Raw genomic sequence first — 72,089 nt, forward strand, 5'->3', positions numbered from 1 at the left:
ACAAAAATGCTAAGATGTGCTACAAACATGGTAAAATGATTTTTATTTTACTTTCTAAAAAAAATCCATCTATATGTCAGTCTCAATTTAGTTACAGGCTGGGAACAGGTCCAATAAGACTACATCTCTATAGAGTTACCGATTGGGAGTATATACCGGTACACCCGACTATGGCACAGAATTATATGGAACTAAGCTATCTCATTACCCCCAACATATTGAAATAGCAACCGACGTGTGAAACACATTTCGATATTCTTCCCCTGCACTATATAGGGGAGACTAACACAAAGGTGCAATGTAATATCAGTGCACAACCAGATCCCCAATACGGGTAAGATATACCTGAAATCACTAACATCCGCATCTCCAAGAACCAGTATAAAATAGTAAACCAGACCAAGAAGTCTTACAAAAATCCAAATCAGGCCTTGCATCAAACCGTGGCATGTATATATACCAAAATGTGACAAAAAAAAAATTAAAGTACTACTCACCTTCTTTGGCAAAGAAATAAGCCATCACTGGTACTACACGTTTTGAAACCATACTATTAGAACTAAAGAGCAAGCATGATTAGACTTCCTCCTATGGCTTTTTGACTTCCATTTGTTTTATCATCCAATGGAATGAAACCTTTCCTTTCCAAAACAGTTGACAACATGGGCATTACCTAACATTTTTAAGAAGTGGAAATACGTCCACTAGTCCATGATATAAGCAGAAAGTGAACTTAGAGTTCTCATTGCTTCCTTATTTTACAAATTTTACAAATACCATAATATCTAGTACTGCACATGCTTTTGCGCGACCTCCATGGAAACATTTACAAAACGCAATGCGAGAATGTCTAATGTTAATTAAATTTTCATATAACCATTTCAACAAACACTTCATGTTCGCATTCTAAAATTCAAAACACAAATCCTACCAAGTTCAATAAATGGTCAACAAGCATTTGCACATATAAAAGTCAGGGGGTCCTGCATCGACATATGAATACAAGGAAAAGTATAGGAGTATCAATTCCCACTAACTTGTCATGGCTCTTTCACTAAACAAGCCATCATAGCAATTCCACACCATATTCATAAAAATGTAAAATTACCAAGAATATTATCCACTTACCTTTAGTGACAAGGAACCCAGCTGACTCCACATTCAAGCTGAATTAGCTTAATTGAATTCAATTGTAATAATGCAAGATAAGTACTCGCACCAACATCTGCATGTTACTGTATCTTTTGTTCTTCTTCTTTATCTTACAGTTAAGATATAAAAATATCTATGCACCGTGCATCGAATACTAGGACACTAGTAGTACACAGAAGATCAAGGGTATGAACCAATAATAGTGAGTGTTATTTTTCTCTTGAAAACCAAATCGGCCAAAATACCATTATCTAATAAATAGTTGTTTAACACAAATCCAGCAACGGCATGAGACACTCATATTTTATACGTTATATGAATCTATGAAGAGAACAGTACAAAATCTACTAAACAATAAAGTCACCATTTTGATGCCCAAATAAATTAGGATCGTTCTAGTATAAAGAAGACTTCTCATTTACTATCAATACAAATCCAAGGTTAATAAATCAATCAACCCATTTGAAGTATTAGTCACGAAGTTATCCTTACAAACAGACTTGAGAAAAATCCCCAAATACAAATGTAGAACCCTAATTCTACAATTGAAATCAGAGAGAAGAAATCCCCTTACTCTACTTACAGAATCAGCCGACGTTGACAGTGTCAAAACCTTCGCATATTCTCATCTCCACCAGGTTCATGCATGTAAAATTTCAACTAAGTTCCTCAAATGAAACAGAGAAAGGGAAGAGGAGAAAGGAAAAGATGACTGAAGAAATTCAAGCATCTGGCATAAACAAAAATCAAAAACCCTAAAACCTTTTATTTCTCTCTGTTTCAATACCGGCATAACCAAGTGTACGATGTTTCACACAAATAGCTCTTCTCAGTGACCAAACCAATAGGGCAATTCTTATTTTGCTCGAGAGCTTGAAAAATCATAAACAAAGTTGAAAAGGAAAAGTAGCTTCAGAGAAGGGGGGGAGAAATCACCAAGAAGAGGGGATTTTCCGTCGCTAAAAATAATGAGTTGGTTTGTGCAAAATGACACAAACATCCCTATCTCGTGTCATACTACTTGTCAAGCATGCTGAGTTCCATGGTATCTACTAGGCAAGCACATTAATATTACTAAGGAACAACCTAATAGTGTTAAAGGCACTTGAGCATTAGAATTTCAGGCATGCTAATTGCGGAACTGGGTTAATGGGTTTGGTTAAAACCCGAGTAAAAATTTTGGACTATGACAAACAACCTCCCATTTTATCAAGTTTAGTGAGATAACAATACATATGGATTTAGACAAATCAACCTTTCATCTTAATTTCCATAATGCTTGATTTCTTGAATCTTCATACTTCAAGTTATTTTATTGGTGTACATATGATCGCTTCAGAACCTTTAAGATCCGTAACGATAACAATTTATGAGAATACTCATTTTAGAGTTTACCTAAAATGACAAAGTCAATCTACGCAATGTTTGTTACATCAGTGCGTAGTATTTTTATCTACCAAAAAGTCCATTTGTATCAAAACTTTGGATTAATAATACGGTGATATATGTTCCCCGATTAGTCCTTACTTATCTCTTTTGCATAATAGGTAGGAACCTACAACTTGTAACTCACTTCCCCTTATATAATGCTCTGAGAAGCCATATGATAGAATACTACTAAATTAGTTTCCCTTTTTTGTCAACAATTTGGAAAGGTGAAATATTATGGATCTTAATTAACTACACAAAAGAGTTATCGAGACTAAAGATAACATACCAGCTTTTTAAGATGATTCCACTAAGTAAACTTAGTGTCTTCATCAATGAGAGATAAGATACATTCACCTCTAATAATTCCACAACCGCACTCTTGATGGCATTATCAAGAGAACAACATGAGCGACCTTTATCTAACAACAAGAAAAGGATTTATCGGACATTAACAAATTTACAAGTAAATTTATATCCCAGAATATTTTTCCATCTTCTCACCAGTTACGAACAAATAAGTTAAAAATGATAATCTTAACATTAGAGCCATCAAGAAATATCACTTTTGTGAGAAAAGAATAACATCGACAAATATTATTCTATATGCGAGTTACGAACAAAGAGAATAACTTTGGTGATATGACTCACATAAGAATTATATCTTCTCTAGCCATGTGCATACATAGAGATTAAAGTTCATGAACTTATTCTCTGGCGGTTAAGCAATCCGAGAGATACATTGATAACTAAGACCATCTTATGGAATCCCTACAATATATTCACAAAGTGCAATCGTGGGAAGATCAATATTGTAATTCTCAAAATAGCTTACTCCTCTTTTAGTCAGTTACGAACAAAAAAAGTGAAGAACTTAACCTATGAGAACATATGAAATTTCTGTTCTAATCGCCAGAACTATGATAGCAAAAAACAAATCTCATAAAATAAGAAATACACTTAATAATTGATAAAGATTAGGTATTGCAATCATCTTAAAAATAAAATTTAACTAAATAAATTTCAATCATTGAAAAATGATAATATTTGAAGTAGTTAAATAAAGTACTTTAAAAACTAGTGTTCCTCCTTAAACAGTAAAAATAAATTCCTACAAGAAGTTAACTATAAAGATAAATGGATCTTTCTCCTTAGGGTGGGACTTTTCATGTTTCTTATTAATGGTGAGATTATTAACAACCATAGGAATACAGGTCCCACCAGAAGAGATTGTGCTTGGAGGCTCCATAATCTCAAAGAATGTGATTTTTGATTTCTCATGAACCACATATATAGCACTCCAAAACCAAATCTTTGAAAGGATTCCAAAAATAGCATGAGAAGAGAAAAAAGAAGATGACATACCATGAGGAGTTTCGAAACGCCACGAATTCTTAAAAATAAGGATTTCGTTCACGAACTATAATTAAAAAATGAAAATAAAAGTGAGATGCCGATAATAATTTTTTTTTCAAATTTGTACAAGGAAGTCTTTTCAACATCATTACTTGAATTTGTGGAGTAATGAAGATGCTTGATTGAGGTAAAATATATGTCTCAAGAATGTATAAAATACCCAAACAATTTATCTCAAGTTTTTTAAGTTTAAATATCAATTGTATGATTAGATTTTTTTTTCTAAAAGCATACCTTTCATCTTAGCTAGTTATGCAGAAGTTCCCATGGATTCTGATCTCATCTCCTGCCTAGGTGTCATACAGGCTAAGAAAAAATCATACCATGAGCATAAGATTTATTGATACCCATATTATAAGTCATTACATTTTGGACTTACTGTTAGAGATGTGGTAGGACTAAGTCATTGAGTGACTTACATTTTTAGGTGCATAAAGAATAATTTGACATTCCAAATTTGGAACTTGGTCAAGAACCAGATAGGATACATGACCCATGTCCTGTACTCATCTCAATAGAGAAGATGCTCAACAAATAGAGATAAATAATTGTTATTCTTTTTTTGTTAATGGCTACAATTGACAAAGTGATGTCATAATTCTAGAACCCTACTTTATTACACAAAATAAATATCAAAGAAGATGAAACTTCAAGTAATAATATTCAGAACACAAACTAGGGTTAGTTTGTCTCAACGCGCTTGTTGTGTACAGTTCTTGTCTCTTTAATGGATGCATGAGATAAGAATGCACTTTTCAACACAATTAGGTTGTGTTGAGGTGAGCATTGGTATGCTCACCACTAGATTCCTGCATGGGTTTGTCAACATCCATATTTTTCGATCATTTAGATCTAGTTCTATTCTTCCTTTAGTTTTATACTTGCCTTTAGAATTGTTCAAACTTTCAGGAAAAGAAGATACAACCTTGCCAACCTTGGATTGATCTGACTATTTGAAGAGTTGAAGCACATTGGTCAAGCGAGAAGTCCTCCATTGCAGTTTGTTGACATACCTTACTTTTTGTTTGTACTTAAAGCACTGTTTAAGATCATGGACTTCCATGGTATAGAAAGTACAGACTCGGTTTGTGGGTGATTGTTCAGAAACACCACTTGTTTCTACAGATGGACACACTTGTGATGATCCTTAACTGTTAACAACGGAATTTTCATCAGTAAGTGAAAAATCCATCACGTCCTCCAGAGTGTTTGATGTAAATTATCAAGGAAACTGTCAAGATTAATGTGAGTATTGCTACATTCATTAAAAGTGACAGATTCAGCCAAGAGCGCAACATTGGAATTCAAGAAAATGCTTTCTCACTTTAGATGAAATTCTTATTAGGAATTCATGTAAGCATGTGACATAATCTGCCTTGAAATTTCACTGAAACATATGCATAATGGTCCAGGGTTCTGGAACCGTGCACAATGATGGTTCATAGTGGCAAAATAGCCTTTGAACTTACAAGCATAAGCAGTGTTCTATAACACTCAAGACTAAACAATAATTCATGAACTTATAATGATTTTGTGAAGAAAGTTGTATTAAAAGTGTTATGAGAGTAGTATCAAAAGCGAACATAGCCATATAAAATAGTTCGTGTACTTCTGCTAATACTAAACTATATAGGTTTGTTAACCCTTGGAATTTCACGGATTCAGGCTCAAGGGGTTTCAAAACTGGGTTTCAAAACTTGTCATTTTGCTAAGTCAGTTGATCGAAGTTTGCAACCCTTTCCCATTCCGTAATTCGGATGAAAAGGGTGCCAAACCGGGTTTGCAAACCTCTACAGTCCGTAGAATTTCTGACATTGGATTTACATATAAGTATGTGTACCTTGAGCCAAGTAATTCTAAACTCTCATAATTAATTTGAAACATTCCCAATAGCCATATACAATATGCACTGTTGCTTGGGTAATTTCCAAATGATCAACTTAAAACAAAAATAGTTGTGAACAATAAATTCTTCTAACTCATATTTCTAAGGATCTAAGAAGATCCATTGCTTGAATCATATTTTGAGAGACAAGCTTGAACTCAATTTTTTTAATAATATTAAATCTATTAAAATCATACGACGTGGTCATAAGATAGAGTGGAAAATGCCATGATTAAATAGGATAAGTTAGTCTTCGCATACCTCTTTGTTGATGGAGTTCTCACAAAATCTTCTCTTGTTCTTCAGTCTTCAATATTCGAGGGCTACTCAGTGATATATGATACTCAACTACCATACTCTAATCCTAGTACGAGTGATACATGTGTATCATTCTCTCTCCGAGAACTAGTGATCCTCAAGATGGATTGAGGATAAAATTGTAATTTAGGAGGGATTACTGATTTAAGGCAATATTCCTATAAAACGAAAATCTTAAGAGGTTTGGGAAACCAAACCAAAGTAAGGAAGTATACCTAGTTAAGGAAATACTTCCTAGACAAGGTAATATTCCTAGAAAGGGAAATATACCTAGAAAGGGAATTCCTAGATAAGGAAATAGATTCCTATAAGGTTTGGGAAACCGTTAAAGCTATAAATAGAGATGTTTAGCTCATAGCTAAGACATGCTAGAAAGTGTGGTTTGACACCTAGAAAAGGAGGTTGAACGCACATACCTAGAGATAAGTTTGTGAGGCAATTAATTATTTTAAAAGCAAGCTTAGAAAATATTTTAAGGTTATTTACCTAGAGAGATTGTGACTGTAACAAAGAGAGAATTGTAATAGTTTTCTTGTTCATAATCTAGAGAAGATATATTTCTTCGAATCTGGTTTCTAGTGTGTTATGTTTTCTAGTTTCGTCTATTATTATTCTGAATTCCGCCTCTATAATAATAGTCACCAAGGTACAGAGATCAATACTTATCAAGTTGACATCACGAGCTAGGTTAGTTTTTAGGGTAAATCCATGTGGTTTATAGTTTTCACTAAATCTCTCTACATAAAACTTGGTGAGGTACTCGAGAAGCTAGAAGATGTTAAGAAAACAAGGGGATCAAGGATGACAAAGTCATATGATGATCCTAAGGAAGACGCACCACAAACTATGGAAGAAAAGGTGGCTACGCTACAGACAGACATGAAGTCAATTCAAGTTACCCTTAAGGAACTGAGCAAATGTATTCATTCTCATACACCCAAGCCGAAGACGAAGAAAAAGATTACACCTTCACCTGAAGCTTCAGAAAAAGATGATTCTGAAGAAGACGATTCGGAAGAAGAAGAGGAAGAGGAAGAAGATGAGGATGACGAAAGTGAGTTTCTTAAAAGTCCTACATCAACTAAACCTCATGGTAAGAATCTGAAAATTGATTTTCGTGTTGATATTCCACCTTACGATGGAAGTGTTGATGTAGAAAAATTGGATGACTGGATTGAACGTCTAGAGACGTATTTTTATTTCTTTGAATATGATTCAAAGGAAAAGATTGCTTTCTCGGCATTAAAGCTACAAAAGCATGCTCTAACCTGGTGGAAAGCTTATCAAATACAAAACTTAGGTAAGGGAGTATTGTCGTGGAAAAGATTCAAGGCAGTTGTAAGAAAGTAATTTTATCTGGTTGGCTACCTTGAGGAGAGATGGTTCAAGTGGTATATCTTGAAGCAGACTTACAACCAAACCGTACAAGAATATACTTCGGAATTTCAAAATCAAGCTACGATTTTGGATTTAGACTTGGGAGATTATATTATCTATATGAAATATATTTCCGAATTCCATGAGTATATACGGAAGGAGTTGAAGATGTTTTCGGTGGATACTATCTCCGAAGCAAGCATAAAAGCTAATGCCATCGAAGGCAGGCTGAAGAAAACTGATGTTGAGGGAAATGTCAAGGGAAAGTCTGGAAGTTTCGTCGCTAAAGTAGATGAAAGGAGCAAAGAGAAAGGGAAGTCTAATGATCAAGAAGGTTTAGTTTGTAAACATTGCAAACGAACAGGGCATGTTGTTGATAAGTGTTGGATGAAGTATCCTAATCTAAAACCAAAATGGTTGCAGAAGAAAGAAGCCATGATGGAAACACTAGTCGCACAAGCTCCAAAAGAAGTCCAAGGACTAACAGAACCTAATCAAAAGCTATCTCTAATGGCAGGAGGCCTAGAAGAACTTACGAAAGACGATACCAGAGAACGACTCTTCATGGTTAAGATACAGGTTAAGACAACACTAATAGATGTTGTTATTGACCCGGGAAGTCAGAAGAATTTACTTTCACATTCTTTGGTACAGAAGTTGGGTTTGAAAACTTTCAAACATTCGAAACCCTATCCTTTAGGGTGGCTTCAAAAGGAAGGTGGTCTACAGGTTGCAGAGTAGTGCAAGTTCAAGTTTGCTTTTGATGAGTCATACATTGACGAGGTTACATGCAACGTGGTTCCATTGGATGTTTGTCAAGTTGTACTTGATAGTCCTTACTTATGGGATCGAGATGCGGTTTTACATAGGAGGGAGGAGAAGTATACCTTTACCAAAGATGGGAGAACTTTTGTAATACGAGCTATTGGCTCTCCTCTTGAGGGGGAAAGCTTGATTACAGCCACTCAGGCTAAACGGTTGGTGAATGATAGTACAAAGTTCATTCTCCTTGTAATCCGTTCTCTTGATGAGAAGCCGAGTAGAGTTTGTTTGGAAGTTCTAACCAAACAAAAATAAGAAGACCTAGAAAGGTTGAACATGTTTGAACCACCATTACTAGATAATGACGGAGATGTGAAAGACTTGTGGTTTGATAGAGAAGAACCACTCGAAGAGGATTGTATTGCGGAGCGAAGAGTGACTAAGATAAGACAAGAAGATAAGGACGCTTTTCTAATTGGAAGTCAAAGTCAAGTTCCCAGCAAGGAGAGATGGTTCAGCAGGGTGAAAGGAACTCTTGAGTTCCCTAACCTCTAAATATAACTTTCACAGGAGTTCAAGTTCTTGGGGGGGGGGGGCATGATACATGTGTATCTTTCTCTCTCCAAGAACTAGTGATCCTCAAGATAGATTGAGGATATAATTGTAATTTAGGAGGGATTACTGATTTAAGACAGTATTCCTATAAAAGGAAAATCCTAAGAGGTTTGGAAAACCAAACCAAAGTAAGGAAGTATACCTAGTTAAAGAAATACTTCCTAGACAAGGTAATATTCCTAAAAAGAGAATTCCCATATAAGGAAATAAATTCCTATAAGGTTTGGGAAACCGTTAAAGCTATAAATAGAGATGTTTAGCTCATAGCTAAGACAGGCTAGAAAGTGTGGTTTGACACCTAGAAAAGGAGGTTGAACGCACATACCTAGAGATAAGTTTGTGAGTCAATTAATTATTGTAAAAGCAATCTTAGAAAATATTTTAAGGTTATTTACCTAGAGAGATTGTGAGCGTAACAAAGAGAGAATTGTAATAGTTTTCTTGTTCATAATCTAAAGAAGATATATTTCTTCGAATCTGGTTTCTAGTGTGTTCTGTTTTCTAGTTTTCGTCTATTATTATTCTGAATTCCGCCTCTATAATAATAGTCACCATGGTACAGAGATCAATACTTATCACCGAGACTTGATTTTAGTAGACTAAAAATCAAGAAATAGTTTTCTGCAACTAATATTGACAACAAGCTTGAGATAGCAAAACTTGCGAGTTCGACCGAGCAATGCTCTAACAGTTATTATAAAAAACATAACGCATTTTAAATATCAATTAAACAAATTCAAATACGACTTACCACATCGACTTCAGTTTCACCGCTCATTTTCCAATGATTGATTTGCATCATCAAAGCTACCCAATTGTTCATGTCTTCGTTGATTATATTATAACGACCTGAAAACACAATAACATCACGACTTTTTGGATTCCCAGTTTCCTGATAAGAATGTTTAAAAATATTCTCCCAAAGCGTGTTATGTTATTGTTGAACACCATTGATATGGTCAAGCGTAAAAACTATATAAGCTCTGCAAAGTGCAAATAACTTTATCTTCATCCTGACGATACTCGCGGACTTTTGGTGATGAAGCATTTTCAATTGGAGCATTTTGTATTTGTGATGAACCTGCCATTTTGGAAGATAGGAACATAAAGTTTGAAATCGGAAGACATTTGTTTGATTTTATAAGAATTTTGGAAGAAAAAGCCTGAAATTATAGAAGGTGTGATTTTGGAAATGAAATAAGCTGAATTTACGGATGAACCTAGTCAAGGCCGAGCGTCTCAAATTGAGTCGCTCGACTCGACTTGAAAAGGGATGGGCAAATGCTAGAGCCTCTGCCTATTCCATTGTATGGTGGTGGTGGATAAATTTTCTCGATGGGAATGTGTAAATTTGCTAATTTGTCCATCCACTGGGCTTGCTGTGACGGTATAACAGATGGCAGAGTATCAGCGTAAGAGACTGTCGATTGATGTTACTATGCGAGAGCAAAAAGTCATTACACACAGACAGACAACAAACGCTCTCGACTGTCTGTGATGAGTTAGATAGAGAGAGAAAGAGAGAAAAGGAAATACAAACGTCCGATTCAATTAGGTTCTCTGTGTCTCTCTCAACTGCCAAAAACATTTGAAAGTCCATTCTCTCTATCCTTCTCTCTTACTTCTCCGTGATCTCTCCTAACCTTACTTGTTAAATCTCCACTAGATCTCTCTCGCCCTACTCAGACTTGCTCAAGCAGTTTGTGAATGGATGCCATCAGGAAACAAGCGACAAAGCTAAGAGAGCAAGTAGCTAAGCAACAACAGGTACTTTTCTTCTTACCTTAACAAGAAATTCTTACTGTTTAATTTTTGATCCAATGGAACTAACACTTGACACAGAAAAGAGATCTCCTTTCCAAAACATTTTAGATTATTATTTTATTTCTGATAAATATGTTATTTGGGTATTTTGTAGGTCAAAATTAACATTGATTTTATTATGTGAGTTTTGTTGATTTGCAAGTTTTAGATTGTCAAAGAGTGTCACGTGGTTTGGGTTTTGGTTAGATATCTTCTTTTATTTTTTTCAACTGTGATCAGGATAGGCTGATTGTTGCATTTGTAGAATGTGTTAAGTACTTAAACGCCACATTGCAAAGGCAACAGATTTAGGTTAATGAGAATGCTATTCATACAAATTACAAGATGTGGTTCTAAGTTGGCATGTCTCCGTGCCTCAATTAATTGCCCGACTACTGTAGAATCGTTCTTAATCATTTACTGTAAGATCGCTTTTCTAGCATTTGATCTAGAGTTGATTACTTTTGGTTCAGAAAGCTAGTGTTTCAAATTGTTTTTGTGTAGATTTTTAGCTCAAGATTGTTGAATTTCCCAGGCAGAGTAGGATAAGAATGAAGATTGGTTGGTGGGTCACTCATTTGTTGCCTCTTGGAGTCCTCACTATTGAATTATCCTTGTCACAATTTTTTCCGAATAATTTTCTTGACAGTAGTTTCCCCTGCTTAATTCTACTTCAGGCTGTCTTCAAGCAGTTTGGGGGACATGGAGGTTCAGAATTCGGTAGTGATAATGCAGATGTTCAGCAGCATCAAAAACTTGAAAGGCTTTACATATCTACTCGTGCTGGCAAGGTTCTCCTCCGTCCTTTAATGTGTTCCATACTTTAAAAAACTGATGTATTTTCATCCTATGACTATTGTTCTCTTTATTCAGCATTTTCAAAGGGATATAGTTCGTGGTGTTGAAGGTTATATTGTTACAGGGTCCAAACAGATAGAAATAGGTATTTCGTTGAAGCTTTGCCTTTCATGTCCTTTTCCAATTTTCAAGTCTGGCATGCCCATGATTTGAGAAGCTATGAACTTACATTATGACTTCTCAACAGGTTCAAAACTGTCAGAAGATAGCAGGAAATATGGTGCCGAAAATACATGTACCAGCGGCAACACGTTGTCAAAAGCTTCATTAAGTTATGGACGGGCTCGTAGTCAAATGGAAAAGGAGCGCAGTAATCTGCTGAAAGCCCTTGGTACACAGGTATCGTTGTATCCTTAATATGAAATATGTAAACAGATGGATCAGTGGATAATGGATGTAAGCATATCTTTTGTTGTTACCAGTTTACAGTTGAGGATCATGATGTTGGTTACCGATTGTAAGGCCATCATGTTCATTGTGAATTTCTCGTCTCATATCCTTCGTGCTATTAGTAGGCATGTACGTTCTTCTAGTAAAGATTCAAAAATAATACGAATGGCTTGAATCTCCAGGTTGCTGAGCCATTAAGAGCAATGGTAATGGGAGCTCCGTTGGAGGATGCTCGACATCTTGCTCAACGATACGATAGAATGCGACAAGAAGCTGAAGCCCAGGTACTACTAGATATGGTTTTTTCTTGCTAAGAAAGAATTTTCCTTTTTTGATGATTATAAGCCCTTCTAACTGCAGGGCAAAAATTATCGTCTTTTTCCCCAAAAAAAGAAATATAAAAGAGGTAGGTTGGTGTGGATGGGACTTCTGTTCTTCTGGCAGAAATTTGTGAAACACTTGGTTGTTTCAAGTTGCTTTTCTGTGTGATATCATTTATTTTTTTCTCATACAATCTTTCTGTTCTCATCTCGGTTTGGACCTAGGTAGGCTATTGAGGTCTCCAAACGTCAAACTAGAGCGAGGGAATCAACAGTAAGTGCTGACTATTGTGTAAAACTTGAAGCTGCTGAAGCAAAACTGCAAGATTTAAAGTCCAACATGGCAATATTAGGGAAGGAAGCTGCTGCAGCAATGTCTGCTGTGGAGGCTCAGCAGCAACGGTTAACACTCCAGCGCCTTATTTCAATGGTAATGCTTCGGATATAGGTTTACTTAAATGAAGATTCCATAACTACCAGGACATCTTATATGAAAACTAATACTATTGTCAATTTCTCCATACACTGAAGGTTGAATCCGAGCGCACTTTTCACAATAGAGCCCTCCAGATACTTGATCAGCTTGAAGGCGAGGTATGGTTTATGATTACATTTGCAGTAATACTTCTCATAGATCAGTAGCTTAAGTGCTAAAGCTAGGTGTTTTATGTGGAATTCTAACTGTTTTTGCTTTGACACTCGCGAGGATTTAACCATGACTCGTTCTGTATAGCAGATGGTATCAGAGCGCCAACGGATTGAAGCATCTCCCACACCAGCTGTGGACAACTCTATGCCACCTCCTTCATATGAACAAGTAAATGGTGTGTTTGCTTCATCTGCATATGATGGAGTAACAGATAGCATTAGTTACTTTTTGGGCGAGGTAATTGTTCCTGCCCCACCACTCCATATTTTGTTATTTATCATATGGTAATATTATGTATTCAACTACTCATACCCGGTCTCTTATTTTGTTACATATATCTACTTTTTAGGTTGTACATTCATACCTAGCCGAGTCCAGTGTGGAGCTGAATTTATCAGTTGGTGACTACGTTGTCGTACGAAAGGTTCTTGTACAATTTTTTGTGATCTTTTGATATATATAAATTCTCTCTGTTATGTATGCATTTTCCTCTTTGTTAATATTAGTTGTTAAGATGAAGAAGGAGAAACAAGAAAGAAAGAAAAGAGCAATTATTACTTTTAAGTATCAAATATTGTCTTTACAGTCCAAAATCTTGTCATATCCCCATAGTTTGTAGTTAAAACTAATTTGCTTCGAGATCTAGGTGTCTACTTTTATATCCCACTGAAGCACCACCCGAAGCTATACTAAAAGTAGACACCTAGTAGAGTCTCGAAAGTACTATATATAAGTTTAGTTTGGGGTAATTTTAGTTTAATCGTCTCATGCAAGTGGTATTCATAACTTGACTTGATTAAGTCAAAACCTGGAAGCTATGTAGAATGGCACTTTCGTGTATTTAATTTAACCCTTGAAGTTCACTTTACTAGTTTGTTGATAATTTTGTGCTGATCTTTCTCTTGTTTAATACAGCTTCACGTGATGTGCAATTAGTTTTGATTCATCCACATTTACCAATTTTTGTAATTTTTTTTTTTTTTTTGCCATCGGCAGGTAGCGAACAATGGTTGGGCAGAAGGTGAATGCAAAGGAAGAGCAGGTTGGTTTCCTGCTGGATTCGTTGAAAGACGTGAACGTGTTCTTGCAAGCAAGATGGCTGAAGTATTTTGATAACCTATCTTGCATAAAATTGATTTTTACGGAGGAAGAAAAACTTGGCATCAATACTGTGTGCATATCTTCGATTTTCCTGTTCTTCTTTTTGTTAATCACTTGAAAAGGTAGAGCGCGCATGCAACAGTTTTTCCTGTGAAGAGAAGTATGTTATATGTGATATATAGATAGATCTGTAATGTTGTAAGTTTTTTTTTTCCTTTCATATTATATTTATTTTGTTACACAATTCATCCTCTTTTTAGTTGGGGTGACAATCTGTTTTTGTTGTTTCCTCCATTTGCCAAATATATTGTTGATAATTCACAAGTGAAGAGACTAATATTGAGTGGCTTTCAAATTTTCATGATACTGACATCATGATACCGTTAAAATATCAAACGACTTATTTTTCTCTCTCTCTTGATACAACTTTACAATAATGGATGCATATCTCATTTTATGTATGATTGTGTGATCCATGTAATTCGATTATAAGGGTTTGCAATTTTCTATATATGATTGCGATTGGTCTTTTGTATTCCTGTGACTTGTTTGACTAGGTGAAACTTCCACGTTTTGAGAAAATTACAATAAGAAGGATCAAATCCAACCAAACGACAATTATGGCCAGTAAGGTGCCGTTTAGCTTTCGTCCCAGTCTAGTCTATAATTATTTAAGTTATTAATTGATGAAATTACCTGACGCAGCAAGCACTCGCACACACCGAGCAAAATGCAACCACTTTTCCGCCTTTCCTTGGGAGACTAGTTGTTTTTCTTTTGCCACTGTTCATGCCAGACAGGTAAATATATTGAATTAAGCACTAGGCTTATATCTGACAAAATGAAAACTTGGGGAACCATGTAGTTCACTCGCACACACCCAGCCATAATGTGACTTTTATATTGTGCACGACTTGACGATTATTTCCATGCATAATTGCGGTTCTATTCTGAACCTAAACTCTCTCCGAAGTCCAGATATCTGATTGACTGACGCAAAAGGACAAGTGCACTATAGTTACGAGGGGAATTTTCTCAGCCGTTGGCAAAAGCCTGAACAAAACCAAAACGAAACATAGACAGCAGCAGATTCAGAAGCGACAGCAGCAACTCTCATCATATTTTTTTTCCTTCTACTACCACTAACAAAAGTCCATACTTAAAAACAACATCCACATTTCTTTCATTTCTCTCCCGCTAAAACTCTCTCTTCTCTCTCCTCTTTCACCACCAGCAATAATGGAAATCAAAACCCTAAATCTCTCTAGTCATTCCCCTTTCAGAAACCCTAATAATCGACGATTTTATCCTTGTTCATCTTCAGCCATTGTTGCTCACTTCCCCCATTATCTTCCTCTTCCACAGCTTTCTCATATTTCTTCTATTTTAACATCTTCTTCCTTCAGAGCCAACCAACGTTTCAGAATATCTTGTATAACTCCTATAGATCAAAATTTGATCGAAACCCCTAATGATTTGACTGAAGAAGATTCAATTGTTTCTACTTCTTCCCAAGTAGAAGTTGAAAGTGATCCGTCTCAGGGAATTATTAGTTCGGTGAAAGAAGGAATAAATGTTGAGATTGTTAATGATAGTATTTGGATGCAAATAAAGGAAATTGCTTTATTTGCAGGACCTGCTGCAGGGTTATGGTTATGTGGTCCACTTATGAGTCTCATTGATACGGCCATTATTGGACAAGGGAGCTCTTTAGAGCTTGCTGCATTAGGTAATTCATTAAGATTTTTTGCTTCGAATTTTTAAGTTGGAGGTTTTGGTTTTCAGCAAATGATTTTTTTGTTTTTGTTTTGTTTTGTTTTGTTTTGTTTTGGATGTTGGTTAAAATTGATTTGCAGGGCCAGCTACAGTTGTGTGTGATTACTTGAGTTATGTGTTTATGTTCCTCTCCATTGCCACATCTAATATGGTTGCAACATCTCTTGCAACAGGGGTAAGTTTTCACGTCTACTTGGTTTAGATATATGAACTTGCTAATGTGGTTTGGTTAATAGTTGTTTAAAACATAACATGTATTCTGATGGTTAAAAAGCTAATCCAGACATGTTTACATTTGTGTTGTCATATGTTGCAGGATAAGAATGATGTACAACACAAGATATCTATCTTGCTCTTTGTTGGTTTCGCTTGTGGATTGGGAATGCTTTTGCTCACTAAATTCCTGGGCATAAAGCTATTAAGCGGTAAAAAAGACTGTTGATTTCTTCATAATAAAGTAACTCATTTGGTTGTAGTACTGGGAATTCGAGCATGCTTGAGCCCCAAAAATAAAGTTCACCGATTCTCATAAGAAGGAATACTGTGAAGGACGAAGCAAATCCATATTGAGTATTTGATTGCCAATTTTATTTATCCGGGTTTCCTGTCATTGTTAAGGTTTTACTGGGGCACAGAATTTGCATCTAGTACCAGCTGCCAACACATACGTCCAGGTTTGTTTGCAAACGAGTAAACCTTTCACTGATTTTATTATTATGTGCAAGGAAATCTGCTTTCATGATACATCCCGCATACAAAGTCATGTCAATAACAAAAATTAACCTTTAGAGGTTTGGATATTGGTTCAAGTTATTTGTAAAATTTCACGTCTACAACTCTATATAAAATGAACCAGTTTACTTATTCCTAATGAAGTTCTTGTATTCACATTATATCCATAAATTTTGTTTACTTTTATGTGTATTCTGACTTTGTTTTTTATGTAGATTCGAGGCCTAGCATGGCCTGCTATTCTCGTTGGCTGGGTTACTCAAAGTGCTAGGTATGGATATTCAAGTGTAAGCTAATTGCTTGGTACATGGCACAAATGTGTCTGTCTCTATGTTAAAATAGTAATTGTGAAAAACCCTAAAAATCAGGTTATGTTTTACTTGTATGGAGTTGTTGAAGGGTTTTCTCTATCCATGATATTTATGATAAAATTTCAAAAATCAAGGCCCTTGTCGCTCTTGTTTTATTCACAATCCTATCTTCCTTTTGTGGTACCCAGTCTTGGCATGAAAGATTCGTGGGGACCGTTGAAGGCTTTGGCTGTTGCCAGTATAGTAAATGCAACTGGTGATATTGTACTGTGCATGTTCTTAGGCTATGGAATTGCTGGTGCTGCCTGGGCAACGATGGTCTCACAAGTGCGTCTCCACGTTCTAGTTGCTTTATGATGGTTATGCTATCATAGTGTGGCTTTTTATATTTCAGTGTTACCAAACTGGACATTTTTTTTCCAAGTAGTGACTTGCAAAAACTGTTCCAGGTAGTTGCTGCCTTTATGATGATTGGGGCTTTAAAGAACAAAGGCTACAATGCTTTCTCCATAGCTATCCCGTCAGCTAAAGAACTTCTGCAGATATTTGAACTCGCTGCTCCAGTGTTCGTAACAATGATTTCCAAGGTTTGGTACATATTAATAGGTTATGTTGCGCAGTTTTTCTACATGTAGTTCTTTCTTCTATCTCTGATTGTCCGAGTTCTACTGATAATCAGGTGGCATTTTATTCTTTCCTTGCATACTTCGCTACATCTATGGGTACTCGCAAAATTGCAGCTCATCAGGTTAACGTTATACCAATCTGTAGATTTAAGATGTCTGTGTTCTCCTCTATTGCTGTTTTATATTTGTAGAACCTGATGGGTGTGATGACAACTTTTTTATTATGTAATTTCAGGTTATGATTCAGGTTTATTGTATGTGTACTGTATGGGGTGAGCCTCTCTCCCAAACTGCACAGTCCTTTATGCCTGAGTTAATATGTGGAATCAATAAAAGCTTGCAAAAGGTTATATTCCTTCATAAAACTACAGCAGTATCATCGTATGTCTTTGGTTTAGTTTGCTGACCTTTTTTTTAGGCATAAATAGGAGACCTCTTATATGGTCATATTTGTTTTCAGAGTGTTACGCGAGTGGTGAGTTTATTTTGCCGTATTTATTCAGCAGGAGTTAAAATATTGTTATTGTTTAATTTGTTAAATTTATGAGCTTATCTTTATTAGATATACGTGCTGAAGGTTTTATAACATCACACAGGCACGGATGCTTTTAAAGTCGCTTTTGGTCATTGGAGCCATAGCTGGAGCAATACTGGGAGTTGTTGGAACATCTGTCCCTTGGTTGTTCCCAAATCTTTTTACAACTGACGCTGAGGTCATTGGTGAGGTTAGTTTTATTTCTTCCCGTGTTTCTAGTTTCTTAACCCTTGTCGGTTTCAGTATCATCAATGTTCGATTTATGGGGAAGAGAACAATAAATATCACAGACTTAGATAAACAGGGCACTTAAAATTGGTAGTATTTGTTTATGCACATGTCTCTTATTTTGTGGATATTTACATGGTTCTTCATTTTGTTTCATCCATGCAGATGCACAAAGTGTTGCTACCGTACCTCATAGCGTTAATAGTTACACCATCAACACATAGCCTTGAAGGGACGCTGCTGGTATTTATGAATTTAAGCTTCTAGGTTCGATCATTTTCCATGGTTGTTCAATTTACAGCTTTCAACCGTTTCTTCTTATATTGCACAGGCTGGCAGAGATCTTAGGTTCCTAAGTATATCTATGAGTGGATGTTTTACTTTGGGTGGGCTTCTGGTGTTGGTACGTAATAAGTCTACTCCTTGGTCTCATAACCTTTCGTATGTTAGCCATGATTAACAATTCTAATGTACGTTTAATTTTCAGCTAGTAAGCAACAGAGGTTTTGGACTTGCAGGGTGTTGGTGGTCTCTCGCAGCGTTTCAATGGGTAAACTTGACATCAACTGCCGCTCCTATGTTTTAGTAAAAAATTTGTCTACAGCACTAATCAAACATTCCCACTTTTTTTTTCAGGCTAGATTTTTTCTCGCTCTGAGTCGCCTCACTTCTCCAACTAGCTTTCTACAGTCTGATAAATTGATCCTTAGTCAAGTGGAAAAGGTGAAAACCACATAGGATGCATTCAGCAGAAAGATTGGCGGCAAAGGCCTGCCTCATTCTGTTAATTGTATCGGCTGGGTTAATTTGCTCAGCCTGTAAAAGAACTGGCGAGGCGTTAGTAGCAGAACATCCAATCAACAATATTCATTTAGGCGTAAAATTATTTCACTCTGCAAATATTGTTTTTCACGAAGACGAAGAAGAAAAGTAAGTCCCTGAAGAAAGCAGCAGTACAAATGTACGATTGTTGCATTATGGTAGTCCTTGAAGAATTTGTAGGATCAGTTAAGCAATACTGTAAACTATAAACGTAGATTGTCCTTAGATTGTCATATGTAAAACTTAAAACTCTTGTTTCATTCCTGTTTACTGAAAGCATGTTGTTCATTAATTATGTACCACATAAATATATCCCCAAAACATCAAAACACTGACCAGATTAGCTTCTGAATACATCCTGGCCGCTACATACCTTCTTGGCCATTGATATTTACAAGCCCTATGGTCAATTTTCTATATTTGAGACTGAGTCTGCATGAGATCCCTGGAAACCCTTCAATGCCAGCAGGGCAGCACCATATGCAGCTTCAGTTTGAACTGCCCGACTCACGGGTAAGCCTAGCACTTTCTCTCTAATCTGTATCCATATCTCATTTTTTGAGCCTCCTCCTGCTGTAAACACTTCTTGAACTTCACTTGCACCGAGCTCCTTCAGTAACCCATAAGCTTTCGCCTGCACTTCACATACAAATGGTGAGGCATGTATAACTGGAGACAGAAAGAGGAAAAAGCAGAGTCGTTCCCTTACCTCAATGCGTGCAATGGATTCAAGTATACCATGCAAGTACTCGGCATCACTTTGTGGGCGTGGTTGTAATCTGCGCAAGTGCAGGAAATTAGTTTGTCTCTTGACTCCGGGAGCAAACCAGTTGACAAATTTGGATGCTCAACAGTACCAGCCTTCCTTAGAAGGATACATCTGGTGAAAAGTTAAATACCTTGGGGCCATTTTTGGGTCTGCCAGAGGGAACCGTTCCCCAACTGCTGGGAGAGGGTAGTAATCAAGGGGAGAAGATATCATTGGATCGATTTGTCCACTCAGTTCTTTTAATTCTTCATCAGTGAAGATCTGTCTAAGAACTGCACCACCAGTATTTGATGCACCTCCAACAAGCCATTTATCATCAAGGCGATGGCTATAAACCCCGTATCGCGCGTCGTCAATTCTGTTAGTACTGAGTAGTTTAACAGCAAGCGTTGAACCCAAAGAGGTTACCTATTTACAAAGACAGTTGAAGATTTAACTTTTAAGAATTTGGGACTGAAAGAGTAAATTTATTGGTTTCACTAGCTGACTGCACCATGATAAAGGTAGAACCCAGTGGAAAACTCACAGCTTTTCCAGGTTCTGAAGCACGTGCTGCAAGAAAAGCAGCGATGCTATCTGTTGTTCCTGTACAGAAAATACAATCTTTCGAAAAACCTGCATGTACCATTAATTTTTTTTAAGCGTTCAATCTGGAGATTCAGAAAGGAAAACAACTAAACCAACCGTATACCATATTGGTCTCTGATATCTTCTACTATGCAGCCAATGGAAGTTCCAGGAGCTCTAACAGAAGGTAACATCATTGAGTATGGCTGAGAAGTAACCACTTGGGATATGACTCGATTTCAGGATCATATCCGACCTATGAAAATTAGAAAGTCAGACAACATGATGCTATAGAGAGATATGAAGGCGAAAATCAGACAGATTCAAAGACCAAAGAGTACCTTTAGAGCGTTGTTATAGTCTGAAACTCCAATCTTACCATGAAGAAGCCACAATAGCCAATTAGCTTGATGCAACAATGATGCAGCATCTTTACTTAAATTATATGAATTCCACCACGAAACAATTACAGAGGGTAGAAGAACCAGTGCAGACTGTATGATTCTCCGGAGCAATGGACTTGACCAATGGTAAAGCATCGGGACAACTCTCATTGTAGAGAAAAGGTTTCCATAATGGCTCACCTGTCTTACTGCCATAATAACATTGGATGTTATAAACATAGTATTAGATAGTACATGTTTTGAGCATAAAAGACATATTAAACATGTTTTTCTTTAGTTCAAAAGTGGAAACCATATCTCTATTTGGTAACACACCTGTCAACTACAATGGTTGTGGCTGAAGTTCCATCGATAGAAATTGAAACAATAAATGGACGGAGACTATAAGGAATATCTTCAAGTAGCAAGAATAGAGTCATTTTCCATGAACTTGTCCAGTCCACAGTGTTCCCATCCTGTCTAGACAACCAAAATAAGTAATGTACCACGAGAACAACGATACCCAAAACTACAACCTATCAATAATTCCAAGTTCTCGGAAAGGGTTTATATAGTTCCTACTTTGCAAAATTGCTTGTTGGTGACACTAATTTTTTTTTTTTTTTTTTTTATCAATATGACACTAACCTTACATGGTGGATAATCTCTTTTACGTTCAGCATAAATTACTCCTTGCTTGTCAATAATAACGTAGCGAGCTCCGGATGTCCCAAAATCCATACCAAGAAAAAGATTTTCAGTAACTTGCTGAACAACATCGTGGTCCTGACTCCCTTCCTTATTAATACTGGAAGCAGTAGCCACTATTGATGCGGTTCTTCTCATTTTTGTAGCTTTGAATTTTTTTGCAATACTAAACAATTTCCCTGAGTATATGTGAGAACATCCTACACATGCAGAGAATTTCTAGACTGGTTAAGAAAATTGATTGAGCATTAGATTAACCAATTAATGCAAAATTAGTTACCAAAAGGAGCGTAAATTCATAAGTAACTGTGTGTGAGAGAGAGAGAGACCTTTCTTGATTGGAAGGGATGAAGGAGCAAAGCACCATGGTGAACAACACTGTAGAAGTTGTTGTGTTGGCATCTTTGGCTACGCTGCTTCTCTACAATAGGATAATAATAATAAAAAAAAATGTTCAAGATTAGGTGATACATACCACATGATAGACCGATAAGGGCCACTGAACTGACTCGCATTGCCTTGTCCATGACGGTTGATGTGTCATAAGTGCATAATTTATATGATTTCAGTGCCCATTCCACACTTGTTTTAGCTATTATTCTTGCATATTTTCGTATTATTACTCTTGTTTTCTCTCATTTGTTTCTATTAGGTGAATCATCCAAAAAGGAGCTACAAAGTGCTAAAAAGAGCTGAGAAGAGAAGTATTCCAAGTATCCAAGTGCCCAAGTCCAAGAGAAGTGGAAGAAGTGCGACGAAAAGGAGCAAAACGCTCAAAATCAAGAGACGGGCCAAAGACCAAGATTAACTCATTCAAATTCAGGATTTCTCATTACCATCTTGAAGAGAATTGAAAGAGGAAAAAAATGCAAAAAAAATGAGGTCATTCCGAGTTCGGACGAAGAAGTTACGACCAAAACATGTTTTATCGAATACCGAAGACATGTCTGTGGATTAAAGAGTTTACATACTGGTTTGCAAACCAAAGTTCATGGATACTTTTCTAAAAAGATGGTTTGCAAACTATTGAAGGCTAAGAACCGGTTTTAGGTCTTTCTCTCGTAATTTAGGATCGGGTTCCTTAACCGACTAGGATACTTGGAGGCCAAGCATTGTAAACCTATATAATTAGGTATTAGGCCTTCCAAAGAATATCATAGAATCTCGTATCATAATCTAGGGTTTACTTATACATCAAAAATCTAGGGTTTACCCCTTTAGGGGGGAACCACCATTATTCATCTTCTTTGTAATATGAGCAGTAAATCCTTTGTTGATTAAGGATGAATTCAATGTTCTAAGCGTGAAGCTTTATTAATAATACAAGTTTATTTGAAGTTTTAATCATCATCATTTGTGTTTTATTATATCTAGGGTTTATGATTGATTCTTAGATTGGTTTGGGTGCGCAACTAGATTAGTCTATTGATCATTCTATTGCTAGTAGAGATTTGAGCGATCCGTAATTGTCAATCATCTCCTACACAAATAGACATGAGACCTTACAGAGGGATTTTGTAAAGCAATCGTGTGTGAAAACAATACCAGTAAGTGAACCGAGCATACTGAGTTTAACTGTTGGGATCAAACCTAAATTCACAAACCCTAAAGCGTTCGATTGAGCACCTTGTAAGCGTACCTCAAGGCGGCTCAGTTGGATAGAATCCGGTGACTAAGCATACCTGTTATCTGGTGATACAAGGAGCTTTGGGGATAGCTAAGCGTACATGTTGTCTATGGTTGGTGATGAATAGTTCTAACGGAAGATAGATAAGTATTCTGATCCTGTTAACGCTTGGCAACAACGAAGGATTCTTTAATCATCTCTTTTCTTCTTATTGTGTTTTTATTTATCTTATAACAAATCCCCCATTTGTTATTTTATTTATTTTGCTAATACAAATAACCTATCAATTACACAGCTCTCTGTGGGAACGATCTCATACTACCACTATATTACTAGTTAATTAGTGAACAATATATTTATTAATTTGTTGTGCCTACGATAGCCCATACACTGTGCTTTTATTTTTTAGGAACACTCATAACTTGTGCATTCCAGTTTTGGATATCTAACTAATTCATAATAATGATTAGGAGGCTTTCATCTTTCTAATTATTTGAATAGTGAATCTATTATTAACGACCCAGGAGCGCTTTCCCACGAGAGAACCGGTTTTTTTCAAACTTTTCTTCTTCTGAAAATTTCTTCAAATCATGAGCGGCTAATCAGCCGTCTCATGGGCTCTGATGGCAACAATATCAACGGATTCATAGGGTTTCTGCTTGATGTGGGATCTGATAATATTGTTTTTCAAAGCTAGACAATTTTAGTGGGGGATACAATCAAAGATGAGAAAAAAGAAGAAAAAAGGAAGATCTGATTTGAAGACTCACAAAAGAGGATATTTATTTTTAGATTTGTGCTCTGATAATCTCACACGGATGCTTATGGTTTCATATTTCAGAGATCACGCAATGATTTAGAGTCCTGTTATTAGAAGGGAAAGAATTGATACGAGGAGGGAAAGAATTCGGCCAAATTCTAGTCAATGTGCGGTCAAAGTCGGATACAAAGAAAATAAGTACAGATTTTGAATATTACCAACCTACCCACACGAACCTTTAACCTTCTTTCTAAGAATCCATCGTATTCTTGTTTCTCTTCGTCCATAAAACAAAAACCCTAACCTTTACAAAAACCTATTAGAACACAAAAATATTATTGGCTATTTTTTTTACTATAATTACCTATGTCTGTTGACATCGCTTCTGATCAGTAAGAAACTTTCTAGTTTATTACTTCTCTTTTTGCAGGCGTTAGTTTTTTTTGTTTTTGTTTTTGTGTGCAATGTATCGGTAACAGTGTTGAGGTTTTACTTCATTTGTTTCTGCTAGCATAGTTACATACTATTGACATGAGGAGATGTCGATCACAGAGAAGTGAATTATATTTTTATACAATCTATAAATTTGCAGACGTATGACTATACTCTAACTATTCTTCATTGATCACTTTTGTTTTGGTATATGTTATATTAATTTTATATTCCAGCGATGTGTCTGTATAATTAGACTATGTTCCATTGAAAAATTATAAATTCGACGCTTATACTGAATTCTCTGTACAGAAATGTTTGAATATAACGAGGATGATCAACTGGTACCATTGGCACATGAATTCCCGGACTTAACCAAGTATTTCCAGACCGAAGAGGTATATTGTCTCTCAAAAAGGTATTATATGATCCGTTTAATTTTGAACATACCTGAGTTTATTTGATGTTTAACGCACTTCGACATTCCTTATTTGCATAGGTATTTGATTCGAAAACGGGAGCTGCTATGTGGATTACGGAAATAGGGTTAACTCTCAACTGTGCGATGGTGAAATCGTCTTCCAAAATTCAAAACATGGTTATGCAATGTGAAAGAAGCGGCTAGGGCTGAACATGGTGTCGGTTAACCGTTGGAAACCGACCGAACCAGACCAATAAGCAAGAAACCGAACCAAACCATTTAGATTTGGATTGGTTTGGTAAAAAATGTTGAAAAACCGACATTATTGGTTTGGTTTTGGTTTGACCTGAAAACCGAACCAAAAACCATTGGGGAACCGATTAATTTTTAAACTTAATTTCTACCGTCGATTTAAACGTATTAGATTCTACCCATTAATTTAGAGGATAAATAGAAACCCTAAATCTAATATTTCATTATGAAACTCTCCCTCTTTCTCTTTCACCTTCTCTCAACCGCCTCCCTTCTCCACCCCCAACTACAACTGCTGCTACTCGACTTTTTTCTTCCCGTCTTCCTTCTTTTTTATTTGTCAATATCTAAATTAAGATATATTATATATCTTCATTTGATCTCTAGAATTAGAGTAAGCTTTAACTATTCTTGATTTTTTTTTGTCTGTATATTTGTGTAAACCAATACTATCGGCAACTACGATTTTTTTATCTGTAAATTTGTGTATTTTTTTTTGGTTTGACATAATTATTGGTTAACCAAAAACCACTGGGACAAACCGAAACCAACTGGAACCATTTGGAAACCGAACCAATGGTTAATGGATTGGTTTGGTTTAGATTTTTAGAAACCAATAATATTGGTTTCGGTTTTGGTTTGGCTAGAAACCGAACCAAAACCGACCATGAACAGCCCTAGAAGGGCAAATTTTATGATCATAGAAGCAAAACTTATGTTCCCAAGACAACGGCAAAGAGGAAAAGAAAGTGTGGTACCATTAAATGTGATTGTCCATTTAAGAGATAAACAGTAGTTCCAACAAGGATGGAAAATGGGTTGTTCGGGTAAAATGCGGTTTTCATAACCATTCTTTTCCAAAGGCACTGACGGGACACTCGTACCCAGGTAGATTGAATGAAGAAGAAATGATGCTTGTTGAAGATTTAACTAAAGCAGGTGTTAACCCTCGTGGTATTCTCACATTACTGAAAGAAAATTTTCCGAACAATCATTCAACTATGAGAACAATTTTGCCACATGGGACTCTTTGATACATGAAAATAATTAACCCTAAAATGGGTAGCCCTTTAGTCTACTAAGAGCGACTGTAATGGTACGACTAAACTCAAAGATCAAAGACCAAAAAAAAAGACTAAATATGAGTTTAATCTGTACTGTGACGTTATGGGGAGAAGACCAAATTTGGTCGCGCGTAAAATTAATCACCGCACGAAAACGGGCGTAAATTTGGTGTACGCTTGAATGGGGCGTAAAATTGGTTTACGCCCGAAATTTGAATGGGGCGGATGGTTTGGTGTCCGCCTGATGAGTAAGTGAACGGGCGGATGGTTGGGTGTCCGCCTGATGAATTTCATTTTGAATGGGGCGGATGGTTTGGTGTCCGCCTGACGAAATGTGAACGGACGGATGATTGGGTGTCCGCCTGATGAATTTCATTTTGAATGGGGCGGATAGTTTGGTGCCCGCCTGATGAGTAAGTGAACGGGCGGATGGTTGGGTGTCCGCCCAGCAACAAGCGTACTTTAAATTTACGCCCGACTATATTAGGATTTGGTATTTGGTCGCGACCAAATATGATCTGGGATTTGATCTTTGGCTGGGATTTAATATTTACTCCGTCCCACTGCGTTACGATCTCATCCCAAATTTTTCGTTATACTCGGCCACTGTGGATGCTCTAAGGGTTCTTTTTAAGAAGAAGGAAATTGGAGACTAGGTCAACCCATAGAATAATGGATGGACCTAGCCCAATAAGGAAAATCTTAAAATAGTTGGGCTTCATTCCAAGTCAAAAGCTCTATTTTATTTGTCCCACAATAACTTGGGGAAAAGGGAAGTGTAGTTTGGTAATATATTGATCCTATGGGTGCTTATTCCTAAGAGGGGGAGGAAAGATTATTATAAAAAGGAAGAAAGGATATTTAGAAAATCATTCTCAACTGATCTATTCTCTCTCTTCACCTCTAGGAGATGGGCTTGCGCTTGGACTTTCTTCTCTTTCCCACTTTTACCCTATCAACATACTCATCTTTTGTGTACATGGCATATTGGAAAGGTAGTACTTTCACAAGTCCCAAAACATTACTCGTATAAGATTAAATCATTTTATTGGTCTTAAGTTTAAGCGGAACTCACCTTTGCCGGACACTCCAAAATTTGTGTTTTGGGAAAAAATCTTCACTGATCATGCTGCCGAGTGGATTTGATGCTATGCTCACTTCTGGTAGTTGCATTTTTACTATAGTCTCCTGCCATAAGAGCAGTATTAATATAGTCTCTCTGTATTTTTGGAGCAGGATCATAAGTAAATGTTTCAGAAACATTAAGCCCGTGTGCGATGATCTATCTGCTTAGGCAAACATGAAATCCTAAGAGGACATGAACGCGACTGGAGCTAGTTAAGATTATATCTGATTTACATCTAGAATCCATGTTGTACATGCTTGTACTGAAATGAGTAAGCGACTTCATGGCATTTGGTATTATGATTTCATGGCAGCAAACCTCTTTTTTACATCTTATTATATTTCCCGTTATGGTTTGTTATCAAAGATGCATTTGAAGAAATATTATGATTCTATCCTGATCTTCACACCGAGTTCTCTTTTATTACAGTTGCAGGATTTTTTTTTTAATTTTTTTTTTGTATCGCAAAATTTGTCGTTGGGGAGAAAAAGTATTTGTAAGACTTTTTATTTCTTAGTTGGGACTTGTTTGGTTAGTGAATCGCAATTAATGTCAAAGGTATTATATATTTCATTATTTTATAAAGAAGTCAATCCCTCCTCGGAATTTCTATTTCCTTCCTCGTATCGATTCTTTCCCTTCTAATAATAGGACTCATGATTTATTTTTGGTTTTTTCAAATTGCACCGATTTTGAAACACGGAGTTTTTAATTAGAGGTCTCTAAAGAACTGATTAAATTACTTGCTAATGGAGAAGATTAGTTTAATCCTTAATTGTAAAAAGAAGAAAAAAGGGAGAACTGATTTGAACATTCACAAAAGAGGAGATTTGTCTTTAGATTTGTGCTCTGATCAAACCCAATTTCACACGGTTACTTCTGATTTCATATTTCAGAGGTCAGGTAATGATTTACTTTTGGTTTTTTCAAGTTGCATTGATTTTGAAACACAAAGTTTTTAATTAGAAGATCTCTGAAGAACTGATTGAATTACTTGCTAATGGAGAAGACTAATTTAATCCTCAATGACATCTGTAAGAATCCCTTCCAATTTCATACACCTGGTGAAGATCCTTCCTCTTTTTTGGATCCTCTCTGATTATCCCTCTGCAACATGCTAGTTTGTGATTTCTTTTAGTTTGTTAAATTAAAGAGTTGGTTTTATTTATTCCCGTTAATTTGAGTTCGTCTTATAAATACTCTTGAAGATGAAGTTGATTTCATTCACCGTGTTGTGCTTCTCATACCTGTTCAGATCCACTTACTTGCATGTTTCATATTCAATACCTCGTAGCCTTTGTTGTTTGTCTGTGTATCACCATGTTTGCAGTCTGGCATGGTGATGTTTCTCAACTTACTAATCAACTTCAACCCTGAATCTGAGTAGTGGGAGGCAATTTACCTAAATGAAATAGTCTCAACTATGTATCAAAACACCCATATCTTGTGGACTAGTTGCCTGGTAGGAACCTTTGTTGATCCAGTAGAAAGAAACTGCTGGGATGTCAAAAATGCTTTGTTATTTCAGTAGGAGATTGATGGGGGAATTTTAGTCTGGAAAGCCAGTGAGTGGATATATATTATAAGGTTTCAACATGATTATGAGATGCAGAGGGTTATTAATTTGGCTATTGGAAGAGTGTTTGGAGATTTATTCAGCATCAAAAAATGGGAAGTAACTTATAATTTGCTGACCTGGTACCCCATTGTGGAGATGTTCTTCATAACTATAAGTAACTTAACTCCAACCCAAGTTACAAGTGATAATTTCAGGAGGTATTTAGCATGCGTGAGGGAGTTTTTGTCTTTCTCATACCGAGTGAGGAAAAGAAATGGAAGTTTCTCAATCACAGTGAGAGCAAGCATTAGGTTCAGACAGAGACTCAAGTTCAGTGTAAATGCAGAAAATGAGACGGGTCAGGTTAATACTGTGTACTTTGAGTTCCATAACTTTCCATTCAATTTCTGTGGATAATGTGATATAATTGGCCATAAATTGCAAAACTGCATCTATTTTGAAATGGCTCAACACCAAGCTGAAGTTCATCAAGCACAAACCAATGCAACCTTATTAGCAATGCAGCAATAAGTGGTTTTGCAGCAGGAGAAAATGCAACCAATGATGGTTCAAGACAACATGAAATTATCTGAAGACTACCTCACCAACTCCTCTGTGGAGCAAGCCGCAACTAACATAACCCGTAATGATTACATATCTCAATTGGAAGATGACAAAGAAAACCAACCTGAAATCATGCAGCCAACACATAACTATACTGATATTTGTGCTACCCATGTTGAAAATTATGCATCTGGACAACATACTGTTTGTGTTGGCTACAAAATGGATACCTACATGCAGAAAGTGATGCAAAATAGGGATAGGCCTGGAAACAACCCAACAATGACAGTACAACATATTTAAAGAACTGGACTTTGATGCAGAGCTACTTTCATTGGGACAATCCTCTTTCCATTCCAAAAAGACCAAGAATTGATGATTTGGACTTGACTTTGGCTCCTCTTAATACAAGTCAAGTAAAAATTAGGGAATTTGAGACTTCTAAAACTGAAAGATCAGCGAGACCCTATCCTCATCAGTGGTTTAAAGGTGATTCTTCAAGTGGCAACACCCATGGAGAGGGGAATGAAGACAAATCTAGCTGAAGACAAGTCTAGCTGAAATCAGATCTCAATATAATGAGCAGAAATGATTTTCTTTTTCATAATCCATGGATAGATAGCCATCAGAGCCTATGAGCTCCAAGTTTGATAGGTGTTATAAACACCTTAATTATTATCTATTGTTCATGCTTACTTTGCTACTTTTCTTGTAGATTTTGTATCTTATGTTTACTTTTGAGCTTATCAAGTGCAATGGAGTCAAGAAATCGTCCATTTGGAGTGTAAAACGCAAAAAGGAGAATTCATAGGTGAGTGATGGAACCAGCTTTTCAGTTCTAGGGAACTGAAGGAACAAGAATTACGAAAACTGAACTGTCAGTCTCGAAGGACCGACGGTTGAAGGGAAATTGATAGTTCAGCTGGTTGGCCCTTATACAGTACTACATGGGTGGCTATATCACTCTCATCTCCTACACCTGACCTAAAATTCAGAGAAATCATTTTCTCTTATTTTTATCCTTCCTATACTGTCTGAGGCGGCTTCATTAATTCAGTAAAACGGAAGAGGATAATCTTCTGTTATAGATCGAGTTCAAAAAGGATTCAGAGATGATGGCATGGAAGGTCAGGGTTTGATTTCTTATAATTTGAAGACAAGAAACTGCCAGAGAAGAATCAAGAGAGCTGTTGTTGAGGAGAGTCAGGTCGAAGGAATGAAGTTGATGTTGTTGAATTAATGGAAGAACGAGAAGAATCTGAGATGGGTTTCTGCGGTGATTGAGTTTAAATTGATGTTCTGGGTTCATGAGAAATGAAGAAATTGTTGATGCTTTTGGGTCTGTTGGGAAAGGTGGAGATTCAGATGCAAGTATGGGTGAACAATTGAGGTGATGTTGTTGTTGGAAAAACCAGATTTGATTGAGGAAGAATCTGAGCTCGATTTCAAGTATAAGACGATGGGTTATCTCAGAGTTGAGTCTCAATTGAAATGGTGATGTTGATATTCATGGGATTTCAGTGGATGCATCTGAGATCTGATATTTGAATCGAGAATGGGAAAAGAAGGAACTGGTTGTGTCTGAACTGGAGTTAGGTTTCTGTTGGAAGGAAGAGAAGATTCTGAGGGTGTTTATGTTCATGGTTCTTTGATAAATTGGGAGAACTGAATAGATGTATGTTGAAGACACTGGTGGTGACTGAAATGCTTGCAAGTCAGGTGATGGTTGTAGAGAGAGAGAGGATTGAAGTCACTGGTGATATTATATGTGAAGCTTGCAAGGGTTCTGGTGTTGTTACTGAGAGCCTGTACTTGAGTCAGTTGGATATGGAATTAATTAGATGAATGTTAGGAGTTGTTGCAGGTGAATTGAAGATGAGAGGGAGATATTTACTGACGCCGAGAAACAAACCAATTCAGGCGGTGTGGAGTGGTTTAAAGTTGCAATTGCAGTGGAGACTATGAAGTTGTTGCTGCAATGAGGTTGTGAAACTGGAGCTCAAATGGATAAATGAGCTGGTATCTCAGAGCGATTTGCCTAAAATAAGTTGTTGCTGGTGGTGCTCGGAGTGGTGTTACAGATGAACTAGAAGATGGAGTGATGGTCCATTACAGATTTGAAGCTGAGAAGGTCAATATGCAGTTGCTGTCAAAGAATGGGCATTGCAGGTTATGCTAGGCATGGAGTGTTGCTGCTTGTTGGCTTGAGAGTATGTTACAATGCAACTGAACTGGAGAAGTTGGTGTATATGGATTTGCAGTGGCGGTTACAATGGGTATTATAGAGTGGTGGTTGCTTGCAGTTGAGACGGTGTTGTGCTTAATGACTATGAAGTTGCTGTCGTTGGTTATGGAGGCAGTGAAGAAGTTGGGAAGCTAGGACTGAAAGTTTAGGCAAGTGCAGGTGCAGTCAGGTGGAGGAAATGTGTCTCTAGTGGTGAGATGAGTACAACTGAGCTGCAGGGCAAGAGTTGTTATGATTGCAGTTACAGAGATGGTTGCTTTGGTCTGCAGAGAATTGTTATTGCAGTTAGTTTGAGTGAATCACAAAAGCTACAGATATGAACTGATGGCATTATGGGTTAGTATTGGCTCGAGTTTGGAGGATGTTTAGGAGTTGTTTTGATGCTCTAAGGTGTGAGCTGTGGTGTTGGGATTTGGCAACTTAGCCAAGAATTAGCTTCAGCTAACCGTGGTCCTGATGGTGGTAATGGGCAGGAATAGGATGTCAGTTCTACAAGACTGACAAGCTTGGAAAGTTATGGGCTTGTTGGACCACTTGGACTTTGGGCTTTGAAGACCTAGTTTTGGAAACAAGAAGAGCTACAAAAAGGAAAGTTTTCTACTTCTTTGGTTTATGACGTATTTTATTACTTGGAGCTTTTTGGAGAGCGGCGACTAGGGTTTGCTTTCCTTTGTTTTTCATCTTCTTGATTTTATTATTGATTATGATTATGATGAACTCAACACATATTATTGGTTATGGGATAAAGTTGATTTCACAACATGATATTGTTTCAATGAATTAGTTTTGTCTCAACTTTATTGTTTATCATTCATGGTTTATATTGTTATATGATTTGATTGTTTGTTTGGTTGAGTCCGGAATCAATCCGATTTGCATTCATTTCTAAAGAAATATTAGGGTTTTCAATACTAAAAAGTTGTTTATCCCTGATTCTAAGTAGCATAAATGTGGGTTCTGCTTATAGTGATATATCCTACTAGTCACAAGTGAATCATAACCTTGGTTAAATCGAATTAGTCCTTTTACACGTTTGTTTGTGAATGATACTATCCCATGACCAATATCTTCCTCTTATTGATTATTTTCATATTTTATTGCTTTCGATTTATTTTTATTGCATTGGTAAACAAAATCCCCCCTTGGTTACTTAAGAATCTGAAAATTGCATAACACCAATTGCCTCTTTGTGGAAAGGAATTCTTTCTTATCAAATACTTCATTTATTTTAGTTAAGTAAGAAAGTGAAATTATTTTTGACGCATATGACAGCAATCAAATTTTGGCGCCGCTGCCGGGGAGGCATACGGCTTGTTATTAAGTTTTTAGTTTCTTTTTATAATTTCTTCTTTTATCTTTGCTTTTTGTGTTCTTGTCTTGTTTCTCAATTGTTTACGAGAATTGTTTTCAGGTACCTAATCCCTGGTTTCTAAAGATTGGAACTATCCAAGGTGCAGGATAGCTAGTCGAAGAGGCACAATACTCCAACCAAGTCAAGACACAACGGAAGAACAACAGTCAGAAGTGGAAGAAGAGTTACAACTAGAAGAAGAACAAGAGGTTCCATTTGTATAAGAACCACTAGTTGAAGAAGAAGAAGAATCAATGGGTGATGCAAATCGTACACTCAATGACTTGGCTTCTCATAGGCTTGATGCACAACAATGGTGTATCCAAACAAACTCAACCTTTGAGATCAAGCCGGGGTTGCTTATAGAGTTATCAAAGTTCCATGGCATGGTGAATGAAGACCCAAACAAGCATCTTATGGACTTCCATACCATTGTCATGGTCATGCTTCCAGCAGAGACTGATGTCGATGGTGCAATGTTGAAAGCTTTTCCATTTGCTATGGTGGACAACGCTAAGGATTGGTTGTACTGTTTGCCATCCGGAAGTGTCACTACATGGAACGGGTTGATTTTTTTTTTTTTTTCAAAAATTTAATTTTATTGATCAAATGAATAAGCTGTTACAACAGATCAATAAGGAAAATTGAGGACCACATGTCCAGACTAAAAGAAACAAAACAGATACAAAAAATTATATTCATCTCTACCTTTAACCCTTCACACAAATTTGTAGTATGTAAGGCCTGGAAATTCCATTCTCTGCATATTTGAAGGTCTTTCATTGAACTTCAGAACTTGTCCTTTGGCCAGTAATAATCCTTTCTTTGCAAAGAAATCAGCTGAAAAGTTGATCTCTCTATACACATGATTAAAATGAATAGATGATATCTTACTGCAGACATGTATCCAACGATTCCATATAAACCAAGGGAGTTTATTCTTACTAAAAGCATAGACAGCTTCTTTAGAGTCAGAATTGATAATCACTTTATTTTTCAACTCCTTCACTGCCCATTCCAATGCATTTATAGTTCCAATTATCTCAGCTACAAAGTTAGTAGAATTGCCAAGACCACCACTTTCAGCTGTTAAAAAATTACATGCACTATCTCTTGCAATGAATCCATAACCAGCATTGTCTGGATTCCTTCTGGATGCACCATCACAGCATATGAATGTACTATCATCAGCAGGCAGACATAAATTGCATTCAATAGTTCTGAAATTCTTCACTTTTCTGCAACCCAGATTGAAATGTTTTAATATTTTTAAGTCATATGCAGAATTGGACATATCTCCCTTGAGTCTAACTTCACAGTCCTGTATTATTTTGGAGATCCTCTTTTGAGCTGCTGAACTGTTAGGAGTAACATTATCAAAGTATACTCTATTCCTTGTAAACCAAATGTCCACCATTATGTTGAATGCAGCAATAAACCAAACTTCCTGTATCACAGTACTTTTTCTATTGCATGCATTTAATATATCCTCAAAAGATTTGGGGGTTTTAAAGGCAAAGATACCTCCAACCCATTTCCACAATATTTGACCATAATCACAATTCCATAAAATGTGTTCCATATTATCTTGATCTTTTCTGCAAAGATAGCATCTTGAAGCCAGATTCATTCCTCTATTTTTCACCTTCTCATCAGTAGTACAAACATCTCTAGTTATTTTCCAGATGTTACCTGCAGTGGATGGATGAATACAAGATTTCCATATTTTCTTATACCATCTAAGCTTGGGTTGTTTTTTCCTGATTACATTAACTGCACTTTGAACTGAAAATTTACCATTTTGAGTAGCTGTCCACACCATCTTATCCTCCTCTAAGGAAAGTAGAGGCAATTCTTCAATAGAATTTTTTTTTCAACATTTCCTCTGGTACAACCCATTGCTTATTCTGAATTAATTCTTCCACTTTCATATGATTGTTCTGAAGTATATAATCATTTGCAGGGAAGAGTGAAATTATACTTTTTTCAAGGATCCATGCATCATTTCAGATGGAGATTTGTTTCCCATTGCCCACAAGCCATCTGATGTTTTCAGAGAAATCATTCAACACCCACTTGATTCCAGGCCACACAAAAAACTTTTTATAATAATAAATCCACATTCCATTAAGGTCTTGGTATTTAGCTAGAAAGAAAAGTACCCAGTCTTCTTAAGAGTTAAGAATTCTCCAAAGTAGTTTCATGAGTAAAGCCTTATTAATATCTTCCATCCTTCTAATTCCCAAACCTCCTTCTTCTTGTGGTACACAAACTTTCTCCCAATTAAGAGTAATATATTTCCTGTCCTCAGCGTTACCACTCCACAAAAAAATTCCTTATGATTTTTTCACAAGCAAGAATTACCTTTTTTGGCCACTTATATATGGACATGTTATACATGGGAATGCTGGAGAGTACAAACTTAATCAAGGTTATTATAGCTTGGAAATTTAGAAATTTACCTAACCAAGTTGCCAATCTTTTTTGAAGCAATTCCACAAATGACCATAAATGTATTGCTTTGATCTTACCAGGTACTAGCATCACTCCTAAGTAATTATATGGAAAATTGGAGAGAGACATATTCATAGTATCTGTTATCTGCAACTTCCTTGAGTTAGTAGTCCCATCTACAAAACATTTACTCTTTGTTGCATTGACCACTTGTCCAGAAGCTGATTAATACTCCATAAGTAGTATTTTGAGATTTTGAATAGATTTTTTGCCTCTATTAAAAAAATGAATATGTCATCAGCAAAGAATAGGTGTGAGGGATAAATACCTCTCCTTATTACCATTGGTGCAATTTTTCCTGCTTGAATATATTGAATAATCTTCCTGCTCAGTGCATCAGCTGCTAGAACATATAAAATGGGAGAAAGGGGATCACCCTGTTTAACTCCTCTACCCACTCCAAAATAACCAATTGGACCACCATTTAGTAAATGGAAATTTTTGTAGTTTGTAGAAGTATTTGAATCCATTGACAGAATCTGATAGAAAAACCATATTTCTTAAGGACAACTATCAAGAATTCCCAACTTAGTGTATCATAAGCCTGAGAAATGTCTAATTTTAGACCTACATTACCTCCTCTTCTTTTAATACTCATCTCATTCACTAGTTCAGATGCCAATAAAATCTTTTCATGAATAATTCTGCCTTTAACAAAAGCACATTGTTGAGAAGATACTAGTTTATGAAGAAAAGTGCTTATTATTATAGATATGATCTTAGTGATAATTTTGAAGCAAAAATTACTTAAGCCTATAGGTCTGAATTGACTTACTTTCTTAGCACCTTTTATTTTGGGTAGAAGAATGAGAAAATTTGAGTTGAGTCCAGCTGTAATTACTTGATTGAACCAACAAAATTGAATGGCAGCTACCAGCTCTTCACAGATAATGTCCCAAGTAGCTCTGTAAAAGGCACCAGAAAAACCATCAGGTCCAGGTGAACCATCTGGATTTAGATTGAAGAAAACATCCTTAATATCTTCCTTTGTAGGTACTTTTTCCAATAAACAATTATCATCACTAGATACTAACTCAGGAACTGCATCAATAATAGAGTCAGTAATATGAACTGATTGGTATCCAAATTTAGTTTTGAAGTATTTTATAAGCAAGTATGCTATTTGTTCTTGATCTGAATTAATACCACCTGCATCATCAGCTAATTCAGCAACTTCATTTTTTGTTTGCCTCAATTTGATAGAAGTACGAAAAACAGCTGTATTTGCATCACCATATTTAATCCAGTTAATTCTTGCTTTCTGACTTAAGAAAGTATGAAAGTTTTGAGCTGCAATATCTCTAACTCCTCTGGCGGTGATATAATTGTTTAGAAGATTAATATCAGAGGGGTCTTCATTAGATAACACATTAGCTTCATGTAACTTTTCCTCAGCTTGTTTCAATTTGACTTGCACATCACCAAAATCTCCCAGTTCCATTGCTTTAAAATAATCTTTAGTCTATTTAATTTATTCATAAAGACAAAGATGGGATTTCCAAGCATAACCTCATTCCAAGAATCATATACCACTTTCATAAAAGAAGGATGACTTATCCACATTGTTTGAAATTTAAAAGGGGAATTTTTTGGTCTTGGGATATCCATATCAGAACCAAGAAGGAAGCTATGGTCAGAAATTCCTCTTGAAGTCACCTGATACTTCCAACCATTGTATTTATTCATCCACTGTAAATTATACAAAGCTCTGTCAAGGTTGCATAATATTATTTTTCTACCACATCTACCGTTAGACCAAGAAAATTGCAAACCACTTCTAGGAGCTTGAATAAGACCACACTGATTTATCCAATCATTAAAATCATTAATAGCATTGGAGAGTGGACTTCTCCCTCCTTTTTTTTTTGCATTCACAGACATTATAGTGTTAAAATCTCCAATAATAATCCAAGGTTTGTTTAGAATACTGATGTTGCATAAGTCAGCCCAAAGTTCTTTCCTATTCACACATCAGCATGAATTCCAGTAACTAATACATCACCAATCTCCACAGTAATACATTGTTTAGAAGTAAAAATCACCACAGGAGTAGGAATTGAAATATTCCGAAATAACCAAATATTAGCTTTTCTACTACCACAAGAATTATGAATAATTTGATGATTCATGCCAGGAAGTTTAACTCTAAATTTTGAATTAGCATGTATTTTTGGTTCTGCAATCCATACTAAAGAGGAGTTATGTTGATTCATTAAATATTTAAGTTTAATTTTGGCCTTCTCCCTCTTAAGGCCTCTTATATTCCAATAGATCACTTTCATTGGGAAAAATTTGTGGGGGAAGGATTCCCCTTATTCCCAAGCTTCTGAACTTCTTTACTTGCTTTCCTAGTTAAGGGAGCAGCTTTTGTAGGTTTACTAGGAGGTTTTTTCTTTTCATTTACAATCTTCTTAATTTGCACATGGGAAATAGGAGTATTCACCTTCTTTAGGACACTAATAGTTTGAGAAATAAAATTATTATGAAGTAAATATGAAGCACTTACCTCCTTAATTTCACCATCTTCTGAACTAGATTCATTTGCATCTTCAATAGTAACAGAATCCTCCAAATTAGAAACTGTAATCAAAGCCAAAAAATACTGTGAAGGGACATCAATAATCTGAATTTCTTTAATTACCCCACTTGATTCACCCTCTTCAGAAGTATGCTACACATCAGAATTTAAAGAAGAAATTTTAGGAAAAACTTCTAAGCAATTCAAGTCTTCTTTAAAACCTTCATCAATAAATTTTAAAGCTTGAAATCTTCCAGAAAGTATAATCTTCTGTGACTCAATATTATTATCGTTACTCTCTTTTGCAATATTAATAGAATCAATGATATGCTCCGAGTTGTTAAAAGAATCATTTTCAGCATTAGGGAGGCAGATATCAAACCCAATAATTTGTTTATCCTTAGGCCTCCATTGTTTCTTAAACGTTTCACCTTTCCTGTTGTTTGGCCTTTGGAAATGTTCTTTTCTTTGAGTTCTACACTCTGAACCAAAGTGACCCATAGCATTAACAATATTTAGGTAAATGGGGTATCTGAATAGCTTGCTCAAATTTTCTATATTTAGAACTAACCCAAATCTTACTAGGAATTGATTTACTCAAATCGATTTCCACCAGCACACAAGCATAATATCCATCCGATCTATTAAGAGTTGTTTCATCAACTCTTATTGGTTTACCTAGAGTTCTTCCTATTTCCATAATATCCAGCTGAACGGGTTGAAGAAAATTTTCTTAGAGAGGTATTTTCCTGCATCGAAGGCTACTCAAATTCGCAAGGAAATTTGTGGGATGAACCAAAATGTGGGAGAATCATTGTATGAGTGTTGAGAACGATAGAAGAGATTGGTGGCAAGCTGCCCTCACCACCATTCAGTGACGTTATGATTATCCAATACTTTTATGAAGCACTCCAAACAAGTGATAGGAATCTCCTTGATGTTGCAGGTGGTGGTGCACAGTGAACAAGACGGTGGCACAAGCTAGAGAGTTGATTGAAAATATGGCAGCGAACTCACAACAATTCCCGAGTCATGATTCAGATGTGCTTCTACGAAGAGTGAATGAAGTGAGCGAGGTCGAGGAACTTCGTCAACAAATGGGTAACATGACAGCAATGATGCAACAAGTTGTAGCCGCAGTTATACCAAGTTCTCCTCGATTTTTTGAAGATGATCAAGCTAATTCGGTCTTTCCAAATCAACAAAGACGGTATGATCCCTACTCCAATACTTACAATCCGGAATGAAGAGATCACCCCAATTTCATCTATGCTAACAAGCAAGGAGCGGCTCAACAACATACTTTCAACCGTCCGAATGGATTTCAACCACAACAACAACAATTTCCATAACAACAACAACAACCTCAAAATCAGGGGTCAAGTATGGAAGAGTTGTTGAAATCTTTTATGCAAAGAACAGAGAGTACCGTTAAGGATTTGCAAACTCAAGTTTGTTCTATGGCTATTGAGTTGAATCAATTGAAGGCACAAAATGGTGGGAAACTCCGTTCTCAACCTATTAACCCAAAAGAGGTTGTCAATGCTATTATGTTGAGAAGTGGTACACAACTTGTGCAACCTGAAGTTACTGATTTGGGTAAAGAAGAAGCTCCAATGGAACCGGTTTTTGAGGAGAAGAGGTATGAAATTCCCCAAATACCCGAGGTATCTATTACTAACTCTAAAACTCCGGTTTCTACTTATGTTCCTCCTTTAACTTTCCCTCTCAGATTTGCAAGTTCCAAGAAGGCGGAACTAGAAAAGAAGATTTTAGACATTCTTAAGAAGATCCATGTGAACATACCACTCATAGATACAATCAAGCAAGTTCCCAAATATGCAAAGGTGTTGAAGGACTTGTATACCAATAAGAAAAGGCTCAAAGGTAATGAAGTGATAAGTGTGGGGGAGAATGCTTCAACAATCTTAGAACACAAACTTCCACTGAAATGCAAGGATCCCGGTAGCTTTGAAATTCCCGTCACAATTGGTAACACTACATTTAACAAAGCTATGTTGGATTTAGGTGCATCCGTTAATGTTATGCCTGCATCAATATATAATTCACTTGATCTTGGTCCTCTTAAAAAGTCTGGAATTGTGTTGCAATTAGCCGATCGCTCTAAAATCTACCCAATGGGTATTGTTGAGGATGTTCTTGTGCAGGTTAATCAATTAGTATTTCCAGCTGACTTTTGCGTGTTAGAGATGAATGAAGGTTCACCGGACTCATCTATTCCGTTGCTACTTGGGTGTACCTTCATGAAAACGACGAAAACCATTATTGATGTGGACAAGGGAAGGAGTTTGATGGAGAAACAATTCGTTTCAACATTTTCGAGACGATGAGATATCCTAGTGATGTCCACTCTTGTTTCTCCATTGATGTGATGAACACATTGGCACAACAAGTATTTGAATTGAATGGTGATGATGCTTTGGAAACCGTTTTAACTACATCCATGGATAATACTGTAGAGTGTGGTAATGAAGTCAAGGAAGCCCTTGGTGATCTTAACTCACTACAAGGATGCACGGAAACTCATAATATCTCTTTTATTTCTTTACCATGCAGTGATGAAAAGCTTGTACCTTCAATTGTTAAATATCCAAAGTTAGAATTGAAACCTCTTCCCGATCACTTAAAGTACTTGTACTTGGGTGACAAGGAAGATTTACCTGTGATTGTTTCTAACGAGCTTAGTGAATTACAGGAGCAAAAACTTCTAAGGGTGCTAAGGAAGTACAAGACGGTCGTAGGATGGACAATTGCTGATATCAAGGGTATAAGCGCTGCCGTTTGTATGCACAAAATACGTTTGGAGGACGATGCAAAGCCTACAAGGGAAGTGCAACGTCGTTTGAACCCTCCCATGATGGAAGTTGTAAAAAAGGAGATACTCAAGCTTTTGGACGTGGGTGTTATCTACCCCATATCCGATAACAAGTGGGTGAGCCAAGTACAAGTAGTACCAAAGAAATCAGGTGTGACAGTGGTGGAGAATGATAAGAACGAACTTGTCCCAACTCGTGTGCAAACCGGTTGGAGGGTTCGTATTGATTACAGGAAATTGAATGCCACCACTAAGAAAGATCATTTTCCATTGCCTTTTATTGATCAAATGCTTGAACGTTTAGCTGGACACTCTTACTATTGCTTCCTTGATGGTTATTCAGGTTACAATCAGATTGTGATAGCGCCGGAGGATCAAGAGAAAACTACTTTCACTTGTCAATTCGGTACTTTTGCTTATAGAAGGATGCCTTTTGGCTTGTGCAATGCTCCAACTACCTTTCAAAGGTGTATGGTAAGCATTTTTTCAGAATATGTTGAAAACATAGTTGAAGTGTTCATGGACGACTTTAGTGTCTTTGGTGATTCATTTGACCTTTGCTTGAACAACTTGTCTCTAATCCTTGAACGATGTGTTGAAAGAAACCTTGTGCTGAATTGGGAGAAGTGCCATTTCATGGTAACTCATGGCATAGTTTTAGGCCATATAATATCTTCTAAAGGCTTGGAAGTTGATAAATCTAAGATAGACCTTATTCGTGCTTTAACCCCTCCCACTACGGTGAGGGAGATACGCTCTTTTCTTGGTCATGCAGGTTTTTATCGTAGATTTATGAAGGATTTTTCCAAGATAACATCACCACTTGGCAACTTATTGCAAAAAGATATGGTTTTTAACTTTGATGAAAAGTGTGTGGCTACATTCAACCGTTTGAAAGAACTTTCGATTTCAGCCCCTATCATTAAACCACCGGATTGGAGCAAGCCTTTTGAGATCATGTGTGATGCAAGTGACTATGCGGTTGGTGCAGTGCTTGGGTAACGTGTGGGGAAGATACCTCATGCTATTTATTATGCTTCTAGAACGTTAAATGAGGCCCAATAAAACTACACAACCACTGAAAAAGAGTTGTTAGCTATTGTTTTTGCTTTGGAAAAGTTTCGCTCTCATATAATTGGTACAAAAGTTGTTGTCTTTTATGATCATTCAACACTTAGGTACTTGCTAATGAAGAAAGAAGCGAAACCGAGGCTCATACGATGGATTTTACTCTTGCACGAGTTCGATATTGAAATCAAGGACAAGAAAGGAATTGATAATATCGTTGCGGATCACTTGAGACGTCTTGTTGTGGACAAGGAATCTATCCCATTGCATGAAAGTTTCCCGGATGAGCAACTATTCTCAATTGCCTTTGGGGAACCATGGTATGCCGATATTGTCAATTACTTGGTGTCTAAACAAATCCCAAAGAACTTGTCTCGTGCTGAGAGGGACAAACTTAAGAAGTTAGGAAACCAATACATATGGGATGATCCATACCTATGGAAACATTGCAGTGACCAAGTAATACGAAGGTGCGTTCCCGAATATGAATTTCATTCTATCTTGTCTTTTTGTCACTCTTATGCTTGCGGAGGACATTTTGGTAGTAAGAGAACCGCTCACAAGGTACTTGAAAGCGGTTTCTATTGGCCAAATTTGTTTAAGGATGCGTATATATTTTGTACAACTTGTGATAGGTGCCAAAGAACAGGAAATCTAGGTGCCCGAAATCAAATGCCACAAAATTTTATTAAATTTATTGAAGTTTTCGATGTATGGGGTATTGATTTTATGGGTCCTTTTGTCAACTCCCATGGGAATTTTTATATCTTACTTGTTGTTGATTATGTCTCGAAATGGGTGGAAGCTAAGGCCACCCCAACTAATGATTCTAAAGTGGTTTCAGATTTTGTGCAAGCTAATATTTTTGCAAGGTTTGGAATTCCAAAAGCCATAATTAGCGATGGGGGTTCTCACTTCAAAAACAGGATCTTACAAACCTTGTTGAAGAAGTAATATGTGTCGCACAAGATTGCAACACCTTATCATCCCCAAACAAATGGACAAGCTGAGGTTCCTAACCGAGAGGTGAAATCCATTTTAGAGAAGACGGTGAATGCAACAAGGAAGGATTGGAGCATGCGACTTAATGATGCTTTGTGGGCTTATAGAACCGATACAAGACACCTATCGGGATGTCTCCCTTTAGGCTTGTGTATGGTAAACCTTGTCACTTACCCGTTGAAATTGAGCATAAGGCGTTTTGGGTTATTAAGCAATGCAATATGGAGATGGATGTGGCTGGAAAGCAAAGCAAGTTACAACTCCAAGAGCTAGAGGAGCTTCGCAATGGTGCATTTGAAATCTCACGCATTTACAAGGAGAAAACGAAGGCCTTTCATGATATTATGATTTCTAGAGAACAATTTCGTGTTGGGCAGAAAGTGTTTTTGTTTAATTCTCGCTTGCAATTATTTCCGGGTAAATTAAGGTCACGTTGGATTGGACCTTTTATTGTTACTAATGTGTTTTCTCATGGAGCAGTAGAAATTCGTAGCATAGCTACAGGCAAGGAACTTAAAGTTAATGGGCACCGGTTGAAGCCATATTATGAGAGTTTCACTTCCGAAGTGGTGGAAGGAGCTAATTTTGTGGATGCACTCCCTCTGGAGGAGTCATAGAAAGCAAGGGGATAGTCGGGATGACGACTTTAAGCCAGGCGCTACATGGGAGGAAACCCATAGGATGAGTATTTCTTCTCTCGTTTTTAGTTTTTCTTGTCTTGTTTTTACTTTTTCTGATTTCCTGTTGCATATTATTATAAGATCCCACCTTGAATTTATTTGGACGATTCAATTACATTGAGGACAATGTAAAGTTTAAGTGTGGGGGAGTGGTTAAGCATTTGCATTGTAAAATTTTCAAAATTTTCAACTTTTGTGTAAATTAGTGAATAAAAACTCCAACTTGTAGTTAGTTTAGAGTCACATAGTATACATGTCGCATAGATTACATCGAAATTCTCACAAGAGTGACTGAACTTAGAGATGCCAAAGAACGTGATCTGGTTTCTTACTTGTATGAGAGTTAAATTTGGATTTAACCACGCCAGTGGAAAATGAGGTGCAGACTGAATTCGGTATTAGAGTTGTGGTCCCCTATAGTGGAGACTACCCATGTTACATAATATGACGCACCGACCTTCAATTCTTTGTACGTGTCTAAATTTGTGCTTTTAGAGTGTGTGTCACTGTACGTTAACTCCGGGTAGAATGGTGAGCTACCCAACCTCCCACCAATAGAAGCACTACTTTGATCTCTTGAGTGCTATTTTATCAATCATGATGGTGACATCGAATTGCTAACTTACATACCACTTGTAATCTTGTTCGCAGTTAGCACCATCCACTTTATCTCTCTCTACAAACCAACATGTCCATATAAACACCATCATCATCAAAAAAGAGGAGCATCACAAATTCGAAGGACAGTTGAAGACGTTCAAGGCAACAATACAGAAATGAGCAGATTTCAGATTCAAGTGAAGCAACAAGACAAGGAGCAGAATTTTTACAAGTTGAAGACTTATGTACGAGAGTGAAGATTATCAAGATGAGATTTCAAGAAGTTTATAATATCGAGACATACAAGTTGTGAAGAATCGAGCGGTAAAGTACTTACACCATGGCCTTTGTACTTGCAGTTATATTTTATCTTTATCTGTATTTCATTTTCACTTGTCTAGAAGGAAAAAAAATAAACTTGGGACATGGTCATCATTATGCTAGGTCCCTAGTTACAAAAAAAATGAAAATAAATAAATAAATACAAGAGAAAAGTTCATTAGGTTCATCATTAGATTTAATATTTTGTTTGTTTTCATTTTGTATTTACTTTATTTATCTTGCATATCAAAAAAAAAAAGGAAAAAAGGAAAAAACAAAAAGAAAAAGAAAAAAAGAAAAAAAAATCATTGCATCATATTTTGGTTTGTTCCGTTCATTTTTAGTTTTGTATTCTTTCAATAAAGCCAATGGAAGAAAAAATATTCATAATGAAGTTTCAAGCAACAAGGAATTAGAGGAAAGAATTACATTGTCAAGATTCTACGAAGTTCAAGAGTTATCATCACTAGTTGAAGACCGAAGACGGAGATGAAGACAAGGATTGAAGACCGAAGACGTTTCTATGGATGCTGTGAGAGTGGTGCTAACTGCACGTCGAATAGATAACGAGGTAAGTAAGCATATTCCCACCTTCGTTAAGTGGTTGATTTCCTTTCTTAGAGATTGTCAGAAAAAAAGGTTTTCAAAATGAATAAAAGATGTGGGTTTTCAAAACAATTCGGAGGGTTTGGCCTTCCTACTGCAAGATTTCTATTTTCATTCCTACCTGGACACACGTGTGACCCATAAAAAGATATTTGTTATTGAGGGCAACTTCACAAAACCCTTTCTTGTGAGGCAGAGTCGAGACTTTTGATCACTCCGAACCCGAATTTCTTTCGATAAGGGATGGTTATTTCTCTCTCAACTTTTAAGGATGAGATTGTGTTCATATATGTGTCTAACTTCTTATTACTAGTGTGCAGAATTTCTATGTCTTCTTAGCGCGTTGGATGCTATCATTTCGGAGAACTTGTAAGTTGGAAAAGTAGGTTTTGTGGGTATACCTCTAGTAAACCCTCACGAGACACCGAGGGGTTCAAAGGATTGTTATGCATGCTAAGTGTGACAGTAGCCTCGACGACACGGAGTTGTATGTATGTATCCTTTAGAATAAATTTTGTTTGATTTGCTTGAGGACTAGAAAAGTTTAAGTGTGGGGGAATTTGATAGGTGTTATGAACACCTTAATTATTATCTATTGTTTATGCTTTCTTTGCTACTTTTCTTGTAGATTTTGTATCTTATGTTTACTTTTGAGCTTATCAGGTGCAATGGAGTCATTATGAGCAAAAGAAGGAGAAATCGTCCATTTGGAGCCTAAAACGCAAAAAGGAGAATTCATAGGCGAGTGATGGAGCCAGCTTGTCAGTTCTAGGGAACTGAAGGAACAAGAATTACGAAAACTGAACTGTCAGTCTCGCAGGACCGACGGTTGAAGGGAAATTAATAGTTCAGCTGGTTGGCCATTATCCAGTACTACATGGGTGGCTATATCACTCTCATCTCCTATGCCTGACCTAAAATTCAGAGAAATCATTTTCTCTTATTTTTATCCTTCCTATACTGTCTGAGGCGGCTTCATTAATTCAGTAAAAGGGAAGAGGATAATCTGTTGCTATAGATCGAGTTCAAAAAGGATTCAGAGATGATGGCATGGAAGTTCAGGGTTTGATTTCTTATAATTTGAAGACAAGAAGCTGCCAGAGAAGAATCAAGAGATGTTGTTGTTGAGGAGAGTTAGGTCGAAGGAATGAAGTTAATGTTGTTGAACTAATGGAAGAACGAGAAGAATCTGAGATGGGTTTTTGCGGTGATTGAGTTTAAATTGATGTTATGGGTTCATGAGAAATGAAGAAATTGTTGATGCTTTTGGGTCTGTTGGGAAAGGTGGAGATTCAGATGTAGGTATGGGTGAACAATTGAGGTGATGTTGTTGTTGAAGAAACCAGGTTTGATTGATGAAGAATCTGAGCTCGATTTCAAGAATAAGACGATGGGTTATCTCCTAGTTGAGTCTCAATTGAAGTGGTGATGTTGATATTCATGGGGTTTGTGAGTGGGGAAAAACGATTTGCTGGTTTTTACGGAATTGAAGAGTCGACCGTGTGGAGACTCCTTGAACCGAGCGAAATGTTGAACCTCACACAGATGCACTGCAAGTAGGGAGTTCTTTAAGTTCGAGAGATCAATCTGTAATACCCCGGCCTAAACCAAGAACAATAGTCGTTCCAGAGTCAATTCGGTCACAAGAGAGGATGGGTTGGTCTGTAGGAGGGAAGCTGAGAAATGCGTGAGATCAATGGTGATCTGAGATTGTAGGTGTGTTGTGAATTCAGCGTGAAAATGCTCTGAATGATTGAATTTTTCTCAATTGAGAGTAATTTATGTATGTTCGTGTAGACGACAGATTGTCTGTATGAACTTTGATGAGAAATTGCTCGTTTTGGCGAAATGTTGCTCGAATGTTCGAAAACTGTTGTTCTTTCAATCAGGATCCAGAGACATTTTATAATGCCGGAGTTGAAAACACCATGATCCCATGAAGTGTGACAGTTGCTGGAATCATAGAATGGGAAATGGGGAAATCGTGTTAAAACTAATTACTCATCGTGCGGAGACTTGGTTAACTTTCCACCCACTACTTTGCTGATTCTTCCAACTGATTGCACGACTTGCTCACATTCTCATCATGGGTGAACACACGTGCCGTAGACCGCCAGACCAAAACCCTAGTTAATATCCCCCCATGTGACACGATTGAAATCTCGTGATTGTGGAGTCAGTTGCGGACTTTATGGGACGATGAGTCCATGTAGCGCTGAGTCGAACATGATTAGCAAATGTTCTGAAACTCATGAGTTTAACGTGTCTGCTGGGACAAGGTATCATTTAAACCTAAGAAGAGCAAAACTGTGTTGCTAGATTACTGAATATTGATAGTTGAAACAATATTCTTTGATTTGAGCAAATATTGCTAGTCTGAGCGAATATTGCTAATTGAGTAAACATTGCCGGTTCGAGCGAATATTGCTAGTTCGAGCAAATATTGCTAGTTTGAATAAATATTGTTCTTTTGATGAATTGTTGGTAGATGAACCAAATAAAATATTAATTTAAGTTACTGACTGCTGAGTCGAGCAAAATAAATATGAATGTTAATCATGGAACCAACATAAAATTATCAGAGTGTTCGAATCTGCTCAGAAACACGTTTCTGCAAAGCTCTGGATTCAAAACCCTAATTTTACCGAGATAATGATTTATTGAAAATCACATGAAACCGACTACATGGGATGACAGATTCACCATATAACGCCTAGATGCTCGAATGAGCAAAAACAACAAAGTCTCTTGAGGACCAGTTGGTGAAAGAATGATTAAATGCTGGTTCAATCATTTACTGAAATAATGCTCGTGTGAGCGACAAATCATAAAACCTGCTTTATGGAAAATATGAGGGACCGGCCAAGAGGTCATGAGACTGGCTCTTGGTGGCCGTGGGACCAATAGATGGTCGTTTGAGCGAACTTCCAATTGTTTGGAAAGAGTTCGAACCTAATATGAGCAGCTGAGCAAATTAGGTTAAAATCATTAAAGCATGCGGGACCAGTTGTTTGCAAGCCTCAGGGTCACCCTTGGTCGGTCAAGGGGATGTGCCCGTGTCACCATGATGTCCGTGCTTCAGTCCTGAGAATTTTGATATTTTCTGATGCACGTTTGAGCAACATTTGGAGAAAATATGCAAAATCCATGGTTTTGCTGAAACCGGCAAAAATACATGAGATGATGGAAATAATAAATAAACATTAAATCACAAGGTGTGGGACCGTCCACGTCTAGGGCATGCCCGGCCGACTGACACGCTGTCCCACATGCTTTTCCCAGTTTTATGTGATTTCATGTATTTTTCTTTGATTTTAAGGGAAATTCCATGAAACTGGAGAGTTTAGCGAAATTAGGGAACTTCCATGAGATGAGAGACATTAATTAAAATATAAAATAGGGAATGAGAGTGTGGGACCGGTAACGGCCGTGGCATGGCCGGACGGGCAACGGGCGCGGGACCCAAGACACTCTTCCCAATTTTATGTAATTTTGATGATTTTAGATAACTTTTCATATAATCAAAGGGATTTGTTGAAAACCAAGATATTTTGTTGAAATCAGAGAGTTTTCATGAAAACAGGAAACCAAACACCAAATAATAATAAAATAATGGGCGTGTGTGACCCGCTAGGGCATGGCCGGCCGGCTAGAGCCCCGTCCCACAAGTTTTCCTAATTTTTTAATATTTTCATGATTTTAGAGAAAATACATGAAATTAGGTAATTTTAGGGAAAATTCATAAAATTAAGGAATTTTCATAATTTGAGAGAAATAATAAAATAATGGAGACGTGAGGTGTGGGACCGGTCACGGCCAAGACATGGCCGGCTGGTGCTCGGTCCCGCGACACCTTTCTCTATTTTTATTATTTTTTGATAAAATCATGTGATTTAAATAAAATACATGAAATTAGGTAATTTTCATGATTTTAGGGAAAATTCATAAAATCAAGGAATTTTCATAATTTGAGAGAAATGATAAAATAATGGAGATGTGAGGTGTGGGACCGGCCACGGCCAAGACATGGCCGGCTGGTGCTCGGTCCGGCGACACCTTTCTCTAATTTTATTATTTTTTGATAAAATCATGTGATTTAGATAATTTCTTTGAAATAAAGGAAATTTGCTCGAACGAGAGGATTTTCATGAGATCGTGAAAATAATAAAAATATGATAAAATATAAAATTGGGCGCGGGACTGGTCACGGCATGACTGGATGGCTGGTGAGCCTAGTCCCCTGGCGCTTTTGCTTAATATTTTATTATTATTATTTTCCCTCCCTATTTTGCATAGTTCCTCTTTCGTTCGTATTTTTGAAATGCTCGTTCGTGCATTCAAAATGATGGTTTGTGCATTATCTGCTAATTACACTTGCACCATTTTCGTCAGGGTTTATGTGATGCTGAGATGCCTGTTTCGTCGAATATTTATTACTAACCTGTGGAATTCTGCTGGGAAGAACCACAGATTGAAGTAACGAAATATAACGAGGAATCGTAGAATATTGCTGGATATTCAGGCGATTAATTGACGACTCGTAGAATATTGCTGGATATTCAGACGATGGCTCGTAGAATATTGCTGGATATTCAGACGATTTGAGATAATTAATTGTTGGCTCTACACTAGAAGGGCTTCCTGTCTAGGAGCATTAATTATCTGCGGGTTGAGCAATATGAACTTGCTGGAGTGTCATATTCCTCTTTCATAGTCGGGGAAAACCGGGTTACATCCCGAAGACGTTGTCGCTCTATACTAGCAGACATGCTGTCTAGGAGCCGCCCAATCTTTCGATTCTATACAATATGGGATGTGCCGTGGCCTCAGCTGAGAGACTACACATCTTCATCTTCTCTGAGAGACTTTCTCCATCAGAGGTGGCATGATCTTTCATGCGTAGAGACATGAGTCTCGATACTCATCTGATTGCCGGATCTGGAGTAATTACTGAAATTGCTCAGTTTTCGTAAGATATGCCACGGTCTCAGCCGAGAGACTACACATCTAAACGTACTCTGAGAGACAGCCTTCTCAGTCAGAGATTTATGGCATGAGCTTTCACGCTTTAATGAGAGACATGAGCCTCAATACTCATCCTGTTGTCGAATCTGGAGTATAGTTTTACAATTCTACCCTTTGTCGAAAATCCACCATCTACATTAAGTCCCCTGCTTAGTGAGTAACAGTCATGTTCCTCAGTCAGCATTGAATGGTGATTTTCCAGGTATAAATAAAAATAAGTAATTGAACTTGGTCATAAGATAAGATATTACCGGATTTCGACTGAATGAGCAAACCATGGTTTGAGCGGAAACCTCTGTGGCATAATAGAGCATCATCCAGTGAACATAAAACCGTGTAGAACCGCTGGTTCGATGGTGGAACCTTGGTTGGTTTAGGATTCACGGGTCGGACCCAAAAAGGAAATCCTTATGGAATTAGGTTTTGGAAATAAAATTAGGTATAAAAGGGATTAATTCTCTCTCTCTTTTTTTTTTTTTTTAATTTTCCACGGCCGACCACCATCATCTCTTCCTCCCTCTCCTCACATCCAGCAGAGAACAGGAGGTTTCGCCGGCGCACCACCAGTCGCCGACCGGAGCTAGCACCGTCCGGCCAACTTCCGGCCGGCGCCGACCAGGTACGCGGCTAATTTTTTTTTTTTTTGCTTTTGTTTGCTGATTTCATGAGTTTTTCATGTTTTGATCATGTTGAAATTCTATACATGTGTATAAATTAGCGTGAGTTTTGTAGGAAAACCCTTGTTTTATCAAACGTATGTTCGTTCGATCGTTAGCTTTGAAAACTAATAAAAACCCTGATTTATGAGGGATTTTTTTTTATATGTGAACTTAGGTCCAGTGATAAAACTTAGTGTATGAGCTTTCATGTGAACCAAGATTTTACCTTAATAGATGTGAGCTCTCACAAAACCGAAATAAACCTGTTTTTAGAAGACGATGCTTATTCGAGGAAAATATGTATATACTTTTATGTATGTAAATTTATGTCCAGTGATAAAACTTTGTTTATGAGCTTTCATGTTGTGTATTTTATCACAAGAGGTGTGAGCTTTCACAAAACTAGCATAAACCTTCGTGTGTTTTTTTTTTTAATAAAACACTAATACGAAGGAAAATAGATTTTTTATATATGTAGTCGTGACATATTTTACGTGAAACATGATGACATATCTTATTCACATGGACTTGTTCTAATTAGATAAATTCTGAAAATTTACGTGAACAAATTGCATTAATTGTTGCTTTGTAAAATCAAGACGTGGGTTTTGAGTAACCTTCAAACTAGACAATTTATTTACGATGAAATAGTGTCTTGTTGTAAATTTCATGAGGTCAGTTGTGTGAATGTTCACATTATGAAAATGATGTCTATGATTTTACGAGAAAATCATTTTTTATGAACTAATGAAGTGTTGTTCGTTATTGCAGGTTTCAAGGAACGAATTGATTTCGTGTGTTAACTCTTGTATTGCAACCACTATTGTTAGTGAAATTGAAAGAGGTAAGAGTTCAATATTTACCGTTTGTAGACACCGGCGTTTTAATTTGCATGATTCCATCATCTTATTGAATTCGCGGATGACTGAAACATTGTGTGGATTTCACAGCAACTTTGCGAAGATGTCTGATTCTCCAGCCAATGACGCTTCCAGAGATGAAATGTGTGCAGATGATGATATCTCCATAGAGGAAACATGCACGGATGAGACTTCCGTTGGTGAGGAAGATGAAACACATGGAGTCAAGAATGTCCCAAACATAGATGATGCTTTCTTTGAGGTTCAGGAGCCCGAAAATCGTCTCAAGTCCCCGGTATATCTCCTTCTGATCAATCCCAGGACGGTCACTCAAAAGAAATTGGTGACTCCTCATGCTGCTATTCGGTTCTGTCTTGAACGAGGACTATTCCAGGCTTCAATGATTGAATTCAAGCTTTCTCGACGCCCCTTAGAGAAGTTCTCGGAATGGTCTAGACACATGCTAGGATTTCCTCGTGTTAGAGCTATGCTAGATAGAGCACAAATTACCAGGGCCGTTCAAATATCTGGAGATTTGTATATCTTTCATGACGCACGAGGTATTGTAGATATTCTTGCTCGCTGGTGCATCCCAACTCACACGTTTATATGCAGTTGGGTGGAGTTCACTATTACCTTGGAAGATTTAGTTGCTTTATTGCATCTTCCAATTACAGGTAACTTTCCTGAAGAACTTTGGACAGCGGAAGAGAAAGCAGTTTCCAAAACTTTAACAGCTGAGATGGAGAGAATCAACAAGGTTTTTGGTAAAGGTTGTTACGCTCATTGGTTGACACATTGATTATTGCTGCTTTATTGTGCTTATGGCTGTCTAGGGACGTGTTTGAAGATGCTGGTACCTTGTTGAAGCCGTTTGTAATTCCTTTCGCTATTAAGACGGCTCAAGGTGAACAACTTCCGCTAGGTAGCTTATTCTTGGGCTCTTTATATTCTAACCTGGACTCTTTAGTCGTAGACTCCAATGTTTCGAACGGCTTCATGAAGATTGAATGCTACGCCAACACGATGTTTCTCCAAGCTCTGATGTGGGAATGTTTCGGAAACTATGCACCCATTCCCCGTAGTGTCTTAAAAAGTCTGAACTCTGTTGATGCTCGACGTATCTTCCATGAGAAATACAACGCTAGGATTATGCGCTGGTCTACGAAGCAAATTCAGTCCAAAACACGCTTCATCGACGTATTAGATGACGAGTCTGAGTTCAACTTCCGTCCTTGGGTGGTGGTTCCTCCCCACGTTTCTCAATTGGAGACTTTCAATGCTGGAGAAAGTAAGTATTTGAAATACGATGCTGATTTGAGTGATGGCGAAAGATCTTTCATGCTGAGTTGTACTCCCGGTCACATAATATCAGCAACGTATGGAGATTTTTCGGTGGAGGAATATAATATTGACAGAACCGCTCGTCAGATGGGTATGGACCAATGTGTTCCAACTTTCAGAAGGAGAAGACCATTAGTGGAACAACTTAAGACTTGTTTAGACCACACACGTGATGAAGGGAGCTCCTATTGGTTCCATTGTATTGATCGAACCACGTACGTGACTCCAGGTTATATGGAATTCTAGGATCAGCAGCTTGAGCGTCTTAATGATTATGTGACGGCCTCCCTACCTTTAGTGAAGGATCCCCCTTCTTCTGAGATGAGTGCCTCTCGTCCCAGACTCAGGAATATTTCTGGTGGTGACAAACGGAAGACATCTCCAGGAGGTTCACCAGTATGTATTCTTTTGCATATTCCTCATACAACTCGTATAATCGTCTTTAATTACTACATCAATTTCTTTTGCAGGAGGGTCATGCTGTGAGACCTCGAATTGAAGTGAATTTCTCAGAAGTGGAGGCAATTTCCCATGGTGGAGAAGGCAGGAGCAAGAATTGCAAGTTGTTGCCCAACACCATAAAGTCACCAGTCGCCTTTTTGGTGAGTTGTTGTTACTTTTCGCTGTGACTTCTTCCATCCGCATTATCAGGATCTCAAAATCAATATTTGCTATTTGGTTACAGGACTTTGCTTCGTCTAGTATTGACGGTCTTCGATTCTCTGGTGATGGGCAGACGACTTCTGATTTGAGCGTTGAAAAAGAAGTCGCCGTGAGTAAATTCCTTTAGCATCGGACATAAAAGTTTCATGTGAAGATGCTAATTACTTGATAATATGTCCAGGAGGATGTCATCATGGAGACGGAAAATGCTGATGTTCGACCTTCCTTTGAGAATATAGATGAAGGGGCTTCCAAAGATTCGGAGCCAAATAGAAGTAATGAACCCCTTGTCGTTAATACGGACGATCATAATTCCTCGAGTACTTCGGAAACCTCCAAAGTAAGCATATACCCAATACTCTCTTCATAAAAGTATGAAAATGCTGATTTGTGAATGAATGAATGAGAATCTATGTGCATATATGAAAAAACTTGGTCGAACTTCGTCGTCAGAAAATTCAGAACCCAGTTTGTTACCAAAAACGCCGTAAAATCTTCATATGGAGTCGGATTTTCAATATATGCATATGTATCCTCAACCCCAGGAAATTTCCAAGCTTTAGCGTGGAAGCTTTTTAAGTTTTGAGCACGTTTATGGCCTGAAAAAGACGAAACAGTAAACTTCCAGGAGACTTTCAAAACTTTTTCAGATTGCATGTTGCCCGATGTTTTGACCACAGATCCTAGCTCGTTCTCCCAATTATCATGAAATTTTGACATGTTGTATATGACTTACATACTAAGAGAATGGTATATGACCCAACTCTATACTCCATACCAATTGCTCCCAGTTTGTCATTCAACACAGGGCAGTGTAAAATTTCTTCAGCTGAGTTTCTTTGAAAACGTGTATCATGACTTTTATGCTACTTGTACACGTCTTAGATGCATGATAAGGAACTTAGATGATGTTAGTTAACATACTTTCTTAATTTTATAATCGTATTGGATTTCCATCCTTGAATCATTCTAATCTCGTGTAATCTTCGCATTAGGTGCCGAATAACGAAGTTGGGAATTATGAATCCAGTAATGATGGTTTGGGAAATCCAGGAGTTTTCGGTGACAAGACTTCCATATTTGTGCCTCAAGATGATGAAGCGCTGGTCGTTGATAACGTGAAGGTAGAAGAAACTCTAATTGTTCCTCATACGGGGGAAAAATGATTTGCTGGTTTTTACGGAATTGAAGAGTCGACCGTGTGGAGACTCCTTGAACCGAGAGAAATGTTGAACCTCACACAGATGCACTGCAAGAAGGGAGTGCTTTAAGTTCGAGAGATCAATCTGTAATACCCCGGCCTAAACCAAGAACAATGGCCGTTCCAGAGTCAATTTGGTCACAAGAGAGGATGGGTTGATCTGTAGGAGGGAAGCTAGGAAATGTGTGAGATCAATGGTGATCTGAGATTGTAGGTGTGTTGTGAATTCAGCGTGAAAATGCTCTGAATGATTGAATTTTGCTCAATTGAGAGTAATTTCTATGAGTTCGTGTAGACGACAGATTGTCTGTATGAACTTTGGTGAGAAATTGCTCGTTTTGGCGAAATGTTGTTCGAATGTTCGAAAACTGTTGTTCTTTCAATCAGGATCCAGAGACATTTTATAATGCCGGAGTTGAAAACACCATGATCCCATGAAGTGTGACAGTTGCTGGAATCAGAGAATGGGAAATGGGGAAATCGTGTTAAAACCAATTACTCATCGTGCGGAGACTTGGTTAACTTTCCACCCACTACTTTGCTGATTCTTCCAACTGATTGCACGACTTGCTCACATTCTCATTGTGGGTGAACACACGTGCCGCAGACCGCCAGACCAAAACCCTAGTTAATATCCCCCCATGTGACACGATTGAAATCTCGTGATTGTGGAGTCAGTTGTCGACTTTATGGGATGATGAGTCCATGTAGCGCTGAGTCGAACATGATTAGAAAATGTTCTGAAACTCATGAGTTTAACGTGTCTGCTGGGACAAGGTATCATTATAACCTAAGACGAGCAAAACTGTGTTGCTAGATTGTTGAATATTGATAGTTGAACCAAGAGGTCATGAGACCGGCTCTTGGTGGTCGTGGGACCAGTAGATGGTCGTTTGAGCGAACTTCCAATTGTTTGGAAAGAGTTCGAACCTAATATGAGCAGCTGAGCAAATTAGGTTAAAATCATTAAAGCATGCGGGACCAGCTGTTTGCAAGCCTTAGGGTCACCCTTGGTCGGTCAAGGGGATGTGCCTGTGTCACCATGATGTCCGCGTTTCAGTCCTGAGAATTTTGATATTTTCTGATGCACGTTTGAGTAACATTTGGAGAAATATGCAAAATCCATGGTTTTGCTGAAACCGGAAAAAATACATGAGATGATGGAAATAATAAATAAACATGAAATCACAAGGTGTGGGACCGGCCATGGCTAGGGCATGGACAGCCGGCTGACACGCAGTCCCACATGCTTTCCCCAGTTTTATGTGATTTCATGTATTTTTCTTTGACTTCAAGGGAAATTCCATGAAACTGGAGAGTTTGGCGAAATTAGGGAACTTCCATGAGATGAGAGACATAAATTAAAATATAAAATAGGGAATGAGAGTGTGGCACCGGCAATGGTCGTGGCATGGCCGGCCGGCCAATGGGCCCGGGTCCCAAGACACTCTTCCCAATTTTATATAATTTTGATGATTTTAGATAACTTTTCATAAAATCAAAGGGATTTGTTGAAAACCAAGATATTTTGTTGAAATCAGGGAGTTTTCATGAAATCAGGAAACCAAACACCAAATAATAATAAAATAGTGGGCGTGTAGGACCGGCTAGGGCATGGCCGGCCGGCTAGAGCCTGGTCCCACAAGTTTTCCTAATTTTTTAATATTTTTCATGATTTTAGAGAAAACACATGAAATTAGGTAATTTTAGGGAAAATTCATAAAATCAAGGAATTTTCATAATTTGAGAGAAATAATAAAATAATGGAGATATGAGGTGTGGGACCGGTCACCGCCAAGACATGGCCGGCTGGTGCTCGGTCCCGCGATACCTTTCTCTAATTTTATTATTTTTTGATAAAATCATGTGATTTAGATAAAATACATGAAATTAGGTAATTTTCATGATTTTAGGGAAAATTCATAAAATCAAGGAATTTCATAATTTGAGAGAAATAATAAAATAATGGAGACGTGAGGTGTGGGACCGGCCACGGCCAAGACATGGCCGGATGGAGCTCGGTCCCGCGACACCTTTCTCTAATTTTATTATTTTTTGATAAAATCATTAGATTTAGGTAATTTCTTTGAAATAAAGAAAATTTGCTCGAACGAGAGGATTTTCATGAGATCGTGAAAATAATAAAAATATGATAAAATATAAAATTGGGCGCGGGACTGGTCACGGCATGACTGGCCAGCTGGTGAGCCTAGTCCCCTGGCGCTTTTGCTTAATATTTTATTATTATTATTTTCCCTCCCTATTTTGCATAGGTTCCTCGTTCGTATTTTTGAAATGCTCGTTCGTGCATTCAAAATGCTGGTCTGTGCATTATCTGCTAATTACACTTGCGCCATTTTCGTCAGGGCTTATTCGATGCTCAGATGCCTGTTTCGTCTAAGTGTAGCAGTGGAAGTGAGCTAATGAAACAAAGGCAATGAGCCTAAGGCAGTGAAGTGACAACAAAGAAGTAAAGGGAATCAAATAAAAACAAGAAACAATAAAGGAAAGAGGGATTTTGGGTGAAGACTAGGGATTAGATTCCACCATTTCACCTAGACTAAGTTAATCTCAGTTCAATACTGCTCTTGTCCCTTTTAAAGTTATCAATGAGCTTCTTGGCTCAACTGACTAACTAGATGGCAGTGGAGGTTCTATGCCTGCTGCTCATCAAAGGGTTGGGTTAGAAAGGAAGCTAAAGGCACTAAGATAATTCTAATCCTAGTAGTAGTTGGGGATCTCACACTGCAACTACCCACAGAGAAGCCACTTAGGTGTTTTAACAACCTAAAGGATGTTCTAATCACAACTAATGTGCTTTGATAAAGACTATCCTAAACATTTCAGCACAACAAGCACAATATCTAGCTTGGATTAAATTAGCAGAAGCATCATGATTTCATCTCCCCCTTAGCAAATAAACTAGAACATGATGAATTTGATGAAACAACTGAAGATTAAAATGAACTGATATTGAAAAAAAAATTAACAGTTGAGGTCCTGGCTATTCCAGGCCTCTTGGTGGTGCTCTGGCTAATCCAGGCATACTTTCTACATCCCTAACATTTCCCTTTTATAGTATTACAAAATACCCAAATTTTCAGAAACCCTAAATTGGAAACCCTAATTTTTAAATTGGAAATTAAACTCACTGATTCTCTGAATTTGTCTCCCCTGTGCTCGACACATGCTTCCTTCTCGTCCTCTCCTTATTTTCCCATACTCTCTGATGCTCATGTCGACTGGTACTCAAACCCTAGCTCTCTTAGATTTATCTCATAGGGTGAATGAGATAGAATTGAGAGAAATAGAGTTTAGAGTGATGGGTCTTGGTTTCTGGGATGTCGGGTGAAGGTGGAAGTGGTGAAGCTCGAGGTGGAGGCAGAGAGCAGTTCTGCCATGGTCGGGGAAGAAGTTGCAGTGGGAGAAGAAGATGAAATTTTGGGAGAAGAGAGCTCGATGGATAATGAGATTAGGGTCTGTTTGTTTGGGGTGTAGGTGTTCGGTTGCTAGGGTGTGAAGCAGGGATAGAGAACTTTTATGAACAGCGAGTAAAGAGCGTTGGATGATCTCATATAGATTGAATCGAACGGCTACGATGGAGAGGTATGTAGCGACCGTTGGATTATGAGATACAACAAAACTGACGGCTTCAGATGGAGTTAGGTACCATGGTGCTTGACAGGAGCTTCGGATTTTGATGCACAATGATGAGGCGGTCGTTGGATGATGAGATGGATCCAATCTGACGGCTCTCATGGAAATGGGTATGGATAAAGGAAATGGATTTGGGTAAGGGTTTTGGGCCTTGGGTATGCCAAGCCCATATCTTCTTTAAGAACAATTCTTCCTCTTCAAGCCCACTTCTAGTTGATCCGGCTCTTGCAAACATCATTCTTCGCTTCCTCCTAGCGGGAGTCTTTGCCGGTTCTTTTGCTCTTTTCGCTCCATGAGATAACCAGGCTTTCTTTAGTACCTAAAAATGCAAAATTAATTAAGAAAAGTATTTATTCTTGAAAACAACGAAAACACAGAATATGGGATAAAATGGAGCGTTAGTGCACAAAGGATGAGTTAAATGCCAAGAAAAGTATATAGAAATATGCACTTTTTAGCACTCATCAAATACCCCCAAACCTGAATTTTACTTGTCCTCAAGTAAAACAAAACTAAGGAAATCCTACCTATACCATTGTCGCTGGTCTCTCGATTGCATTTAGCGAATGCAATAAGCCTTTTAAACCACTAAGTGTCCCTAGTGGACGAGTGAAGTCTCGTGAAGGTTTTCTTAGAATGTACCTACAAAGTTCTAGGTCAAAATATAAGCTCAGATTCCATCAAATGTGATATGTGCAAGTCAGTTTAAACTCACAGCAAAATGGAGATGTCAATCTAGCTATCAAAGGCACAATCCTAGCACTGATAACAAATAAAGATATGTGATAAGAGTGTAAAGTGTATCTACACATGTGTAAAGAAAGATCGGATGTTATGACTACTAATCACCAAGAGATAGTTTCTCAGGCTAAGAACCGAGGTCGAAATCTAGCTAGCTGTCCGGACTTTACGAGAATTGTGAATGAGTTGGAGGTATTTCACAATTACTCGCGTTGTACATCAATGACATACACCCTTCCTTGCTTATTACAATAAAACACAAAAGATGACTCTTTACATGACTCTTATTTACATTGACTACTCTCTTTTACTTTTGGAACAAGAGAGGATGGAATTGAAAAATACTTGATTTTTTTTTTTTTGATAAGGAAACACTTTTGATACATAAGCAAAAAGAAACAAAAAATTACATGACATTTTGTAAGAGGTAGCCCTTTTTGATGCACCCAGTTAAATTCGATGGTTGTCTTTCTTAATGTAACCTCCACCTTCTATCCCAACCAACCAAAGAACAAGCTAGTCAAGTTTCGTTCAGTATTCTAAAGTGATTGGCAACTAAAACTTTCGATAGAACACCTCAAGGATGAGGCTATACATGTATTGGTAGATCGTGCGCGTGCAAATTTCTTATCACTATGTGAATTGTGCTAGAATCAGGGTGCCTAAATATCTAGACTAAGACTCCTAAAAATTACATATTTGCACAAGAGTCAACATTTCAAGGTAAATGAGCTCCATTTTTATGTTTTTTTATCATTTTTTTATTTTTTTTTTGGAATTTTTAAATTTTTTTCAAAAAGAAGGAGTTCTTGTTTTCAATTATGGCATATTATCAAAGTATCTACTTTTCACCCCCAAACCTAAACTAAACATTGTCCTCAATGTTTCAAAATATGAACAAAATTATAATACAACATATGAAGAGGATCATGTTGAGTAGAGAAAAAGGAAAGAGAATACCCGATTTCGGCGAAAGCAATATTAGAACTCCGTTATTCAAGGCAAGAATCCAACATATGTCAGCCGAGATCATATTGGATTAGCAAAATATATACAAAAGGAACAAAAGGGTTTTTAAAATTTTATCTACTGGATTATATACAAAAAATTCACCATACACTAACAATCTAAAGAGTTGAGGATCAACCCAAAAGACAAAGTGTAGAGGTTTCAACAGCTTCACACAATAATAATATGATAGGCATGCAAGTGAAGCTGTGAAACAAAATGAGCTACCCCCAAACCTGGATTTTTCAACAGATAAAATTTTGGATACAAAATCTCGCAGTTTTTGGGGTTCATCATGCACAAGGTCTAATTCGAAATGAACTTTGCTAGGGACGGGTACACATGCTAATTCCAACTGTGGTTCCTCAAAGATATTATACTTAGATGCAAAATAGTCCAAAAGGACTTGGGAAGCACACAGTTCCAAACCTAGATTAGGGACTCTCAGAAAAATTGGTTTGACAATATGGGTACAAACCAACTCTAGGTTGGGTGGAAGGCTATCAGATTGTGACTTAGGCAAGAAAGTGACATCTAAGTGTCTCACATGCATGAGATCAAGAGTATCAATATTATCAGTCACATCAGCATTATCTAAGTCACACTCAAGATGTGTAGCATGCTCATCATCACAAAAAATTTGCACAAGTCCTAATTCAGAATCGTGGTTATCCGATATAATCAAATTATCATCAACAGAAGCAATATATTGTGGCTTAAGTATGGAATCAGACACATCAACTATGTTTTCCTGCATAGGATCATTAGTGTCAACAGAAGATTTACCTAAGTCATGCTCTTCACAGGATAATTGCACAATATCAAAATCAGTATCAACATCACATGCATATGGAATATTAGAAGAAATATCATTCATGAAGGTCGGGGCACAAAAGCCTATTGTATTTGAAACCAAAGGTTCCACAACATTTTAAGCATAGACATGTTCTTCTAACATAACATTATCATCATCATCATCATAGTAATATGCATACTTGTCCCTATTAGCAGTTGTGGTGTCATTAGTCAACTCATGTTCCTCTAGATTAGGTTCATATTCAATATCATACACATGAGAAGGACTAGACATGCTATTATCAAAGTTCAATTCATTACCACCTATATCATGTGATAGTGTCTCAGTTTCTCTAATGGATTCCCATTGACGGGTTTTCTCCGCAATCTCAGCTAAAAATTTCCATGCATCATCCACAGTTTTATCAAGAAATTCACCATTACACATACACTCAACCATGGCTCGAGATTTAAAGTCTAGTCCCTCATAGAGGATAGCGACAAGTCTCCACTTCTCAAATCCATGGTGTGGACATTCGCTCAACAAATCATTAAAACGTTCAAAATAGTCAAAAACAGTTTCCTCATCCAATGGGATAAAACAATTGATACTTTGACGAATAGCGATGGTCCTATGATGTGGAAAGAATTTTTTTAAAAATAGATCTGTGAGTTGGTCCCAAGTGTTGATTGATTGTGGTCTCAAACCGTAAAACCATGTTTTGGCCCTTTCCTTTAGAGAAAATGTAAACAAACGCAATTTCAGAGAGTCTTCGGACATATGATCAGGTTGCATAGTCCGACAAGTTTGTTTAAACTCTCTTACATGAGTATAGGGGTTCTCAGAATCGAACCCTCGAAATATAGGAAGTGTGTTTGAACTGGAGTTAGGGTTCTGTTGGAAGAAAGAGAAGATTTTGTGGGTGTTTATGTTCATGGTTCTTTGATGAATTGGGAGAAATGAGTAGATGTATGTTGAAGGAACTGGTGGTGACTGAAATGCTTGCAAGTCAGGTGATGGTTGTAGAGAGAGAGGGGATTGAAGTCACTGGGGATATTGTATGTGAAGCTTTCAAGGGTTCTGGTGTTGTTACTGAGAGCCTGTACTTGAGTCAGTTGGCTATGGAATTGATTATATGAATGTTAGGAGCTGCTGCAGTTGATTTGCAGGTGAATTGAAGATGAGAGGGAGATATTTACTGATGCCGAGAAACAAACCAATTCAGGTGGTTTGTGTGGAGTGGTTTAAAGTTGCAATTGCAGTGGAGACTATGAAGTTGATGCTGCTGCAATGAGGTTGTGAAACTAGAGCTCAAATGGATGAATGAGCTGGTATCACAGAGTGATTTTCCTGAAAGAAGTTGTTGCTGGTGGTGGTCGGAGTGGTAGTTGGAGTGGTGTTACAGATGAACTAGACGATGGAGTGATGGTCCATTACAGATTTGAAGCTGAGAAGGTCAATATGCAGTTGCTGTCAAAGAATGGGCATTGCAGGTTATGCTAGGCATGGAGTGTTGCTGCTTGTTGGCTTGAGAGTATGTTACAGTGCAGCTGAACTGGAGAAGCTGGTGTAGATGGATTTTTAGTGGCGGTTACAATGGGTATTACAGAGTGGTGGTTGCTTGCAATTGAGATGGTGTTGTGCTTAATGACTATGAAGTTGATGTCGTTGGTTATGGAGGCAGTGAAGAAGTTGGGAAGCTAGGACTGAAAGTTTAGGCAAGTGCAGGTGTAGACAGGTTGAGGAAATGTGTCTCTGGTGGTGAGCTGAGTACAACTGAGCTGCAGGGCAAGAGTTGTTATGATTGAAGTTACAGAGATGGTTGCTTTGGTCTGCAGAGAATTGTTGTTGCAGTTAGTTTGAGTGAATCACAGAAGCTACAGATATGAACTGATGGCATTATGGGTTAGTATTGGCTCGAGTTTGGAGGTTGTTTATGAGTTATTTTGAAGCTCCAAGGTGTGAGTTATGGTGTTGGGATTTGTCAACTTAGCCAAGAATTAGCTTCAGCTAACCGTGGTCCTGATGGTGGTAATGGGCAGGAATAGGCTGTCAGTTCTACAAGACTGACAAGCTTGGCAAGTTATGGGCTTGTTGGATAACTTGGACTTTGGGATTTGAAGACCTAGTTTTGGAAACAAGAAGAGCTACAAAAATGAAAGTTTTCTACTTCCTTGGTTTATGACGTATTTTACTACTTGGAGCTTTTTGGAGAGCGGCGACTAGGGTTTGCTTTCCTTTGTTTTTCATCTTCTTCATTTTATTATTGATTATGATTATGATGAACTCAAAGGCTATGAGTAGCTAAGCATATATTATTGGTTATGGGAAAAAGTTGATTTCACAACAGGATATTGTTTCAATGAATTAGTTTTGTCTCAACTTTATTGTTTATGATTCATGGTTTATATTGTTATATGATTTGATTGTTTGTTTGGTTGAGTCCGGAATCAATCCGATTTGCATTCATTTCTAAAGCTATATTATGGTTTTCAATACGAAAAAGTTGTTAATCCCTGATTCTAAGTAGCATAATTGCGGGTAGTGCTTGTAGTGATATATCCTACTAGTCACTAGTGAATCATAACCTTGGTTAAATTGAATTAGAGCTTTTACACGTTTGATTGCCTTGATTAGTCTTATTCCATAGAACTTAGTGCTTTTAGGGAGTTAAACTTAATTGGGTTTTTACACTTTAGGTTGCTTTCTAGGAAGAATTCACATATACACCTTTTAATGTGGTTGTGATGAAATCAGAGAATTAGCGGGATATACCTGCGATCAAGGTATCTTAGGACTTTTAGTAAATGAGAGATTAAAATACCAATTCTAGTCATTGATGAAAATACATGTTTGTGAATGATACTATCCCGTGACCAATATCTTCCTCTTATTGATTATTTTCATATTTTATTACTTTCAATTTATTTTTATTGCATTGATAAACAAAATCCCCCCTTGGTTACTTAAGAATCTGAAAATTGCATAACAACAATTGCCTCTCTGTGGAAACGAACTCTTTCTTATCACATACTTCATTTATTTTAGTTAAGTAAGAAAGTAAAATTATGTTTGACGCATACGACAGCGATGAAAGTTACTGTTTTGTGTATTTTATTTACTTTTATTGCTTGTTATTTTTACTGCTTTCGTAGTTGTATTAGTTGTCTCATTTCCAGTTCATTGTAATTTACATCTTGTAGCTGTTTTTTGTTGTAGCTCTCACATATTTTGCCTTAGCCTGGTAATCTTCCTTTGTTTCCTTTTCTCCAGTATTTGTAATAGTTATTTCCTACCTAGTTCTTGTCCATTCTTCCTGTAGTTGTTTTGTTTAGCTATCACATTTTATGACTTAGCCTATTGAATACTTCAGTTACTTTAATTCCTGTGGTTGTAACTTTCCCTGTCTACTAGTTCTCGTTTTTACAGTTGGTGCATTTCATGTCTGCTTCCTCACTTCTATTCTTTCTATTTACATTCAGCTTTGCCAGTGCTTCATTATCATAATTGATGTTTATAACTTGTTTGTTGTGGGTTTAAACCAATTCACATCATTCCAATGTAGTAATATTTTTTGGGTGTTTGTCTCTGTTGTGGAATGAAATTTGGTGTATTTATTTCTTGGGTATAATTTCACATTCTTATTTGGTGCTTTCAACTGGGCTCATTTTTTATCTATCTATTCCTCAGGCGTCTGTTTTCTCAGTATATGATTAATAGGACTTAATCTTTTTCTCTGTAATTCCTTAAGTTCAATAGTCACTATCGTACGCAGTTCTCACACACCTTGTCGGGAGTCCTGATTTCTTTTGTTTTAATATCACTCTGGCTTGGTGTTTTACACCTTTCTCTGGTTATTAAAAATTTCTCACCTTATTTGATTGGTCTTCTAGTGGCTTCAGTTTTTTTTTAGCAGAGGAAAACTTTTATTAGTGCCCAATACTTCTTTCAAATTTTTAAGAACTAACATGAGACTCCTCTCATGGAATGTTCAAGGTATTGGAACGCCAATCACTAGAGACCATTTAAACCATTTATGTAATTTTTATAAACCAGGTCTAATTTTTCTTTCTGAAACAAAAGCCCCATTCGATAGAATGGACATTTTTACGAAACAATCTAAATTCCATGATTGGTTCATTGTTCTGTCTGTGAGAATCGATAAGGGTCTAGCAATAGCTTGGCACAACAACACAGTTTTAAAGCTAATTTCTGCTCATTTAAATGTGTGCCATTTTGAGCAAGGTTTGAAAAACGGGTTACATGTCGGATCACGGCCATAGGGCGTGATCGTTATAACGTGTTTTGACGGTGTGAGCACGTTTCGGACAAAAAATGCGTTGTTTACGGAAAAAACGCGCTTCTTTGACGTTTTTCTAAATAATGGGTGTGATAACGGTTAAATAAAAAGAAAAATATTCTGAATTTCCTATCTAACGGTTTAAACGTGCGTGAAAACGGTTATATTGGGTCTAAATAACGTTGTTACTGCGTTTTTTTATTTTATTCATTTATTTTAAATTTTTTATTTGTAATTCTTAATATTTTATTTTGTAAATAAAAAGTTCGTTAAAATAATATTTGTATATTCTTTTTACTAAAAGACGGGTATAACGGGTGTGAAAACGGAAAAAACGGTCTAAAAAACTTATGTTAAAATGTTATTTTGATGAAAAAACGTAAAAATCAATTTTCGAAAAACGGTTATCACATGCGTGAAAACGGATATAACATGTCTAAATAACGTTGGCTTTTACTATTTATCGGTGTTATGTAGACATGCGTATCGGCGACCCTCATGGGCACGCTACATAGGCGTGACCGTTTTAAGTGTCGTTTTCTCGGAAAAACGGCCCTTTTTTAAACCTTGATTTTGAGTCGATAATAGATGGAATAGAGATTGAAATCACTTGTGTTTATGGTGCAGTTGATGCTGATGAAAAAATATCACAATGGTCTTATATTGCAGATTTAGCGAAACTAATTCAAAAGCCGTGGATCTTAATCGGAGATTTGAACATAATATTGGACCCGGGAGAAAAACAAGGTGGAAACAAATCAAGTTCAAGTAATAAGGCTTTCGTTACTCAAGTTATTGACTCTTTGGGATTACAAGATGCTGGCTATGAAGGAGCTCCATTTACTTGGTCAAACAATAGAAAAGGAGATGATAATATACGTGAAAGAATTGACTGAGCTTTAACTTCGTACCTCAATGGATTCGGAATTTCTCGGGCTCAAAGGCGAGTCAATTAACCAGTGTTGGATCTGATCATAATGCTATACTTTTTTATTCCAATCCGGAAACAAAAAAGCTACAAAAACTATTAAGGTGCCTTAGATCTTGGTTAACCCATCCTACTATCTTCTCAGTAGTTGAAGCATCTTGGAAACTTCACTCGGATAATTCAGCAGATAGTAACCTCGCAAATAAACTAAAAACCCTTTCCTCGAATCTTGCTCAGCGGAACTCAGATGTTTTCGGAAATATTCATAAAAATATAAAGAGGTTAAATAACAAAATAGATAATATCCATAAATCCGGAAACATCTCGTCCAAAATAGATTTGCTCAAAAATCTTCAAGCTGATCTAGGAAAATGCTATGAAATTAGAAATAATTACTATCACCAGCTCTCAAGAGACAAATTCTTTAAAGAATGTGATCAAAATACAGAATATTTCCATGCATCCGCCAACAATAGGAAAAAAATCAATGTCATTCACACTCTTAGAGATCAATCGGGTCTATGGCTATCGGACCGAGACCAAATAAACTATTTTCTCATTAAGCATTTCACTCAGATTGGTGCCTCCCAGACGTCAAACTTTAATGTTGATTTATCAATAATCATAAAACCTTGCTTATCTGATTCTGAAAACTTTTCCCTAACCCGAATCCCATTAAAGGAAGAGATTTGGTCCACTCTAGCTAACATGAATCCTTGGGGTGCCCCGGGCCCAAACGGTTTCCAACCTGGTTTTTTCAAATCCAATTGGAAAATTTCAGGTCCTGATATAATAAATTCTATATAGGATTTCTTCAGAACATGGATCATGAATCATGAGTTCAGCCATTCTTTTATTACCCTTATACCAAAAACATCAAAACCTCAAACCCCAGCCAATTTTGGACCCATAAGTCTTAGCAATCCGACTTATAAACTAATATCCAAACTTCTGGATAATAGATTAAAACCCTTATTAAATAGGATCATATCGCCAAATCAATCCGCATTTCTCCCTGGGAGACATATTACAGACGACATTATAATAGCCCACGAGCTCCTTCATTCCATGAAAACTTCAAAAAATAAAAAGGGATTTTTAGTGTTGAAGATAGATCTTTCCAAAGCTTTCGATAGGGTTGAGTGGCCTTTTATTAGAAAGGCTTTTCTTGCTTTAGGATTTTGTGAGAGTTGAGTTAACTTAATTCTTCAATGTATTTCCACGACATCTTTCTCAATTCTCCTTAATAGCTTCCCGGGACCAATTTTCTCCAATTTTAGAGGCCTTAGACAAGGTGACCCGCTGTCTCCATATCTTTTTCTGATCTGCATGGAGATTCTCTCCCGCCTTATTGAAAAGGAAATTGAGGAAAATAAGATATCAAGTTTAAAAATAAATAAAAACGCCCCAACAATATCACATCTTTTCTTTGTTGATGATTGCTTCCTTTTCACAAAGGCATACCTAGTGGAAGCCAAGAATTTATTGGAGATCATTTCTAATTTTGGGGCTATTATGGGTCAAATGGTGAATCTCCAATAATCATGGATCTATTTCAGCCCAAAAATTCATCCCACGGAAAAATAATAGCAAAAATCCTTAAAGTCCCCCTGATGATGAAAACTGATCGATACCATGGTACCCCCCTTTTCTTTGATAAAAATAAAAAAGAGAATTTTGAACCTCTATTACAAAGATATTGTAATATGCTTCAAGGTTGGAAAGCCAAACTGTTATCTCAAGCGGGCAGAATGGTCCTAATCCAGTCTGTCCTTCAAGCCTACCCAACTTATCAAATGCAAATCCTAGCTCTTCCCAAAGAAATGCTAGATATAATGGATAAGATTCAAAGAGATTTTTGGTGGAACAAAGATGGGCCGGGAAGAAAAGGAGGATATATAAAAGTCTGGGAAGGTATAAGTAGACCAAAATATCAAGGGGATCTAGGTATCAAAAATCCTCATAAGTTTAACATAGCCCTCCTAACAAACTTGGCTAGTAGGTTGATGACAAAAAAAATCAATTATGGGTGAAGCTCCTGGAAGCAAAATACTTCTACAACTCTAACCCTATGGAACCTACTAGAACTTACGAGCTTTCTTGGGAAAACATAAAAATTTGGGAAGACAGGTGGATTCCAAACTTAAACATAATTCAGAAGCCAAGAGATAAAGAGGAACCATTACCGTAAAAAGTCAAAGAATTATTAAATCAGGAAGGATCTCGGGACTCTGAGAAACTAGATGAGTTTTTTACGCAAAACACCAAAGAAAAGATTCTAGCTATATCTCTTAATTTTGAGGAATCAGACAGGATTAAATGGAAAAATCACCCCTCAGGAGAATTCTCAGCGAAAAATATCTATAATTTCCTTATCAATTAGAATCAGGTTAATGAGATTAATAGTGAATTCCCTTGGAATAAATTATGGAAGATGCAAACAATCCTAAGAACTAGGCTATTCGTTTGGAAATTAATACAACAAGCTATTCCGACAAAGGTAGACTTGCTGCGAAAAAACCCAGAACTTGATCCAACATGCCCCATGTGCAACTCACGGAAAGTGGAATCAGAAAAACATCTTTTCAGAACTTGCGCTTTTGCTATATCCATTTGGTTCGGCTGCTCTTTGGACGCAGTAAATACTCAGATTTGCACAGATTCCATCCCCACCTGGGTAGAAAGGTGAATCTCAGGGCCAATTTTTCTCGAAAATGAAGGAAGAGATAGCAACAATAAATTGATTTATATGGAAATATAGATGCGAGGTTGTTTTTGAAAAAATCAACCCTAATCCAGTTATTTTAATAGAAAAAGATTAAGAGATTCATTCAAGAGTCGAGCGTAAAACAAAAAATACCAACTAACTGCATTCAGAAAGCAAAATTACAAAATCGTTGTGGTCTGATATTAAAACGGATTGGATAATATTCACTGACGCCTCCTTCAAAAAAGAGAATTTATCTATGGGGTACGCCTTCATTCTTTACTCAGTGGACCAAGAAGCTTTCATGCATATTTCAGCAGGATCTGAGTGGGCTTCTTCAGCTTTACATGCAGAAGAAAAATCCATTCTAAAAGCTTTAAACTGGCCAAGTGGGAACTTACTCTCAAGTGTTACCTTTGTCACTGAAACCATTAGCAGATATAATCAACAGAAAAGGAACGAAGATCGAGTGGATTGCCGAGAATACCACAGAAGAAAATATTTCTGCTCTTAAAAATCTTCCACAAGCACAAGTTAAACATATTTTCAGAGATCATAATGTCGCCGCAGACTATATTGCAAAGGAGGCGAGGATCAGAAGACATTAACAAAGGACTATGAATATTTACCAAAGAGTCCAAAAAGAGTCAATTATTACTAATGTTTTCGATAAAATGATATTATAAAGTTATTATCCTATTTTAATTAATATATTTTCTAACTTTCTCATCAAAAAGAAAATTACTCGTTAATACGAATAGTTATAAAATTTATATCAAAGTGTGAATTGGCCCCAACGCCAGACATTTGTTTGAATCTTCTTTCTCTAGATTTAGCATACACTCCTATTAGACCAAGTACTATGGTGAAGGATTTCCCTTAGCTATAGATTATTTGAAGCCAAAGGAAATGGGTCTCAGTTCAACCTTACAATGACGCCATGCCATCCCTTAGCTAAACCACGCGAAAAATCAATTTCCATGTGTTTTCTCTTCCAAATATTTTTCCGTTGGGTATTTGTATAGGTTAAAAGATAATCAAGACAAAAAAAAGAGAGATATAATAGGTGAAAACAAGAGTTTTAGTAAAATAAAACAGTGAAAAAGAGAAGTTTTGGTGTAAAAGAGCAAAAATCAGAAATGGAAAAGTTTCCGTGTGATTTCCCTTAGATACAAGATGGATCATATTTAAACGGAAAAGATATTTAATTCCCTTGTTGAACCAATTGCTTATGTACAATCGCTTGTTTCGATAAGACTAAAATAAAGATCAGAATTAACTTTATTTTTCTCATTTGGCTTTAATTATTCAGACAATAACTTAGACCTTTCCCTTTAGATAAGACAAACACTAGGTTAGTTAACTAGTTTTTCTTGTTAAGACATTCGATTAGACTTGAACAACCGAATCCTCCGATTGATAAGTCTAACTAAGATCAAAATTAACTTAACAAATGATCCCGTATTTTTGTTAAGACATAAACAATAGATACAATCCAAAATAAATTGACTTGCACAATTTTTTCTTAGCCGGAAGCAATTGAAACAAATATATGCATTACAACACCGCAACTGCACCGAATTTCGTTAAGCAAAAACACTTGATACCCAACAATAAAGAAGATACCAAACAATAAGCCAAATGAATTGACACAATTTTTCTTAACCCGAAACAATTGAATCACATAAACAATCCATAAACAACATAATGGAACATATCAATTGTACCTAAATTTTGTTAAGCAAAAGCAAAATATATGCAAAATAAACAGGCTATTCTTAAACAGGAAAACGATTAACTAACAAATAAAATCGTCACCTCAATTTCCGCAGCCACATCTTCCCAGAAAGATATATCATCAAGCGCAATTTCAAATAAGAACTCTCCCCCTGTGTGTTTTCGTCCTCTCGCAAGAACAAAAGAACAACAACAAAAGCAACCTTTACCATTTGCAATATTGAGCTATTGAAAGCTCGATTCAACAATTAAGCTTGTTGATTAGGAACTTCCTCATAATTGTGCTCAACTAAAATAAACGGGGAAGTTCTCAAAGAGCACAAGGGAACATATGAGATTTGTGAAATCCTTACTTGATATATCTGCATCATGAACAATATGCGTATTTTCTAAAAATGGAATTGTATTCACTTTTTGGAGTAATATTTTCGTTCCATATTAAGAAAGTTCATGATAAATTTGTACATGATATATTTGGACTCTCTTGATGTCAACGTTTCAGAAAAATCTTCGTTGACTTTATTTCCAAATTTGAGCATGTTCTTACCGGTTTTTAATATAAATAAGATACCTTTTTGTGTTTCTTCGAAACTTGGAAATCAAGTTTTATTTGATATATAAAAACATCTTGAAAATTTGATTCTTTCTCCACAATAAGATTACGGTTCAAGATGGGTGAAAATACTATTGGTATCGACTTTCATTTACAGAAGCTTGAAACTTATCTCCCATATGAGATTAAGTGTTATTTTTCAAGGGAACATAAGAGAAATCAACTATCTCTTGAGATCATGTTTACTCTAATGCAAGATTTTGAAATTGCGCGTGAACACTTAGAAGATTCTGTAAAGAATGAGGAATGGCTTGAGTCAAAACTTCTGAAGATGATTGTGGATCTGAATCTTTTGAAGAGGCGATTCAATCAATTGAAAGAAAATAGGAATCTCAAGAGTTTGAACACTGAAGAAACCTCAGTGAACAATTTGAGCACCTCTAAGGATTAAGTCATATGCCGTAATACTTAATCCAAGGAAGTAAACCATTCGAATTGTCGATTTACTTCGTTTTTCTATATAAGGTCTATTCGGATTAAACTATCAATTATTATGAATGAATAAATTTATTTTATAATATTTGTTTCATTACTTGATAGTTCTGATTGCATAAGCCTACTTTGAATGCTTATATTTTTATGATATTGCTTTCGATTTATGAGATGTTAGTTTCGGTTTTTATTAACCTAATTATTCGATCTCATATGATGGTAGCCCTTTGTGTGGCTTTTGGATTAAGTGGGATTAAAACTTAACCTTTTTAGGTAGGCTTTATCAAATGATCATAAGGCGATACGATTAAAACTCATGTGTAAAAAGTCATAATATGTTGA

General features: G+C 36.9%; 4 protein-coding genes and 1 pseudogene across 4 annotated transcripts; 2 read left to right on the forward strand and 3 right to left on the reverse strand.

Moving 5' to 3' along the window:
* The first annotated feature begins 10,455 nt into the window (after positions 1-10,455).
* LOC113357693 (SH3 domain-containing protein 2-like) lies at positions 10,456-14,423 on the forward strand. Its single transcript, XM_026601128.1, has 10 exons — positions 10,456-10,720; positions 11,434-11,547; positions 11,630-11,699; positions 11,802-11,953; positions 12,187-12,288; positions 12,554-12,754; positions 12,856-12,918; positions 13,061-13,210; positions 13,323-13,397; positions 13,970-14,423. Exons 1-10 carry the CDS (start codon positions 10,661-10,663, stop codon positions 14,084-14,086), a joined length of 1,104 nt encoding a protein of 367 aa, XP_026456913.1. The 5' UTR covers positions 10,456-10,660; the 3' UTR covers positions 14,087-14,423.
* Positions 14,424-15,205: 782 nt separating this feature from the next.
* Positions 15,206-19,396, forward strand: LOC113357691 (protein DETOXIFICATION 46, chloroplastic-like). Its single transcript, XM_026601126.1, has 14 exons — positions 15,206-15,803; positions 15,931-16,025; positions 16,167-16,275; positions 16,469-16,524; positions 16,798-16,853; positions 17,082-17,220; positions 17,343-17,480; positions 17,573-17,641; positions 17,755-17,865; positions 18,116-18,244; positions 18,448-18,525; positions 18,614-18,685; positions 18,770-18,832; positions 18,919-19,396. The coding sequence occupies exons 1-14, from the start codon at positions 15,314-15,316 to the stop codon at positions 19,018-19,020; spliced, it is 1,707 nt and encodes a 568-aa protein (XP_026456911.1). The 5' UTR covers positions 15,206-15,313; the 3' UTR covers positions 19,021-19,396.
* LOC113357692 lies at positions 19,340-21,949 on the reverse strand (annotated as a pseudogene).
* An 11,700-nt stretch (positions 21,950-33,649) lies between these two features.
* Positions 33,650-34,753, reverse strand: LOC113360119. The gene has a single exon (XM_026603663.1). The coding sequence runs from the start codon at positions 34,751-34,753 to the stop codon at positions 33,650-33,652; it is 1,104 nt and encodes a 367-aa protein (XP_026459448.1).
* An 819-nt stretch (positions 34,754-35,572) lies between these two features.
* Positions 35,573-36,886, reverse strand: LOC113360120. Its single transcript, XM_026603665.1, has 3 exons — positions 36,221-36,886; positions 35,727-35,924; positions 35,573-35,659 (listed from the first exon to the last, which is right to left on the reverse strand). The coding sequence occupies exons 1-3, from the start codon at positions 36,884-36,886 to the stop codon at positions 35,573-35,575; spliced, it is 951 nt and encodes a 316-aa protein (XP_026459450.1).
* Positions 36,887-72,089: the final 35,203 nt, after the last annotated feature.

The sequence above is a fragment of the Papaver somniferum genome, chromosome 3 (assembly GCF_003573695.1).
Source record: "Papaver somniferum cultivar HN1 chromosome 3, ASM357369v1, whole genome shotgun sequence".
In the NCBI taxonomy this organism is placed as follows: Eukaryota; Viridiplantae; Streptophyta; class Magnoliopsida; order Ranunculales; family Papaveraceae; genus Papaver; species Papaver somniferum.

Excerpts from the sequence above, each read along its gene's own strand:
- LOC113357691 (XM_026601126.1), top strand. The coding sequence starts at position 15,314 with ATGGAAATCAAAACCCTAAATCTCTCTAGTCATTCCCCTTTCAGAAAC. Across the intron at positions 15,804-15,930 it reads TTTAGAGCTTGCTGCATTAG|GGCCAGCTACAGTTGTGTGT; the intron begins GTAATTCATTAA and ends ATTGATTTGCAG. Across the intron at positions 18,686-18,769 it reads TGGGTGGGCTTCTGGTGTTG|CTAGTAAGCAACAGAGGTTT; the intron begins GTACGTAATAAG and ends TTTAATTTTCAG.
- LOC113360119 (XM_026603663.1), bottom strand. The coding sequence starts at position 34,753 with ATGGTGTGGACAGCTACTCAAAATGGTAAATTTTCAGTTCAAAGTGCA.
- LOC113357693 (XM_026601128.1), top strand. The coding sequence starts at position 10,661 with ATGGATGCCATCAGGAAACAAGCGACAAAGCTAAGAGAGCAAGTAGCT. Across the intron at positions 11,548-11,629 it reads TATCTACTCGTGCTGGCAAG|CATTTTCAAAGGGATATAGT; the intron begins GTTCTCCTCCGT and ends CTCTTTATTCAG. Across the intron at positions 13,211-13,322 it reads TTAGTTACTTTTTGGGCGAG|GTTGTACATTCATACCTAGC; the intron begins GTAATTGTTCCT and ends TCTACTTTTTAG.
- LOC113360120 (XM_026603665.1), bottom strand. The coding sequence starts at position 36,886 with ATGGAACTGGGAGATTTTGGTGATGTGCAAGTCAAATTGAAACAAGCT. Across the intron at positions 35,925-36,220 it reads AAATAAAAGGTGCTAAGAAA|ATTCTGTCAATGGATTCAAA; the intron begins GTAAGTCAATTC and ends TTTTTCTATCAG. Across the intron at positions 35,660-35,726 it reads CAGGAAAAATTGCACCAATG|AGGCAAAAAATCTATTCAAA; the intron begins GTAATAAGGAGA and ends TTTTTTTAATAG.